Genomic DNA, 71,336 nt, shown 5'->3' with positions numbered 1-71,336 from the left:
TCCTGCACAGCTAGGGTAGCCAGACACTCATACTCACAGCTACCCCTTTTCCCCAGGGAGAATTCACCTCCTGGTTGGATAAGTTTCCCCTCCCCCAACTCTCACACACATTCCCTACCCACTCCCCCACACACAGTGTTTCCTTGTGAGGGGTGGGAGAACTGGGAAAGTTTCTCTTACCCTCGCCTTCACAGCAACCAAACATTTTTTTTCTAGAATAGTGTGCTGGAATCTCTTCTTGGGAAACTGTACTTTTGCAAATTCTCTCTCATACATGAATATCTACCCAGGGCAACACTCTCCAGGGTTTTTCTTGGCTGTACTGATAAAGGTCTGGGTAAGTTTGCTGGCTCCCCAGTTCCACAGCCCATACCAACGTCTGTCTGCCTATTATTGAATGCACAGGTGGGCACGACTCCTCCCAGATTCCTTGGCAATATGGTGCTAGATCCCACAACACCCACAGAGGCCCTTATGTTCATGGATGGGATATTTCATTGTTTGAAAGTAAAAGTGTTAATCTCTCAGTTGTGTCTGACTCTTTGCTACCCTATGGACTATAGCCCACAGGTCTCCTCTGTCCATGGAATTCTCAGGTAAGAATACTGGAGTGTAGTCAGTATTCTGCCATTCCCTTCTCCAGGGCATCTTCCTGACCCAGGGATCAAACCTGTGTCTCCCCCACCACAGGTAGATTCTTTAACAACTGAGCCACCGGGGAAGCCCATTTTGTTGTTTAAAAGGGAGGATATAAAGGAGAACTGTCTTACACCACCATGATGCTGACACCGTTCCTAGGCAGCACATCTAATGGTCTTGCTTAGAGACACTTAAGCAGCTACAGTCAGACTGATCTTGAGTGACTGCAGCCTGCAGTGGCTTGGAGTGGGGTTTTGGTTCCCAGCCACAGATTAAGATCAGGTCACAATAGTGAAAACACCAGATCCTAGCCACTAGATCAGTCGTCAGTGACAAGGGCTGTGACTCTTTTGACTGTGCAAAAAAGAATTTCTAAAAAGATGGGAAATAATGAAGCAAATATTTATTAAGAGGAAAAAGAGTACAGTGTGTGTGGATAGACACACGGGCAGACTCAGGGGGAGAGTCCCTGAGTCGTGCCCTCATGGCAGTTTAAATCATTTATGTGGAACGTTTCTTCCAGTTTTCCTTTGGCCAAACTTTTTGATTTTCCTGGATCACAGTCAATATTTTGTATATGTCATGATTCTTCCATGTGTGTGAAAGCATCTCTTAGCCAAGATGGATTTTATCGAACAGGTGTATGGGTAGAGCATCCCTTGACATCACCTCCCCCTTTGATCTCCAGTGAGCCTTTCTGTGCACATGTGGTCAGGGAGGTCTACTGATTTTGGGAATGAGAAATATGTGGTCTGGGAAAGGTCCATTCTTCTCCCCCAGTTGTCCTGCTATTCTCGTCTTGGAGTTTTGGTCCATACAGAATGAATCTCCAATTGCTTTACCATGGGTTGGGGAAGTGGCAGGGGACATCAACCTTTCTGCCTCAAGACAACAGGGTGGCTGGGAGCTTACTGTTTCCCAATGGCCTCAGTCACAGAGCTGGAGATCGGTTTGGGCTGCCATACCTTGATTCTCCTGCACATCACCTCTCCAGCAGGATGGCACAGATTTTTTCCTTGGGAACCGGGCTCCAAAAGTGACAGTATCAAAGCAAAAATGCTTATCAAACCTATGCTTGCTTCAGACTTGTTGATGTCTCATCAGTCAACACAAGCCCCACGGCCAGTCCAGAGTTTATGTGGAAGAATACCACATGGGCACCCCCATCCTGAGACACATGACTCTTTGGGAATAGTAATATAACAATATCTCATAATTCAGTAAGATGCAGATAGAGAATTGGAGAGGGAAATAACCAACTCCAGCCTTGTCTTCCTGTCTCATTTAAGGATGATAAATGGAATGTTTTCTGCATATTAGTCATCAGTGATTGCAGCCCTCTAACATGAGGAAGTGCAGGATGTGAAAATATAGGATACGAGCCCAGATAGCTGAGGTGCATATCGAAGGAATGATTGCAGTGAGCCTAGATTCTTGCATCTTCCCATACATAGGAAAGCGCTAAACTTCTTAACTTGGGATACCTGGCTTTTTTAATTAACAATGATCTTTTGACATTCAGACTACCTACGCTTTGTTGCAGAACTTCTGTATAGCCTGGCTCCCCACTCGCCCCCTCAGAGCAGTTCTATCAAGGTTACTTGAGATGCTGCCTCCTGGGATTGAAGTCCTAAAAATTCCTTCAGACTAAAACACAACTCTCAATAAGGTTGTGAATAATTTATATCAACAAGGGGGAAGGAGGGAGAAGCTGAAAAGCACTTGTGAAGATCAGAGTCCAGGAACACAGGCTCATTAGAAGACTGAGACTTAATCATAGCAGTGTGGACATTACTGATCACCTTGACAAGTTCCGCAATTAGGGAAACAGAAAACAATGTTGAAGGGTGTTTAAGAGGAAAGTGGAGATGAAGGAGACAGTGAGAACAGACAACTCAAAGGGGATTGTGGTAAAAGAGTGAAAAAAGGTGTATGGAGGGAGATATGAGGTAAAGAGTGGCTTGTTTGTTTGTTTGTTTTATTGAGAAATACTGTAACACGCTTTTATGCTGATAGAAAAGACCAATAGATAATTCATGGGACTACTGTTTCTCAGTACTCTCTGTAGGACAATTGTTAACACCTGCTTTAAAGATTTTCAAGGCCAAAATTACTTTATCATCCTTGAGGTCAAGCACTTTAGGGATACCACCAAGCATGTGCTGAGGCAGATCTAAAATTCCTTTCATTTAAAAATAAAAGCCTAGCCTTTTTTGCCCACAGGTACCCTTCTGTATATGTCACTTAATTTTTGTAATATTGCCATTGAATGTCAATCCCTAACCCCCATCCTCACCCTTTCCCACTGCTGATGTGCATCCCAAAGCACATGGAGTTTTCCTGTGGGTGATATAAGACACCAGCAATTCTGTCTCTCATTTGAAAATTATCTCCCTTCAAGCTCCTAGAAAAAGCTAGGCCAGTAGCAATGATATTCAGAGAAAACTGATCAACAAATTAATTTTCATCTACTCCTCCAGCAAAACCTGGAGGTGACTCTGGCTCAGATCATCAGCTCCTTACTGCAAAATTCAGGCTTAAATTGAAGGAAAGAGAGAAAACCACTAAGCAACCCATGTATGACCTAAATCAAATCCAGTATGATTATATACTGGAGGTGACAAATAGATTTAAGAGATTAGATCTGAGACAGAGTGCCTGAAGAAATATGGATGGAGGTTTGTAACATTGTACAAGAAGTGGTGACCAAAAACATTCCCAAGAAAAATAAACGCAAGATGGCAAAGTGGTTGTCTGAGGAGGTCTTACAAATAGCTGAGGAAAGACGAGAAATGAAAGGCAAAGGAGAAATGGAAAGATATACCCAACTGAATGCAGAGTTCCAAAGAATAGCAAGGAGAGATAAGAAGCGTTCTTAAGCAAACAAGGCAAAGAAATAGAGGAAAAAAATAGAAGGGGAAAGATAAGCGATCTCTTCAAAACAATTGGAGACTCCAAGGGAATACTTCATGCAAAGATGAGCACAATAAAGGTAAAAAAATGTCAAGGACCTAATAGAAGCAGAAGAGGTTAAGAAGAGGTGGCAAGAATACCCAGAAGAATTGTACAGAAAAGGTCTTAATGATCCAGATAACCACAATGGTGTGGTCACCAAACTAGAGCCAGACATCCTGAAGTGTAAAGTCAGGTGGGCCTTAGGAAGCATTACTGCAAACAAAGCTAATGAAGGTGATGGAATTCCAGTTGAGCTATTTCAAATCCTAAAAGATGATGCTGTTCAAGTGCTGCACTCAATATGCCAGCAAATTTGGAAAACTCACCAGTGGCCACAGAACTGGGAAAGGTCAATTTTCATTCCAAGCCCAAAGGAAGGCAATGACAAAGAATGTTCAAACTGCCACACAATTGCACTCATTTCACATGCTAGCAAGGTAATGCTCAAAATCCTTCAAGCTAGGCTTCAATAGTACATGAACCAAGAACTTCCAGATGTACAAGCTGGACTTAGAGAAGGCAGAGGAACCAGAGATCAAATTGCCAACATCCATTGGATCATAGAAAAAGCAAGGGAATTCCAGAAAAGCGTGTATTTATTTTTCATTGACTATGCTAAAGCCTTCAACTGTGTGGATCACAACAATCTGTGGAAAATTCTTAAAGAGATGGGAATACCAGACCACCTGACCTGCCTCCTGAGAAATCTGTATGCAGGACAAGAAGCCAGAGTTAGAACTGGACATGGAACAATGGACTGCTTCAAAATTGGGAAAGGAGTACGTCGAGGCTGTATATTGTCACCCTGCTTATTTATCTTATATGCAGAGTACATCATGGGAAATGCCACATTCTGGAAGGCTTACAAGCTGGAATCAAAACTGCTGGGTTAAATATCAACAACCTCCAATATGCAGGTGATACCACTCTAATGGCAGAAAATGAAGAACCTCTTGATGAAGGTGAAAGAGGAGAGTGACAAAGCTGGCTTAAAACTCAACATTCAAAACACTAAGATCAAGGCATCTGGTCCCATCACTTCATGGCACATAAATGGGGGAAAAGTGGAAAGAGTTACAGACTTTTCTTGGGCTCCAAAATTGCTGTGATCTGTGACTGCAACCACAAAATTAAAAGACCCTTGCTCCTTGGAAAAAAAACTATGACAAACCTAGACAGCACATTGAAAAGCAGAGATATCACTTGTCCAACAAAGGTCCATCTAGTCAAAATTATGGTTTTTCCAGTAGTCTTGTACAGACGTGGGAGTTGGACCATAAAAAAGGCTGAGTGCTGAAGAATTGATGCTTTTGAACTGTGGCGTTGAAGAAGGCTCTTGAGAGTCCCTTGGACAGCAAGGAGATCAAACCAGTCAATCCTAAAGGAAATCAACCCTGAATATTCATTGGAAGGACTGATGCTGAAGCTGAAACTCCAATATCCTGGCGACCTCATGCAAAGAACCGACTCATTGAAAAAGACCTTGATATTGGGAAAGATTGAGGGCAAGAGGAGAAGGGGTGACAGAGGATGAGATGGTTGGATGATATCACCTACTCAATGGACATGGGTTTGAGCAAACTCTGGGAGATAGTGAAGGATAGGGAAGCCTGGCATGCTACAATCCATGGAGTCTCAAAGAGTCGAACACGACTGTTACCAATGACAACTCCTCCAAAATGTCTAAATTCACTCTTTACATCAGATTGGATATCTAAGAGAGAAATAGTAAATGTCATCCATTTATTACCTTCCTGACTCCTTTTACTGAGTTACATTTCTATGTTATTCTCTCATCTTCTCCTAAGAAACAACCATATTTAGCAGTTACATGTGTGTCATGAGAGTTTCAAGTGATTTTTATTCTTTTCTGTGAGTAAAAGTCTTCTTTTTTCCTGGTAAGAGAATCAGTTTCTCTCTGACATTTGGCTTGGAAGTGGTCGTTCCTGTCCTCCCAAGAAAAGAAGCTGAACAAATTGAAAATCAACAACCCTTCTTAGATCTGTGAGAAAGCTGAAGTCACAAGGCAAGTAGCCACACTGAAAATCAGATGGGTGAACACAGAGAAACAGTTTCCTGGAAGCAGGAGCCCATGCTAGAGCCAGTATAGGTACAACGCTTTGCTAGAGGCTATGTGTGCACCAGCCATAAGCTTAAAATCCCAGGGGCCCGGTCTTAGTGGAACCCTAACTTTCATAAGCTTTACCTTCAGAAGCCCCATCAGGTCCTCAGAGTAAAGACTAGATTAGAGAAAATTTCCCTTATGTTTCTGGCAAGGGGAGAGGACAAAGAGGTTTTTTAAAACAGGTCCATAGCATTCTGTTTTTGTTTTTATTTATTTATTTTTGTATGGCCGTTCGATTTCTAGTTTTATAAGGAATCTCCACACTGTTCTCCACAGTGACTGTACTAGTTTGCATTCCCACCAACAGTGTAAGAGGATTCCCTTTTCTCCACACCCTTTCCAGCATTTATTGCTTGTAGACTTTTGGATAGCAGCCATTCTGACTGGCATGAAATGGTACCTCATTGTGGTTTTGATTTGCATTTCTCTGATAATGAGTGATGTTGAGCATCTTTTGATGTGTTTGTTAGCCATCTGTATGTCTTCTTTGGAGAAATGTCTGTTTAGTTCTTTGGCCCATTTTTTTGATTGGGTCATTTATTTTTCTGGAATTGAGCTGCAGGAGTTGCTTGTATATTTTTGAGATTAATCCTTTGTCAGTTGCTTCATTTGCTATTATTTTCTCCCGTTCTGAGTCTGTCTTTTCACCTTGCTCATAGTTTCCTTTGCTGTGCAGAAGCTTTTAATTTTAATTAGGTTCCATTTGTTTATTTTTGCTTTTATTTCCAATATTCTGGGAGGTGGGTCATAGAGGATCCTGCTGTGATTTATGTCGGAGAGTGCTTTGCCTATGTTCTCCTCTAGGAGTTTTATAGTTTCTGGTCTTACATTTAGATATTTAATCCATTTTGAGTTTATTTTTGTGTATGGTATTACAAAGTGTTCAAGTTTCATTCTTTTACAAGAGGTTAACCAGTTTTCCCAGCACCACTTGTTAAAGAGATTGTCTTTTTTCCATTGTATATTCTTGCCTCCTTTGTCAAAGATACGGTGTCCATAAGTGTGTGGGTTTATCTCTGGGCTTTCTATTTTGTTCCATTGATCTATATTTCTGTCTTTGTGCCAGTACCATACTGTCTTGATAACTGTGGCTTTGTAGTAGAGCCTGGAGTCAGGCATGTTGATTCCTCCAGTTCTTTCTTCTTGAGAAAGAAGAAAGAAGAATCGCTTGCTTTGTCTATTCGAGGTTTTTTGTATTTCCATACAAATTGTGAAATTATTTGTTCTAGCTCTGTGAAAAAATACCGTTGATAGCTTGATAGGGATTGCATTGAATCTATAGATTGCTTTGGGTAGTATACTCATTTTCACTATATTGATTCTTCCGATCGATGAACATGGTATATTTCTCCATCTATTGGTGTCTTCTTTGATTTCTTTCACCAGTGTTTTATAGTCTTCTATATATAGGTCTTTTGTTTCTTTAGGTAGATATATTCCTGAGTATTTTATTCTTTTCATTGCAATGGTTAATGGAATTGTTTCCTTAATTTCTGTTTCTATTTTCTCATTATTAGTGTATAGGAATGCAAGGGATTTCTGTGTGTTGATTTAATATCCTGTAACTTTACTATATTCATTGACTAGCTCTAGTAATTTTCTGGTGGAGTCTTTAGGGTTTTCTCTGTAGAGGATTTCTTTGGAAGGAATGATGCTAAGGCTGAAACTCCAGTACTTTGGCCACCTCATGCGAAGAGTTGACTCATTGGAAAAGACTCTGATGCTGGGAGGGATTGGGGGCAGGAGGAGAAGGGGACGACAGAGGATGAGATGGCTGGATGGCATCACTGACTCGACGGACGTGAGTCTGAGCGAACTCCGGGAGTTGGTGATGGACAGGGAGGCCTGGCGTGCTGCGATTCATGGGGTTGCAAAGAGTCGGACACAACTGAGCGACTGATCTGATCTGATCTGATCTGATGTAGAGGATTATGTCATCTGCAAACAGTGAGAGTTTTACTTCTTCTTTTCCAATTTGGATTCCTTTTATTTCTTTTTCTGCTCTGAGTGCTGTGGCCAAAACTTCCAAAACTATGCTGAATAGTAGTGGTGAGAGTGGGCACCTTTGTCTTGTTCCTGACTTTGGGGGAAATGCTTTCAATTTTTCACCATTGAGGATAATGTTTGCTGTGGGTTTGTCATATATAGCTTTTATTATGTTGAGGTATGTTCCTTCTATTCCTGCTTTCTGGAGGGTTTTATATCATAAATGGATGTTGAATTTTGTCAAAGGCTTTCTCTGCATCTATTGAGATAATCATATGGTTTTTATTTTTCAATTTGTTAATGTGGTGTATTACCTTGACTAATTTGCGGATATTGAAGAATCCTTGCATCCCTGGGATAAAGCCCACTTGGTCATGATGTATGATCTTTTTAATGTGTTGTTGGATTCTGATTGCTAGAATTTTGTTAAGGATTTTTGCATCTATGTTCATCAGTGATATTGGCCTGTAGTTTTCTTCTTTTGTGGCATCTTTGTCAGGTTTGGTATTAGGGTGATGGTAGCCTCATAGAATGAGTTTGGAAGTTTACCTTCCTCTGCAATTTTCTGGAAGAGTTTGAGTAGGATAGGTATTAGCTCTTCTCTCAATTTTTGGTAGAATTCAGCTGTGAAGCCATCTGTCCTGGGCTTTTGTTTGCTGGAAGATTTCTGATTACAGTTTCAATTTCCATGCTTATGATTGATCTCTTAAGATTTTCTATTTCTTCCTGGTTCAGTTTTGGAAAGTTGTACTTTTCTAAGAATTTGTCCATTTCTTCCAAGTTGTCCATTTTATTGGCATATAGTTGCTGATAGTAGTTTCTTATGATCCTTTGTATTTCTGTGTTGTCTGTTGTGATCTCCCCATTTCCATTTCTAATTTTGTTGATTTGATTTTTCTCCCTTTGTTTCTTGATAGTCTGGCTAATGGTTTGTCTATTTTATTTATCTTCTCAAAGAACCAGCTTTTGGCTTTGTTGATTTTTGCTATGGTCTCTTTTGTTTCTCTTGCATTTATTTCTGCCCTAATTTTTAAGATTACCTTCCTTCTACTAACCCTGTGGTTCTTCATTTCTTCCTTTTCTAGTTGCTTTAGGTGTAGAGTTAGGTTATTTATTTGACTCTTTTCTTGTTTCTTGAGTATGCCTGTATTGCTATGAACCTTCCCCTTAGCACTGCTTTTACAGTGTCCCACAGGTTTGGGGTTGTTGTGTTTTCATTTTCATTCATTTCTATGCATATTTTGATTTCTTTTTTGATTTCTTCTGTGATTTGTTGGTTATTCAGCAGTGTGCTGTTCAGCCTCCATATGTTGGCATTTTCAATAGGTTTTCTCCTGTAATTGAGATCTAATCTTACTGCATTGTGGTCAGAAAAGATGCTTGGAATTATTTCAATTTTTTTGAATTTACCGAGGCTAGATTTATGGCCCAGGATGTGCTCTATCCTGGAGAGGGTTCTGTGTGCACTTGAGAAAAAGGTGAAATTCATTGTTTTAGGGTGAAATGTCCTATAGATATCAATTAGGCCTAACTGGTCTATTGTATCATTTAAAGTTTGTGTTTCCTTTTTTTTTTTTTAAGTTTGTGTTTCCTTGTTAATTTCTGTTTAGTTGATCTATCCATGGATGTGAGTGGGGTATTAAAGTCTCCCATTATTATTGTGTTATTGTTAATTTCCCCTTTCATACTTGTTAGCATTTGTCTTACACATTGTGGTGCTCCTATGTTGGGTGCATATATATTTATAATTGTTATATCTTCTTCTTGGATCAATCCTTTGATCATTATGTAGTGTCCTGCTTTGTCTCTTTTCACAGCCTTTGTTTTAAAGTCTATTTTATCTGATGTGAGTATTGCTACTCCTCTTTCTTTTGGTCTCTATTTGCGTGGAATATGTTTTTCCAGCCCTTCACTTTCAGTCTGTATGTGTCCCCTGTTTTGAGGTGGGTCTCTTGTAGACAACATATATAGGGGTCTTGCTTTTGTATCCATTCAGCCAGTCTTTGTCTTTGGGTTCGGGCATTCACCCATTTACATTTAAGGTAATTATTGATAAGTATGATCCTGTTGCCATTTACTTTATTGTTTTGGGTTCGAGTTTATACACTCTTTTTGTGTTGCCTGTCTAGGGAAGACCCTTTAGCATTTGTTGGAGAGCTGGTTTGGTGGTGCATAATTCTGTCAGCTTTTGCTTGTCTGTAAAGCTTTTGACTTCTCCTTCATATTTGAATGAGATCCTTGCTGGGTACAGTAATCTGGGCTGTAGGTTATTTTCTTTCATCACTTTAAGTATGTCCTGCCATTCCCTTCTGGCCTGAAGAGTTTCTATTGAAAATTAAGCTGTTACCCTTATGGGAATCCCCTTGTATCTTATTTGTTGTTTTTCCCTTGCTGCTTTTAATATTTGTTCTTTGTGTTTGGTCTTTGTTAATTTGATTAATATGTGTCTTGGGGTGTTTTGCCTTGGGTTTATCCTGTTTGGGATTTTCTGGGTTTCTCAGACTTGGGTGGTTATTTCCTTCCCCATTTTAGGGAAGAGTTCAACTATTATCTCCTCAAGTGTTTTCTCATGGCCTTTCTGTCTCCTTCTTCTGGGACTCCTATGATTCAAATGTTGGGGCATTTAACATTGTCCCAGAGGTCTCTGAGATTGTCCTCATTTCTTTTAATTCGTTTTTATTTTTTCCTCTCTGTTTCATTTATTTCTACCATTCTATCTTCTACCTCACTAATCCTATCTTCTGCCTCCATTATTCTACTGTTGGTTCCCTCCAGAGGGTTTTTTATCTCATTTATTGCATTATTCATTATATGTTGACTCTTTTTTTATTTCTTCTAGGTCCTTGTTAAACCTTTCTTGCATCTTCTCAATTCTTGTGTCCAGGCTATTTATCTGTAACTCCATTTTGTGTTCAAGATTTTGGATCATTTTCACTATCATTATTCGGAATTCTTTGTCAAGTAGATTCCCTATCTCTTCCTCTTTTGTTTGGTTTGGTGGGCATTTATCCTGTTCCTTTACCTGCTGCATATTTATCTGCCTTTTCATCTTGTTTATATGGCTGTGTTTGGGGTGGCCTTTCTGTATTCTGGCAGTTTATGGAGTTCTCTTTATTGTGGAGTTTCCTCACTGTGGGTGGGGTTGGACAGGTGGCTTGTCAAGGTTTCCTGGTTAGGGATGCTTGTGCCCGTGTTCTGGTGAGTGGATCCGGATTTCTTCTCTCTGGAGTGCAATGAAGTGTCCAGTAATGAGTTATGAGATGCCAGTGGGTTTGGTGTGACTTTGGGCAGCCTGTATATTGAAGCTCAGGGCTATGTTCCTGTGTTGCTGGAGAATTTGCATGGTATGTCTTGCTCTGGAGCTTGTTGGCCCTTGGGTGGTGCTTGGTTTCAGTGTAGGTATGGAGGCATTTGATGAGCTCCTATCAATTAATGTTCCCTGGAGTCAGGAGTTCTCTGGTGTTCTCAGGATTTGGACTTAAGCCTCCTGACTCTGGTTTTCAGTCTTATTCTTACAGTAGCCTCAAGACTTCTCCATCTATACAGCTTTGATGATAAAACATCTAAGTTAAAGATGAAAAGTTTCTCCACAGTGAGGGACACCCAGAGAGGTTCACAGAGTTACATGGGGAAGAGAAGAGGGAGGAGGGAGATAGAGATGACTAGGAGGAGAAGAGGGGGAATCAAAAGGGGAGAGAGCAAGCTAGCCAGTAATAACTTCCCTATGTGCTCTCCACAGTCTGGATCCCCCAGAGATGTTCACGGAGTTACACAGAGAAGAGAAGAGGGAGGAAGGAGACAGAGGTGAGCAGGAGGAGAAAAAGGGGGAATCAAAAGGAGAGAGACAGATCGAGCCAGTAATCAGTTCCCTAAGTGTTCTCCACAGCCCAGAACACACAAAGAGATTCACAGAGTTGGGTAGAGAAGAGAAGGGGAGGGAGGAGATAGAGGCTACCTGGTGGAGAAAAAGGAGAGTCCAAAGGGGCAAAGAGCAGTCAAGCTAGTAATCTCGTTTCCAAGTAAAAATGGGTACTGAAGATTGGGTTCTTAAAGGTACAAAATTGATAACAAATACCAAAAAGCAAAGATTAAAATTCTAGAGTAGAGGTTGGATTCTCAAAAATACAATATTAAAGGAAAAAAACAAAGTTACAAAACTTATTTATATATATATATATATATATATATATATATATATATATGAAGTTTGCTTTTAAAAAATAGGGTCTTTTTTTTTTTGCAAAGTAATCTGTCCTGTCACTTCGGTCATGTCCGACTCTGTGTGACCCCATAGACAGCAGCCCACCAGGCTCCCCCGTCCCTGGGATTCTCCAGGCAAGAACACTGGAGTGGGTTGCCATTTCCTTCTCCAATGCATGAAAGTGAAAAGTGAAAGTGAAGTCGCTCAGTCGTGTCTGACTCCTAGCAACCCCATGGACTTCAGCGCACCAGGCTCCTCCATCCATGGGATTTTCCAGGCAAGAGTACTGGAGTGGGGTACCATTGCTTTCTCCATGCAAAGTAATAGTAGGTTATAAAAATGAAAATTAAAGGAGTAATAGAGGAGTTTAAATTTTATTTTTTTTTTAATTTTAAAAATGACAATAGTAAAAATATATCTAGGACTTTCTCTGGTGTTGTTGTGGACAGTGTGGGGTCAGTTCATTTTCAGATAGTTCTTTGATCCAGCTTATACTTCTCAATATCTATAGGCCCCTTCCTATGTAGTCGGTGCTAGCTACAGGGTTTTAATCTATTGCACCTCTCACTTCCAATGCGGTTCCTTCTGTTTGCTGGTCTCTTCAGTGTCTAATTTCTGCCCTGACACAAGGGGGCGATGGTGGACACTTTTTTAGGCTCTCTTGTTCAGTCGTGCTGTCGGGAGGGAGAAACACTGCAAACAAGTAACACTGGCGTGTGCTTACAGTGTCTCAGCCACACTAGGTTTGCCCCCACTCACCACGTGTGTGCTTTCCCTGTCTACACTGCTTAGGCTCTAGGTTGCTCTGCTGGGAACTGTCTGAGGCCGGCCCTGGGTTGTATGCACTCCCCAGGTCTAAGCCACACAGGTTCAGGTTCTTGGGTACTCCACAAAGGGTAGACTCAGTTGGGCCTGCGTTTTGTGCCCTTCCCAGGTCTGAGCAGTTCAGGTGACCAGGTGCTTGGTGAGCACAATCGCTGTGACTTATTGCCTCCCCTGTCCCAGCTGCTCGGTTTTCTGGGTGAACAATGGGTGCGCCTTCTCAGGTGTGCCGTGTGTCTCTTCTGGGGAGCTGATCTCTGGCTGCGACTCTCCCGGCAAATGTCGACCATCAGGAGTCCCAAGAAGTCTTGGTTAGCAACGAAGTCTGCTTGCAGTTTGGTAGAGGATGCCTCTCTGGGGCCACGATTGCCTTCTTCTGTCCTTGCCTGCCTGTCTCTGGTGGGGGATGGGCCAGTCCACAGCTGGCTAGCTCTGCTCAGTCCTTTGTTCTGTGAGTGGGCCTGGTGGTGTCTTAGGTTAGGGCTTTTCGCGGGATAGCTATCCCACAGTCTGGGTTGCTATCTCAAGTTAGTTCCCTCAGATTGCCCTCAGGGCATTCAAGCCCGGTCCTTACTCTAAGCAATGCAGCTCCCTCTTGCTAGTGGCGGATGCGGGCTTCTGCGCTGCTTCTCCGCTGGGAGTTACCCTTGGGCAGGTAATTTGTGGGTTTTAATTATTTATTTATTTTTCCTGCCAGTTATGGTGCCCTCTGAGGTTCCAAGGCTCGCCACAGACTCACCAGTGAGAGTGTTTCCTGGTGTTTGGAAACTTCTCTCTTTTTTAAAACTCCCTTCCCGTGACAGATCTCCATCCCTACCTCTTTTGTCTTTTTATCTTTTATATTTTTTCCTTCCTCCTTTCGAAGACAATGGGCTGCTTTTCTGGGTGCCTGATGTCCTCTGCCAGCACTCAGAAGTTGTTTTGTGGAATTTACTCAGTGTTCAAATGTTCTTTTGATGAATTTTTGGGAGAGAAAGTGGTCTCCCTGTCCTATTCCTCCACCATCTTAGGACTGCCCCCTGTTTTTGTTTTTAAACAAAATACTGCTCTCAAGGAAAATAGTTTCCCTTGAGAAGCTGCTGCTACTGCTGCTGCTAAGTCGCTTCAGTCATGTCCGACTCTGTGCAACCCCATAGATGGCAACCCACCAGGCTCCCCCGTCCCTCGGATTCTTCAGGCAAGAACACTGGAGTGGGTTACCATTTCCTTCTCCAATGCATGAAAGTGAAGTCGTTCAGTTGTATCCGACTCTTAGCAACCCCATGGACTGCAGCCTATGAGGCTCCTCTGTCCATAAGATTTTCCAGGCAAGTGTACTGGAGTGGGGTGCCATTGCCTTCCCTGCCTTGAGAAGCTACCAGAGCCCAACTGATGTGAGGGAAGGGTGATACTCAGCTCCAGCCCCCTCTTATTATCTCCCTTAAAGGTGTAGGGGTAGAAAGCAGAGAAACACCTGAGAAGGTCAGAGCCCAAGAATACAGGCTCATTAATGACTGAGACCTAAGCAGAGAATTAGAGGATGCTTCTTCTCACCCCCATATCTTTATACCGTATCATTCAGGTACCTAATAACAGGGAGTCAGCAGAAAAGCAAATGGAAGGTAGCTGAGTGTGTGTGTTAGTTGCTCACTCATGTCCGACTCTTTGTGATCCCATGGATTGGGGCTGACCAGGCTCCTCCCATTCATGGGATTCTCCAGGAAAGAATACTAGAGTTAGTTGCCAGTCCCTTCTCCAGGGGATCTTCCAGACCCAGGGATCAAACCTGGGTCTCCCACATTGCAGGCCGACTCTTTACCGTCCGAGCCACTAGGGAAGCCTAATTGTGCTAAATTGTTATCAGTTATCAGCCCCAATTGTTCATGCTTCTGTGTTATTTTATGCCGATGCCGTTGCCATGGCCTTGAGGTCAGCAGGGTGTACGTTTCTCTGCCCCTTGACTTTGAACTTGGCCATGTGATTTGCTTTGGCCAACAGGATATTAGTAAATAATTGAAGACTCGAAACGTGCTCTCCTACAGTGGGTCTTGCCCTCCTGTGTTTCTATAATTCCCCCATGAGAAGAGTTTCCTTCTAATAGCTGCTGCTCCTTCAATCTGTTTGCTGTTGCTTAGTTGCTAAGTTTTGTCTGACTCTGTGACCCCCATGAGTTGTAGCCCACCAGGCTCCTCTGGCCATGGGATTTCCCAGGCAAGAATACTGAAGTGGGTCACCATTTCCTTCTGCAGGGGATATTTCCAACCCTGGGATCGAACCCATGTCTCCTGCAATGGCAAGTGAATTCTTTACCCTGAGCCATGAGGGAAGCCCCTTTGATTTGGAACCCAAAGCAAACACATGTGAGCACACCTGAGCCTAGGCCACAAGCTGGAAACACATGCAGCCAGCCTCCTGCCAGAAACACATGCAGCCAACCTTTAGCACAGCTAAAGCCCAGCTGAGATCATCTAAGCAACAACTGACATGCAGGCCCATGAGCATAAAAATAAATGCTTGAGCTTTTGTGTGTTTTGCTTTGTGTTTTTGGTTATACTACATGTAGGAGCTTAGCTCCCCCACCAGGGATATAACCTGCACTCCCTGAAGTGGAAGTGAGGAATTTTAACCACTGAACAACCAGGGAAGTTCCAATAAATGCCTGTTTTTCTAAAACACTGAGTTTTAGAGTATATATAATACAGCAAAAGCTAATAAAGAAGCTCATAGCTAGAGGTGAGTTACTGCTACAACAGAAATGTAAAAACGTTTGGGACTGGGAAGTAAGTGACCCAGAAACTTATAAGCTGGAAGATGATGATGTGTGTAGTGGTAACATACTTGATAAAACTTTCACTATTTATTCAATATTGATAAAACTTTCACTATTTATTCAATATTGATAAAACTTTCAATATTTGATAAAACTATCTACTTGAAAGGCAGATAATATAACTAATGAAAGGAGGACAACGTTTTAAGGTGGACTGTTTGGCTGTGAACTAGCTGCTACTAGCTACATTTTAAAGCCCTAGAGCAAAGACAGCTCTGAAATGAGCTGAGGAAAAAACCGGTCAGATTTTGAGCAGAGATTAGAAGGAATATAGAGGTCACAGAAATTGCAGAGTAGGGAAAAGAAATGATTTCTCATCAAATAACAGGAGTGGGTATTAAAATAGGACCTCAATAAAAAAAACCCAAATCAAAATAATAGCTTTTATTAAGACCTTGGAAAGGACAAAAGTATCATAGAGCAGATCCTTCCAGCTGCACGAAAGGACCACTTGAAATATTAAAAAAAAAAAAAAAAAACTTGGCCCAGAAGCTGGAAGCACCCTAAATTTCCTTAACTGTGTCTAGAGAGAGAGAGCCATCTCCCCCAAAGAATGGAAGATGTGTCTTTGGACACATGATGCAGATTGTAATCAAATACTTAGAAAACTCACAAAGTTTTTAGGAAAGCTGTGTTGGCAAAAGGTTCCTCACAAATCCAGACTATAAAAAAAAAAAAAAAAACAACCTTGAGGGTGTTCACAATGTATAAGGATCTATAAATGATGATTACTATATAAGAAGCAACAGTTAAACTTCTGTATGGAAAAACCGATTGGTTCAAGATTAAGAAAGGAGTACAACAGGGTTGTCTTCTCTCACCCTGTTTGTTTAATCTATATGCTGAGCACTTGTGAGAAATGCCAGGCTGGATGAGTTACAAGCTGGAATCAAGATAGGTGGGAGAAACATCAACAACCTCAGATATGTGGATCATACTACTCTAATGGCAGAAAGTGACGAGAAACTAAAGAACTTCTTGATGAGGGTCAAGGAGGAGAGTGAAAGAGCTGGCTTAAAACTAAATATTAAAAAAAAAAAAAAAACCTAAATTATGGCATCTGGCCCCATTGCTTCGTGGCAAATAGAGGGGGAAAAGGTGCAAGTAGTGACAGAATTCCTCTTCTTGGGCTCTAAAATCACTGCAGATAGTAACTGCAGCCATGATTTCAGAAGACGTTTGCTTCTTGGCAGGAAAGCTATAACAAACCTAGAGAATGTGTTGAAAAGCAGAAACATTACTCTGCCAAAAAAAGGTCCCTGTAGTCAAGACTGTGGTCTTCCCAGTGGTCACGTATGGTTGTGAAAGCTGGACCATAAAGAAGGTAGAGCACTGACGAATTGATAGCTTCAAATTATGGCGCTAGAGAAGATTCCTGAGTGTCCCTTGGACAGCAAGCAGATCAAACCAGTCAATCTTAAGGGAAATCAACCGTGAATACTCATTGGAAGGACTGATGCTGAAATTGAAACTCCAGTATTTTGGTCATCTAACGTGAACAACTGACTCATTGGAAAAGTCCCTGATGCTGGGAAAGGAGATGGTGGCAGAGAAGAGGGCATCAGAGGGTGAAATGGCTGGATGATACCACCAATGCAGTGAACATGAACTTGGGCAAACTTGGGAGATGGTGAGGGACAGAGAAGCCTGGCATGCTGCAGTCCATGGGGTCTCAAAGAATCAGACACAACTGGGCAACTGAACAACAACTATATAAGGATCTATATAAGCATCTATAAAAATAAAGCAGGTTGAGAAGGTTACTCTTGCCACCAAGATGGGCATGTTCCCCTTTGGCCTTGGAAGAGGCTAAGGAGATTGATGAAAAGTGAAGGGCCTCCTAGAGTGTGGAGCCATAATGGTAAAGAACATAAACTTGGGAGTTACTCCCAGGAGCAGATCCAGGGCCTAACCAAAGGACAACATTCACCTAGTGGGCTTCCAGAGTTGTTATGATTATGACTGCTCTACCTCTCACTCCTCTTCCTTTCAAATCAAAGTGTTCATGTGGTTTTCCTGTCCCTGGGCTCTCATTCTACACAGGTATGCAGGGCTGGGGAGGAGGATAACTTGCCTTCTTAGTTTATAGAGGTCCTGATTAAGCAGACATGATGAAAGTCATGAAAATCTGGACTTTGAGCTGATGCTGTGATTAGATGAGACTTGGGTGGGGAAAGATCTTGGACTGGGTGTGAATATATTTTGTAAGAGGAAAGGTCATTAGTAATTTTTCAGATTGAATTAATGGTGCCAATTATTCATCCCTTGTGGTAATATTATACAGTGACACCTACTATGGACTGAATTGCCTCCTAAAATCTCATATGTTGAAGCTTAATACATGTCTGTATTTGGACATGGGGTCTTTGGGAGGTAATTAAGGTTGTAGGATTAGGTCCCTAATCCAATAGGACTGGTGGCCTAATAGGAAGAGGAAGAGAGAAAGAATTCTTATTCTCTCTTTCCACATGCAGCACTGAAGAACTGTGAGATTTAAATGTCTGTTCTTTAAGCACTTTCTTAAGGCAGTCTGAGCAGATAAGACAATAGTCTTACCATGGCCCCATGGTGGACAGAATATTTCTCTAGCTCTTGACTTCAGGCCTGGTGATGAGACTTGCTGTGACCAATAGTAAGTTCAGTTCAGTTCAGTCACTCAGTCATGTCCGACTCTTTGCAACCCCATGAATCGCAGCACGCCAGGCCTCCCTGTCCATCACCAACTCCCGGAGTCCACCCAAACCCATGTCCATCGAGTCAGTGATGGATCCAACCATTTCATGCTCTGTCATCCCCTTCTCCTCCTGCCCTCAATCTTTTCCAGCATCAGATTTTTTTCAAATGAGTCACCTCTTCACATCAGATGGCCAAAGTATTGGGGTTTCAGCTTCAACATCAGTCTTTCCAATGAACACTCAGGACTAATCTCCTTTTTAGGATGGACTGGTTGGATCTCCTTGCAGTCCAAGGGACTCTCAAGAGTCTTCTCCAGCACCACAGTTCAAAAGCACCAATTCTTCAGCACTCAGCTTTCTTTATAGTACAACTCTCACATCCATACATGACCACTGGAAAAACCATAGCCTTGACTAGAGAGACCTTTGTTGACAAAGTAATGTCTCTGATTTTTAATATACTGTCTAGTTTGGCCATAACTTTCCTTCCAAGGAGTAAGTGTCTTTTAATTTCATGGCTGCAATCACCATCTGCAGTGATTTTGGAGCCCAGAAAAATAAAGTCTGACACTGTTTCCACTGTTTCCCCATCTATTTCCCATGAAGTGATGGAACCGAATGCCATGATCTTAGTTTTCTGAATGTTGAGCTTTAAGCCAACATTTTCACTCTCCTCTTCCACTTTCATCAAGAGGCTCTTTAGTTCTTCACTTTCTGCCATAAGGGTGGTGTCATCTGCATATCTGAGGTTATTGATATTTCTCCCAGCAATCTTGATTCCAGCTTTTGCTTCCTCCAGCCCAGCATTTCTCATGATGTACTCTGCATATAAGTTAAATAAGCAGGGTGACAGTATACTGTCTTGATGTACTCCCTTTCCTATTTGGAACCAGTCTGGTGTTCCATGTCCAGTTCTAACTGTTGCTTTCTGACCTACATACAGGTTTCTCAAGAGGCAGATCAGGTGGTCTGGTATTCCCATCTCTTTCAGAATTTTCCACAGTTTCTTGTGATCCATACAGTCAAAGGCTTTGGCATAGTCAATAAAGCAGTAATAGATATTTTTCTGGAACTCTCTTGCTTTTTTGATGAGCCAGCGGATGTTGGCAATTTGATCTCTGGTTCCTCTGCCTTTTCTAAAACCAGCTTGAACATCTGGAAGTTCATGGTTCACGTACTGCTGAAGCCTGGCTTAGAGAATTTTAAGCGTTACTTTACTAGTGTGTGAGATGAGTGCAATTGTGCAGTAGTTTGAGCATTCTTTGGCATTGCCTTTCTTTGGGATTGGAATGAAAACTGACATTTTCCAGTCCTGCAGCCACTACTGAGTTTTCCAAATTTGCTGGCATATTGACTGCAGCATTTTTACAGAGTCGTTTTTCAGGATTTGAAATAGCTCAACTCAATTCCATCACCTCCACTAGTTTGTTCATAGTGATGCTTCCTAAGGCCCACTTGACTTCATATTCCAGGATGTCTGGCTCTAGGTCAGTGATCACACCATCGTGATTATCTGGGTCATGAAGATCTTTTTTGTACAGTTCTTCTGTGTATTCTTGCCACCTCTTCTTAATATCTTCTGCTTCTCTTAGGTCTATACTATTTCTGTCCTTTATTGTGCCCATCTTTACATGAAATGTTCCTTTGGTATCTCTAATTTTCTTGAAGAGATCTCTAGTCTTTCCCATTCTGTTGTTTTCCTCTATTTCTTTGCATTGATCGCTGAGGAAGGCTTTCTTATCTCTCCTTGCTATTCTTTGGAACTCTGCATTCAAATGGGTATATCTTTCCTTTTCTCCTTTGCTTTTCACTTCCCTTCTTTTCACAGCTATTTGTAGGGCCTCCCCAGACAGCCATTTTGCTTTTTTGCATTTCTTTTTCTTGGGGATCGTCTTGATTCCTGTCTCCTGTACAATGTCATGAACCTCCGTCCATAGTTCATCAGGCACTCTGTCTATCAGATCTAGTCCCTTAAATCTATTTATCACTTCCACTGTATAGTCATAAGGGATTTGATTTAGGTCATACCTGAATGGTCTAGTGGTTTTTTTCCACTTTCTTCAATTTCAGTATTTTAGTGGTTAAACATGCACAGATGATTGACATGTATTTACACAGTCGGGCTTGTTTCTTATGCTCAACTGACAAGCCTTGTCCCATCTCCTAAAACTCAGTGATTTACATAAAAAGTATTTTCATGTTTACTGGTCCTTAAGTCAACTATGTATCAGATGATCTGGACTGGGCTTCCATGGCAGCTTTGTCTGCTTCAGGCAATGAATTGGTTGGGCTTGGTTCCAGGCTGTGGGTTGAGTTAAGGTCAGCTCCACATGTAAGGTCCAGAGACCAAGCTCGAGGAGCAGCCACCCAGGGGAAACTCTTCATAGCCAATCACTGGTGCATCAGAGGCAAATCCCACTGTGCCAGCACAGGTCAGTTCTCTGCTCACATACATCCACTAACATCCCATTGTGCAGCAAAAGCTGGCAATTACATTATTTGAATTTGAGACTACAGTTTCTCAAACGATGTTGTTGAGGATGGTATTATATCACTCAGTATCCCTTATACAAGATACATGAGAAACTGAGCTAGCATTCACTGCTAGGGAAGATTTTGTCTCCTGTTGAAGAACTAGTCTGCTTTTTCCTTTCCAGTAAAAAGCCTTTCTGTCTGTAGAAAGAAGAAGAAATAAATGCACATAGAAATATATGTGGGAAAATTACTATGAGGATCATATACCACTAAGATCCATAGTCTCAGGAAAATTCTGAACTACAATAAATGATCAGTTCAGTTCAGTTCAGTCACTCAGTTGTGTCCGACTCTTTGCAACCCCATGAATCGCAGCACGCCAGGCCTCCCTGTCCATCACCAACTCCTGGAGTTCACACAGACTCACGTCCATCAAGTCAGTGATGTCATCCAGCCATCTCATCCTCTGTCGTCCCCTTCTCCTCCTGCCCCCAATCCCTCCCAGCATCAGAGTCTTATCCAATGAGTCAACTCTTCGCATGAGGTGGCCAAAGTACTGGAGTTTCAGCTTCAGCAACATTCCTTCCAAAGAAATCCCAGGGCTGATCTCCTTCAGAATGGACTGGTTGGATCTCCTTGCAGTCCAAGGGACTCTCAAGAGTCTTCTCCAACACCACAGTTCAAAAGCATCAATTCTTCAGCGCTCAGCCTTCTTCACAGTCCAACTCTCACATCCATACATGACCACAGGAAAAACCATAGCCAATGATAAATAATCTCAAAGGACAAGAAACTTGAAACCATGCTCTATGAAGGACTATTGAAGAAAAAAGGAACTTTTAGATTTTTAAAGGAACAGAAGTTTTTAAATCTTAGATTTGGTTTGAACAACTTCAGAGACTAAGACTAAGAGCAATAAATAAATATTACAGAAGAGCATGGGAGAAGGTTGTAGACATAACATATAAACTGAGAGTTAAGAAGAACAGTGATTAAGACTCCACACTCCCAAAGCAGGGGGCCTAGGTTCAAACCCTGGTTAGGAACTAAGGTCCTACATGCTGTACAGTGCAGTCAAAAAGAAGCAGCAGCAGCACGAATGAGCAGTACCGAGCTCAACTCTGATGGTGAAAAGAAAATTAGCTCTTATACTGTGTCATCTCTAAGGATAAAGTAAAGTAGGAGACTCTTGCCATAGTCTTATCTCCAACTTAAAGATCAATAGCTTCCCTATTTAAAGAACCCCTGGCCAGTCTGACATGTGAAGAGCTTGGAAGTCATCACTCCTATTCTCACAGAAAGAAAATACCTTGAACAAACTGAAAATCAATAAGTGTTAGATATATCAGGGAACTGAGTTTACAGGAAAAACCGCAACCCCAAAAACGCAAGAACTGCAACCCTGGAGAGACAGGAAAATACAGAGAATTATAGTTTACTAGCTGGAGCCTTGTGCTCCAGTGTTCTTGCCTGGAAAATCCCAGGGATGGTGGAGCGTGATTGGCTGCCATCTATGGGGTCACACAGAATCGGACACGACTGAAGCGACTTAGCAGCAGCAGCTGGAGCCTTGTAGAAAGGGCCACTGACTAATTACTGGATACTGGGCCTGGGTTAGTTTAGGAGATAAATGTGCCTGGGGGGGCCCTTAAATTTTTGAGTTTTATGTCTAGAAGCCTCACCAGGTTCTTAGGGTGAATATGGGAGAAAAATCCCTTCATACATCCAGAAGAAGGGGGAAAGTAACCATTTTAAAAGAGTGCTTTGTTCTCTTTAACAAAAGCCTGCTTTTAAGGAAAGCTATTTTACCAGAGCTTAACCAACTCTGTTTTACCGGAGCCTAACTGACCTGGGAGAAGGGCAAGACCCAATGCCAACTCCTCTTCCTGTCTCAGTTAAGGAGGAAGGGGAAGAAGACTGAGAAATACTTGTGAAGGTCATAGCTCAGAGATGCAGGCTAAAACAATGAAGACCTGATTATAGATTATGACATGCTTATCCTCCCCCAATAGTTTTCACCATATCAAAGAGGCTCCTGTATGGTACAATAACATAGATTTACAGCTAAAAGAACTTCAGGGCTCAGAGCCTAAAGAAAGAGTCTCTAGGGAAATCCAACGACAACAAAGGAGACAAAACAAAGACACTCAGGAAATTTTAGGGTCAGCTGAAACTCCAGTACTTTGGCCACCTCATGCGAAAAGTTGACTCATTGGAAAAGACTCTGATGCTGGGAGGGATTGGGGGCAGGAGGAAGAGGGGACGACAGAGGATGAGATGGCTGGATGGCATCACCGACTTGATGGACATGAGTTTGAGTGAACTCTGGGAGTTGGTGATGGACAGGGAGGTTTGGTGTGCTGTGATTCATGGGGTCACAAAGAGTCGGACACAACTGAGCGACTGAACTGAACTGAACATCTCAGCTATAGCAAACTGCCAAGTATAGGCTAAATCCTAGCCCAATAAACATTAAACCTCACAGTAAAGGATCATTTACCTCAGTTCTTTTACCCAATGATTCATGTCTGGGTTTTAACAAAAACACCATAAAAGCAAAGCTTTTTGCTTTTATGCTAAAAAGCAAAAAAACACAGCTTGAAGAGACAGAATAAGCATCAGAACTAGACTCAGATATGCCAGAGATTTTAGAATTATCAAATTGGGAATTGGAAGGAATGATGCTAAAGCTGAAACTCCAGTACTTTGGCCACCTCATGCGAAGAGTTGACTCATTGGAAAAGACTCTGATGCTGGGAGGGATTGGGGGCAGGAGGAAAAGGGGACGACAGAAGATGAGCTGGCTGGATGGCATCGCTGACTTGATGGACGTGAGTCTCAGTGAACTCCGGGAGTTGGTGATGGACAGGAAGGCCTGGCGTGCTGCGATTCATGGGGTCGCAAAGAGTCGGACACGACTGAGTGACTGATCTGATCTGATCTGATCTGATGGTTAATATGCTAAGGGATTTAATGGGAAAAGTATATCATATGTAAGCAAAGACAAATGATGTCAGCAGAGAGATGGAAACTCTGAGAAAGTATCAAAAGGAAATTCTAAAAATAAAAAACAGTGCAATGTAAGTCAAGAATGCTTTTGACAGGTTCATCAGTAGTTTGTGCACAGTCAAGGAAAGAATCAGTGAACATGAAGATATGTCAGTAGAAATTTCCCAAACTGAAAAGCAAAGAAAAAAACAGGTGAAAAATAACTATAAAGGATTACAACAGGTATAACATACACATAACAAAAATGCCAGAAGGAGAATGGAGAAAGGAATGAAAGCAATATTTTAAGTAATAATAATGAATTTCCCCAAATCAATGACTGACAGCAAACCATAGATCCAGGAAACTCAGAGAACAACAAGCAGGAAAATATCAAAAAACTACACCTAAAAATATCCTATTCAAACTACAGAAAAACAAAAAGAAAATCTTAAAAGCAAGAGGAGAGTGGAGTAAAATAATTCAAGTGTTGGAAAAAAAAAAAAAAGCATCCCCGTGGCAGAGACAAAAATCCAGGTTCCCCATAACAATGTGCAGAACTGTCATTGGAAAGTGACTGCCTAGATATATTCTACATTTCCCAGCCCCTCTTCATATAAGTGTAATTAATCTTAACTAATAGAATGTAAGCAAAAGAGATGTGTATCACTTAAGGGCTTAAAAAAAAAAGGGTGTATATTCTCCATTTTCTCTTTTCTCCTCACTCAGGTGGATGAAGGAAGCCACAAGGCCTGGAGGTGTGGCAGAGCCACACGATGAAAGGAACCTGGCTCCATAAATGACAGCATGGAGGAGAGTCACCTGTGGACCAGGAATACCCACAAAGGACTCTTACATAAGTGAAAGATACATTTCTACTGTTTGAGCCTTTACATATTTGATAGTCTGTTTGTAGTCTGTACAATATTCTCCCCTCATCCACAGTTTCACTTTCCATACCTTTAGTTACCCATAGTCTACCATAGTCCGAAAATATTAAATGGAAAAGTCCAGAAATAAACGACTCATAAATGTTAAATTGTGCATCATTCTGAGTGGCATGATGAAGTCTTGCACCCTCCCCTCCTTCTTGCCTGGGACATGAATCATCCCTTTGTTCAGCACATCCTTTCTGTTAGTCACTTAGTAGCCATTTTTATTATAAATTGATTGTAGCAGTATATCAGTGCTTGTGTTCAAGTGATACTTATTTTACTTGATAACAGCTCCAAAGTACAAGAGTAGTGATGCTGGCAATTTGGTTATGCCAAAGAAAAACCATAAAGTGCTTCCTTTAAGTGAAAAGATGAAAGTTCTAAACTCAATAAGTAAAAAAGATCATATGCTGAGTTTGCTAACATATGGTAACAATGAATCTTCTATCCATGAAATGGGGAAAAAGAAAAAATAAACTCATGCTAGTTTTGCTGTTACACCTTAAACTGTAAAAATTACAGTCACAGTGTTTGATAGTATTTAGTTAAGATGGAAAATGTATTAAATTTGTGGGTGGAAGACATGAAGAGAAAATGGTTCAGTACTATCTGTGGCTTCAAGCATCCACCAAGTGCCTTGGATCATGTCCCTGCTAACAAGGGGAGACTACTCCACCACAGTCAATATTACAATTCTCTTTCCTTTTTCTCTAGAAAATCCTTTACCTGTTCCTTCACCCCCTGAGTTGCTCTAACAACAAACTGCCTCTCCAGGAACCTAAACTTTCTAAGAACTGTCCCAAGAAGGTTTTCCCTTAGCACTTTATCAAGATCTCCCAGGAACAGTTTGAGGCTTTACGGGGAATATGAATGTAGAGGTCCTATCTTGATCTTCCTCTGAAGTGCCAGAATCCCAGGAAAGAAAAAGAGCCAGCAATGACACTCCTCCCCTGTTTTGGTTCTCTCTTCCTCTGCTTTCAATCTTGGATTCGAAGGAGGAGATGGGGACGACAGAGGATGGCATCACCGACTCAATGGACATGAGTTTGAAGAAGCTCCAGGAGTTGGTGATGGACAGGGAGGCCTGGCGTGCTGCAGTCCATGGAGTTGCAAAGAGTTGGACATGACTGAGTGACTGAACTGAACTGGACTAAGTCATGTTAGCAATTGTGACTTCTACAAAGGTAGGCCCCATGACAGGAATTGAGATCATGGGGCTGGGAGTTCAAACTTAAGAATTCAGGTGGGTCAATGTTGGTTGGCATCTTCCCAGGAAAAAGCTAGTCAAAACTGCATGAGAACAGTCAGGTTATTAGAGACTCAAATCCTAGCGTAACATTCCTCTTTGGTTATCTCATACTCTGTCTTAATACTTTTTTGTAAGAAGGTGAGTTACCAACAGTGTCCCTCGTATTCTTCTCCTTCCTGATTCCCTCTTCACCATTTCACTTGAACCAGCTATTTTCCCAGAAAACTTAAGAGTGGAATGTCAGTCAGGGTAAGCTAAAATGTCACTCTTACCCTAAAAAATGTTAAATTTATATAGAAAAAGAATATTTTGCAAAAACAAAAAATCTTAATATCTGTCCCAATATGTGAATCAAATGTTCTCCATTGACTAGATTTCTTTGGTCTTGAGTTGTCTGCCACAATTACTCTTCAAAGACATGACTGTCATACTATATTTCATATACTGAGTGATACATGGTCCCATTGTAGCCTCTCCATGGCAGAGAGAAGTCAAAGTCACACGTAAATACAGGAATGGTGACAAAAACTTGGAGAAATCTTTCCCTGCCAAAAACTCATGTCTAAAGGACAGTCTGAAATGTGACAAAACCCTCTCCTTCACCAAATTTGAGTCAAGCTCCTCTGAACCCTCTTCTCTACCTTGAACACATAAACACACTCACTCTGATCCCAGGACCGCCAAGCCCAGTGGTAGTAAGAATTCTGCTAAGTCAGGTTAGAGAGAATCCCCCATCTTGGATATCAATCAACCCAGCTTGCCATCAGCAAGAATCCTTCTACCCTTCATGTCTCCTCTTAGTATTCCATCCACTGACCCCCCCCCCAACTCAATGCAAGTGATGATCCCCCAATTTGTTTTTCCTGTATTGAGCCAGAGAGCTCATCTCAATTGCAATAGTATTGCCAACTATGTCAATGCTGCTGCTGCTGCTAAGTCGCTTCAGTCGTGTCCGACTCTGTGCGACCCATACATGGCAGCCCAGCAGGCTCCCTTGTCCCTGGGATTCTTCAGGCAAGAACACTGGAGTGGGTTGCTATTTCCTTCTCCAATGCATGAAAGTGAAAAGTGAAAGTGAAGTCACTCAGTCTTGTCCGACTATTAGCAACCCCATGGACTGCAGCCTACTAGGCTCCTCTGTCCATGGGATTTTCCAGGCAAGAGTACTGGAGTGGGGTGCCATTGCCTTCTCCCTAACCCTGAATAAAATCCTACTATTTCACTTTAAGCAGTGTCAGAATAATTTCTTCTTTGAGATACCAACAAAAACTCAAACCTGAGATCTTTTTTTCTGGAATGAGATGGGTTTCAGGGCTTCACTGCTCACTTTTGTTGTATCATCCACAGTTCAGTTCAGTTCAGTTCAGTCCCTCAGTCGTGTCCAACTCTTTTCGACCCCATGAATTGCAGCACGCCAGGCCTCCCTGTCCATCACCAACTTCTGAAGATCACTCAAACTCACGTCCATGGAGTCAGTGATGCCATTCAGCCATCTCATCCTCTGTCATCCCCTTCTCCTCCTGCCCCCAATCCCTCCCAGCATCGAAGTCTTTTCCAGTGAGTCAACTCTTTGCATGAGGTGGCCAAAGTACTGGAGTTTCAGCTTCAGCAGCATTCCTTCCAAAGAAATCCCAGGGCTGATCTCCTTCAGAATGGACTGGTTGGATCTCCTTGCAGTCCAAGGGACTCTCAAGAGTCTTCTCCAACACCACAGTTCAAAACCATCAATTCTTCGGTGCTCAGCTTTCTTCACAGTCTAACGCTCACATCCATACATGACCACAGGAAAAACCATAGCCTTGAGTAGATGGACCTTTGTTGGCAAAGTAATGTCTCTGCTTTTGAATATGCTATCTAGGTTGGTCATAACTTTCCTTCCAAGGAGTAAGCGTCTTTTAATTTCATGGCTGCAATCACCATCTGCAGTGATTTTGGAGCCCAAAAAAATAAAGTCTGACCCTGTTTCCACTGTTTCCCCATCTATTTCCCATGAAGTGATGGGACCGGATGCCATGATCTTAGTTTTCTGAATGTTGAGATTTAAGCCAACTCTTTCACTCTCCTCTTTCACTTTCATCAAGAGGGTTTTTTTGTTTGTTTGTTTGTTTTTTAAAGCTCTAAAAACCACTAGGCCATTCAGCCAGTTAAATATGTTGCTCAGTCGTGTCCGATAGTTTGTGACCCCGTGGACTGCAGCACACCAGGCTTCCCTGTCCATCACCAACACCCAGAGCTTCTTCAGACTCATGTTAATCGAGTCAGTGATGCTATCTAACCATCTCAACCTCTGTCGTCCCCTTCTCCTCCTGCCCCCAATCCCTCCCAGCATCAGAGTCTTTTCCAATGAGTCACCTCTTCACATCAGGTGGCCAAAATATTGGAGTTTCAGCTTCAGCATCAGTCCTTCCAGTGAACACCCAGGACCGATCTCCTTTTTAGGATGGACTTGTTGGATCTGCCTGCAGTCCAAGGACTCTCAAGAGTCTTTTCCAACACCACAGTCCAAAAGCATAAATTCTTCTGCACTCAGCTTTCTTTATAGTCCAACTCTCACATCCATACCTGACCACTGGGGTGGCGGCGGGGGAAATAGCTTTGACTAGACAGACCTTTGTTTGCAAAGTAATGTCTCCACTTTTTAATATGCTGTTTAGGTTGGTCATAGCATTTTTTCCAAGGAGCATGCATCTTTTAATTTCATGGCTTCAGTCACCATCTGCAGTGATTTTGGAGCCCAAGAAAATAAAGTCTGTCACTGTTACCATTGTTTCCCCATCTATTTGCTATGAAATAATGGGACTAGAAGCCATGATTTTAGTTTTTTGAATTTTGAGTTTTAAGCCAGACTTTTCATTCTCCTTTTTCACTTTCATCAAGATACTGCTTAGTTCTTTGCTTTCTGCCACAAGAGTGGTGTCATCTGCACATCTGAGTTATTGATATTTCTCCCAGCAATCTTGATTCCAGCTTGTGCTTCTTCCAGCCCAGCGTTTCTCATGATGCACTCTGCATATAAGTTAAACAAGCAGGGTGACAATACACAGCCTTGACGTACTCTTTTCCCAATTTGGAACCAGTCCATTGTTCCATGTCTGGTTCCAACTGCTGCTTCTTGACCTGCGTACATGTTTCTCATGAGGCAAGTCAGGTGGTCTGGTATTCCCATCTCTTTAACAATTTTTCACAGTTTGTTGTGATCCACGCAGTCAAAGGCTTCAGCATACTCAATAAAGCAGATGTTTTTCTGAAACTCTCTTGCTTTTTCTATGATACAGTGGATGTTGGCAATTTGCTCTCTGGTTCCTCTGCCTTTTCTAAAACCAGCTGGTACATCTGTAAGTTCTCAATTTACATACTGTTGAAGCCTGGCTTGGAGAATTTTGAGCATTACTTTGCTAGCGTATGAGATGACTGCAATTGTGCCATAGTTTGAATAATTGTTGGCATTGTCTTTCTTTGGGATTAGAATGAAAACTGACTTCTTCCAGTCCTGTGGCCACTGCTGAGTTTTCCAAATTTGCTGGCATATTGAGTGCAGTACTGTCACAGCATCATCTTTTAATATATGAAACTGCTCAACTGGAATTTCATCACCTCCACTAGCTTTGTTTGTAGTGATGCTTCCTATGTCCCATTTGACTTCACATTCCAGGATGTCTGGCTCTAGGTGAGTGATCACATCACTATGGTTATCTAGGTCATGAAGATCTTTTTGGTGTAGTTCTTCTGTGTATTCTTGCCATTTCTTAGAATCTTCTGCTTCTGTTAGGTCCATACCATTTCTGTCCTTTATTATGCCCATCTTTGCATAAACTATTCCCTTGGTATCTCTAATTTTTTTTGAAGCGATCTCTACTCTTTCCCATTCTATTGTTTTTCTCTATTTCTTTGCGTTGATCACTGAAGGCTTTCTTATCTCTCCTTGCTATTCTTTGGAACTCTGCATTCAAATGGGTATATCTTTCCTTTTTTCTTTTGCCTTTAGCTTCTCTTCTTTTCTCAGCCATTTGTAGGGCCTCCTCAGATAACCATTTTGTCTTTTTGCATTTCTTTTTCTTGGGAATGGTCTTGATTACTGCCTCCTGTACAATGTCACAAACCTCTGTTCATAGTTCTTCAGACACTCTGTCTATCAGATCTAATTCCTTGAATCTATTTCTCACTTCCACTATATAATTGTAAGGGATTTGATTTAGGTCATACCTGAATGATCTAGTAGTTTTCCCTACTTTCTTCAATTTAAGTCTGAATTTGGCAATAAGGAGTTCATGATCTGAGCCACAGTCAGCTTCCAGTCTTGTTTTTGCTGACTGTATAGAGCTTCTCCATCTTTGACTGCAAAGAATATAATCAATCTGGTTTTGGTATTGACCATCTGGTGATTTCCACGTGTAGAATCTTCTCTTGGGTTGTTGGAAGAGGGTATTTGCTATAACCAGTGTGTTCTCTTGGTCTTTTCCCTGCTTCATTCTGTACTCCAAAGCCAAATCTGCCTGTTACTCCAGGTATCTCTTGACTTCCTACTTTTGCATTCCAGTCCCCTATGATGAAAAGGACATTTTTGGGGCATGTTAGTCCCAGGAGGTCTTCTAGGTCTTCATAGAATCGTTCGGCTTCAGCTTCTTCAGTGTTAGTGGCTGGGGCATGGACTTGGATTACTGTGAAATTGAATGGTTTGCCTTGGAAATAAACAGAGATAATTCTGTCGTTTTTGAAACTACACCCAAATACTGCATTTCAGACTCTTTTATTGACTATGAGGGCTTCTATATTTCTCCTAAGGGATTCTTGCCCACAGTAGTAGATATAATGGTCATCTGAATTAAATTCGCATATTCCCTCCATTTTAGTTCACTGATTCCTAAAATGTTCACTCTTCCCATCTCCTGTTTGACCTCTTCCAATTCATGTACCTAACATTCCCTGTTCCTATGCAATATTGTTCTTCACAGCATCAGACTATTTCCATTACCACTCACATCCACAACTGGGTGTTGTTTTCACTTTGGCTCTGTCTCTTCATTCTTACTGGAGTTATTTTTCTACTCTTCTCCAGTACCATATTGGGCACCTACTGACCTGTGGAGTTCATCTTTAAATGTCATATCTTTTTGCCTTTTCATACTGTTCATGGGGTTCTCAAGGCAAGAATACTGAAGTGGTTTGCCATTCCCTTCTCCAGTGGACCACATTCTGTCAGACCTCTCCACCATGGCCCGTCTGTCTTGGGTGGCCCTACATGGCATGGCTCATGGTTTCATTGAGTTAGAATGGCTGTGGTCCATGTGATCAGTTTGATTCATTTTCTGTGACTTTCATTTTCATTCTGTCTGTCTGTCCTCTGAGGGATAAGGATAAGAGGCTTATGGAAGCTTCCTCATGGGAGAGACTGACTGTGGGGAAATCTGGGTCTTGTTCTGATGGGCAGGGGCATGCTCAGTAAATCCTTAATCCAATTTTCTATTGATGGACTGGGCTGTGTTTCCTTTCTGTTGTTTGACCTAAGACCAAACTGTAGTGGAGGTAATGAAAATCATGGTGACCTCCTTCAAAAGGTCTGTGTGTGCACTGTTGTATTCAGTGCCCCTGACCCTGCAACAGGCCACTGTCAACCCACACCTCCACCAGAAACTCTTGGACCCTCATGGGAAAGTCTGGATCAGTCTCTTGTGGGGTCACTGCTTCTTTCTCCTGGGTCCTGGTGCACACAAGGTTTTGTTTGTCCCCTCCAAGAGTCTGTTTCCCTATCCTGTGTAAGTTCTGTAATCAAATCCCACTGGCCTCCAAGTCAAATTGCTTGGGGGTTCTCAGCCCCTTTGTCAGATCCCCAGGTTGGGAAATCTGTTGTGGGTCCTAGAATTTTAACAATGCAAGAATTTATTTGGTATAATTGTTCAGCACTTTGTGGGTCATTTGCTCAGCAACTCTATGGCAGGGTTACTGGCGACCTCCTCCAAGAGGGCTTATGCCACACGTTGTGTGACCCAGGTATGCTGCACCCAGAGCCCCTGCCCCTGTGGCAGGCCACTGCTGACCTGTATCTCTGCAGGAGACACTCAAAAACACTCAAAGGCAGGTCTGGCCCAGTCTCTGTGGGTTCTCTGGGTCCTGGGCACACAAGATTCTGTTTGAGCATCTCTGGCGAGTATGGGATTTGATTCTAAACGCAATTACACCCCTCCTACCATCTTGCTGGGGCTTCTTCTTTGCCCATGGATGTGGAGTATCTTTTTATGGTGGGATCCAACATTCTGCTGTGGATGGTTGTTCAGCAGTGAGTTATAATTTTGGAGTTCTCGCAGGAGAAGATGAATGCATGTCCTTCTACTCTGCCATCTTGTGGGTCACAGTGGTCCCATCAAGGGCTCAGAATAAGCCCTTGGAGGTGGAACAGCTGTCTTTAGTTCCAGCACACAGCTGACTAGGTAGGGGAAGAACCCTTTTAAGGCCATTCATGTAGGACTTAAATCAAATCCCTTATGATTATACAGTAGAAGTGACAAATAGATTCAAGGGATTAGATCTGATAGACAGAGTGCCTGAAGAACTGTGGAGGAAGGTTAGTAAAATTGTACAAGAAGTGGTGACCAAAAACATCCCCCAAGAAAAAGAAATGCAAAAAGGCAAAATGGCTGTCTGAGGAGGCCTTACAAATAGCTGAGAAAAGAGGAGAAACGAAAGGCAAAGGAGAAAGGGAAAGATACACCCATCTGAATGCAGAGTCTCAAAGAATAGCAAGAAGAGATAAGAAAGCCTTCCTCAGTGATATATTCAAAGAAATAGAGGAAAGCAATAGGATGGGAAAAACTAGAGATCTCCTCAAGAAAATTAGAGATACCAAGGGAACATTTCATGCAAAGATGGGTACAATAAAGGACAGAAAGAGTATGAACCTAACAGAAGCAGAAGAGATTAAGAATAGGTGGCAAGAATACACAAAAGAAGTATATAAAAAAGCTCTTAATGACTCAGATAACCACAATGGTGTGATTACTCACCTTGAGCCAGACATCCTGGAGTGTGAAGTCAAGTGAGCCTTAGGAAGCATTACTATGAACAAAGCTAGTGGAGGTGATGGAATTCCAGCTGAGCCATTTCAAATCCTAAAAGATGATGCTGTGAAAGCACTGCACTCAATATGCCAGCAAATTTGGAAAACTCAGCAGTATCCACAGGACTGGAAAAGATCAGTTTTCATTCCAATCCCAAAGAAGGGAAATGTTAAAGAATGTTTAAACTACCACACAATTACCTCCATTTCACATGCTCAAAATCCTTCAAGCTAGGGTTCAACAGTACATGAACTGAGAACTTACAGATGTATAAGCTGGATTTAGAAAAGGCAGAGGAACCAGAGATCAAATTGCCAACATCCGTTGGATCATAGAACAAAGGAATTTCAGAAAAACATCTATTTATTCTTCGTTGACTATGCTAAAGCCTTTGAATGTGTGGATCACAACAATCTGTGGAAAATTCTTAAAGAGATGGGAATGCCAGACCACATGACCTGCCTCCTGAGAAATCTGTATGCAGGTCAAGAAATAACAGTTAGAACTGGACATGGAACAAAGAACTGGTTCCAAATCAGGAAAGGAGTACATCAAACTGTATACTGTCACCCTGCTTATTTAACTTATATGCAGAGTACATCTTGCGAAATGCTGGGCTGGATGATGCTCAAGCTGGAATCAAGATTGCTGGGAGAAATATCAATAACCTCAGATATGAAGATGACACCACTCTAATGGCAGAAAGCAAAGAAGAACTAAAGAGCCTCTTGATTAACGTGAAAGAGGAGAGTGAAAAGTCTGGCTTAAAACTCAACATTCAAAAAACTAAGATCATGGTATCCGGTCTCAGCACTTCATGGCAAATAGACGGGGTAAAAATGGAAACAGTGACAGATTTTATTTCTTGGGCTCCGAAATCGCTACAGACGGTGACTGCAGCCGTGAAATGAAGACGCTTGCTCCTTGGAAGAAATGCTTTGACCAACCAAGACACCATATTGAAAAGCAGAGACATCACTTTGCCGGCAAAGATTCGTATAGACAAAGCTATAGTTTTTCCAGTAGTCATGTATGGATGTGAGAGTAGGACCATGAAGGCTGAGCACCAAAGAATTTATGCTTTCAAACTGTGGTGTTGTAGAAGACTCTTGAGGGTCCCTTGGATAGCAGAGTGATCAAACCAGTCAATCCTAAAGGAAATCAACCCTTTATAGTCAATTGTAAGTACTGATGCTGAAGCTCCAATGCCGTGGCCACCTGATGAGAATAGACCACTCCTTGGAAAGGACCCTAAAATGCTGGGAAAGATTGAAGGCAGGAGAAGAGGAAGACAGAGGATGAGATGCTTGGATAGCATCAGCGGTTCAATGGACGTGAGTTTGAGCATAGTCTAGGAGATGGTGAAGGACAGGGAAGCCTGGCATGCTGCAGTCCATTGGGTCCTACAGAGTAGGTCACTACTGAGCGACTGAACCATAACAACAAAGTTCTGATATGCCTGCCAGAATGTGCATATGCAGGCCTCCCCCAAAGTCCAACACCCCTCACTCTCCCTCATGCCCTTGCTGGTCATTCTTCATAACACATTTCTTGAAGCACGGCCCCGAGTACCCGGAGTACTCATCTAACTAAGCGCAAAGCATTGGTTCATGCAAATAAGCGCAGGGACGCATGCACCCAGGCTACGTTCACTTCAAATGTAAATACGGGCTCTTCCTGCCTCATCTATGCCGAGGTCACAGACGGAGCGTTGGAAACTGCACCAGGGGAGCAGAGAGGGCAGAGTGCACGACTGGTCAGGCAGGCGAGGCATAGGCTGCCAGTGAGTCAGGAGCTCAGCCTCGAGGAGCGCAGGGCGCTCACCAGCCGGAAGCCACGCCAGGAGGAGGGTCGGGAGCTGGCGCGGACGCCGTCCCCCGGCGCCGCCGAGCCCGCTGACATCAGCCGCGCTCCTCCCCTCGCCTCCCAACACTCTCAGCTCCCGGCCGGACCCTCCCTCCTCCCACCACGTGTCCTCTCCCCTCCCTCCCGAGGGGCCGCGCGCACGGGAAGCCAGAGAGACGGGAAGGATGGCGCTGTGACAGCCGGGACGCAGCCCTCGGCGTCTGCACCGCGGCCCCGGCCCGCGCCCTGGCGCTCGGCCCGGCGGTGAGTGCGCGCGGGCGGACGGGGCGGGGGCAGCGCGGCCCCTCCCTCGGGCCCCAGGCCGCTGGGCCGCGGCGGGGGCGGGGGCGCCGACGCTGCAGCTGCTACCGCCGCCGCCGCCGCCTTTGTTGCGGGCCCGCCGGGGGAGGCAGGCGGTGCCGGCCCCGGCCGCTCGGCAGGTGCGCTGGGGCCGGGAGCGGGCCAGGCTGGGAGGCGGGCCGGGCCGGGCGCGGGCAGGCAGGCGGCGGGAGCGCTCCCGGCGCGGGGCCGCGGAGAAAGGGAAATGGGACAAGATGGCTGGAGAAACCCGAGCGCGCCCCGGGGGCGCGGCAGCGGCGGCGGGCGGGGCGCCGAGCGGGTGGGCGGCGGCGGCGGGGACCTCTTAAACCACACCTTTGCTGTGGGGCGGCGCCCCCACCTCCCGGGAGCCGGCAGGCGAGGCCGTAGCTAAGTTCTGGCCGCAGCTCCAGGGATCTGAAGCCTGTTTCACCCGCCCCAGAGGTATCTTGCTGCATTTGCCCGTCCTTTTTGAAAATACCGAAGAAGCGGACTTTGAACTCCGGAAGGATCTTTTTTCTTTGGAAGCCTGGGAGGATGCGGCCCACCAGATGCACACTCACTCCACACCTAGGAATTGCCCGCGCCCCTAGAGGGCAGGAGCGCGGCCTTTGTACTGGCGTAGGAGCTGGGCGAAAGAGAATTCGCAGAAGAGAGAATTTGCGGTCCAGAGGCAACGAGTTTTGCCGGTAGGGGTGGGCCCCAGACCCTGGTGATTTCTGCCTCTTCTTGGGTATCCAAGCATTACTCTTCACTAAGGGTCCTGGGCTTGGAAAGTCACTAAAGGCAGAATGACTCTATTTTCTGACCTGGCTCATGGACAAAACCTTTGACTCTGGAAAATCCAGGTCTTCTGGGCCAACCAACCTCCTGACACAACTGGCCCTGTAGGAACAACCCAGTTGAGCGAGTGCACTATGAGTTCAAATGCCTTCATTGACAGGAAGCCAACACACCTGCTGCTGATTCCATGTTTGGGTGGCACTGGCTGTGAGAAAGTTCTGCCTTTTGTTGCATTAATAAAACTTCCTGGAATGTTTACCCACCAACCTGTTATGCCCTTGGGTCTCTACAGAACCAGTTTGGTCTCTCTTCCAGTTTTTTAAATATTTGAAGACAGCCAGGTATGCTGACTGCCTACAACCCTCTTCTTTTCATAACTAAATGTCACCTTCCACACCTTCCTGGTGCTTTCCTTGAAGCCCTTGCTCCCCAGACCTGGCTCTTCCCTTTCTCTTGTTCCCCTGAACTGTCCTGGGGCTAAAAAGGTTTGTGTAACCTGAGCTGCCCCCTTCACAGGCTCTGAAGAGTTCACACTAGCACCTGATTTTTCTGAACTGAATCTTGCTTGCAGAGATGGCATCCACAGCCTGCCCTCTGAATTTGACCCTGAAAGAAGAGGAAGAAGAAGAAGAGATTCAGAGCCGGGAACTGGAGGATGGCCCCACAGATATGCAAAAAGTCCGAATCTGCTCAGAGGGTGGATGGGTAAGTAAGAAGGTGTGGGGTTCTCACACAGCTGTGAGGGGCAGGCCTGGGAGCCAGGTTTGTAATAAGTCTCTTCCTCAGGCAGCCACAGGAAGTAAAAATAGCCTAGCTTAGCCCAGTCCGGTGTGTTTGCATTCCTGAGAAAACAGTTCTGTGGCTTTAAAAGGCACAGCGAAGAATGGAGAAGCTGGTTATGGGAACTCTCTCTTTAGCCACATAATGTATCACCATCAAGATTGGAAGTCCAAGAGGCCATGACTGTGTCTCTCTCCTGTATCCATGGATTCCCTATATCCTGCTTAATGCCAGGCACCTTGTAGATATCAACTAAATGTCTGCTGACCCATGTGTAAAAGAAAAATTATTCTGGCACTTGTTTAGATAATAAGGAATATACTAAGGAATATATTAATATTCAGAATACTGAGATAGGCTTCAAGACTGTCACAATAGGAGAGAGAAGAGAACAGGAGAGAGCTCAACAGTAAAGACACGTGGGGATTTATAGCCAGGGAAGAGAGCGTAGGGCTCAGTGAATGGAAAATTGCTAAGTGGAGCCATCAACAGTGGCATCAACAGATTCTTTCTAAACTAACTTAGTGAAATTCTTGCTAAAACTGGGCTGTGCAGGCTGTGGACCATAGCAGCTGTGTATGTGTCCAGGGTAGAGGCCTAGTGGAGAAGAGGGCTCAGAGGCTGACCAAGTTTGGGGTGAGGAGAAAATCTTTGTCACCTACTGCTGATTGAAGGGAACCACTTAAACCATTTAAGTCTTGGGGCACTGAGCTGATATGAGGAGAGCTGTATGGGATGAGGCCAGCTGGTTCTGTGTGAACACCTCTTACGGTAGTTGACACAGGACAGAACTGCATTTCCAGCTGGCCTTGGATTGGGATGGTAGGCAGCAGTGAGTAGGGAGCACATCCGAACATTGTAGCGTGATAGAATTCAAATTTAAAGCATAAATGGAACAGATACTTATAGTTGTATACATTATTTGCAGTACTTACTGGACTTCATGATAACTCAGCGTGCATGGTAAACATTTTAAATAAGCACCAAATGACATTCCTTTTCTCTGCTTGGTTTTCCACTGTGTATGAATGTCATTGGTATACATAGTACGCTTTGTTTCCAATGAGAGATCTGTATCCATAGAATCACGGTCTTTGCAAACTATCTCGTCCTACTCCCCTCCCACTGCATGAGGTGCAGCAGGGTTATCTGCTTTGCCCCTGGATACACATGTATGCTGACTTCTGTTCTTAAAAACACCTCTTGAGCTGGAACCTTAAAAGTAGTGCATTTTGTTGTATGTATGTTATACTCAATTAGGAAAAAAAAAAAAAAATACGACTCCAGGCTGCGGGTTTGCCAGTCTAGCTGTTGAAGCTGGACTGCTTCTGTCTCTTCAGACCATGCTGCTGTCCTCCTCAGTTCTAATCCCTGCAGCTGGGGAGATTTTAGAGTGCAGGAGTCATCCCATCTAGCCCCGAGCAAGAACTCAATGCTTTGAGGCTATACTGGCCAACCGAGAACATTTAGACAGGATGGAGAAACATGCAAAACGGGTGCAGTAGAAGCAAGCATTAGAATCTGTTGGGACAACACAGAGAGGAGCAAGGTGAAGCCCATGCTTGGCTTGGACTGGAGGAGGAGGACTGGCACGTGTGGCATCCAAGCAACCGGCCATCCATCTACAGTTGCTCAGCGCAGTGCTGAGTGTCATTAACACAAAGTCCTTAGTCTCATGGAATTATTAATACTTGTTTTATGAGTAAGACAGGAAAGTAAATCTGATTAATTGCACAGTATTTGGAATTCTATGGTAGATGTCAGTCTCTCCTACAGGCCTGAGAACTCCTGGAAAAAGCAGGCAAAGACCTGGTCTTGAGTAGTACGTAGTTTTGCCCCCTCCCAGGTACATCTGGGTGGAGACATTTCTGGTTATCATGACTTGTGGTGGAACTTGGGAAGTGGGAGAGCCTACTGGCATCTCCTGGGTAGAGGCCCGGGATGCTGCCGTACATCTGTGATGCCCAGGACAGCCCTGCAACAGAGAATGATCTGGCCAGAAGTGTCAGCAGTGCTGAGTGAAAAAAATCCTGTTCCAGGGCAACTAGAAGAAAACGATCAAATCTGTCTCTTACATATGTGTTTTGGCTGTAGGTTGTGTTAGGGTGATCAATAAAAGCTTTCTTAAGCAATCTTAAACCATGCTATAAGGGTAATATTGCATGGGAGAATTGGAGTAGAAATACAATTTCAGCTAGAGAAAAGGGAAGATGTACTTTGAACCAAGTCTTAGGCAGAGGTAGAACCAGCCAAGGGAATGGAAGATCTTGCTATCTAGGAAGCCAGGAGCACAGGCACTGGGAAAAAAAGTTTATGTGTAGAGTCAGCAGCAGCTCTTGCAGCTGGAGCCTGCAGTGCGTGTCGGGGAGTGGAGGAGACGGTTGAGAGAAGAAGGGCGGGCCCCAGGCTCAAGCCAGCCACTCGGGGGTATATGCTGCACCCTGGAGTCTGAGCTCTCTCCTTAGAAGCTCTGAGGAAGAAGTCCTCGGTTCATCTTGCTTAAGGGACCCTGGGGTTTCCTACTGCCACGAAGCAGGGGCCTAAGTGACCTGCTGAGAAAGTGTGGGCATGGGAGTCAGACTTGCTAACTCTGTGATCTTGGGCAAGATGCTTATCAGCCTTTTGCTCACCCATAAAACTGGGGTAGTGATCCCTGTATCCTTGTATTATCTAAAGGATTCAATAAAAGTGCAAGAAAGAGTGCCCTACACAGTGCCTGGCACTCTATCAGTGCACTGGTCCCAGGCCTCTGCCCTAAGAGCCCCACTGTCTTTGTTGAGTGGTTATACAGCTTCGTCAGCATGCCTGGGCAGCGTGTAAGTACTCTAGGATGGTTAGATAAGCATTGGAATGCCAGCTCTTGGGGCCGAGCGAGGCAGTGCACACAAGCAGAAGGAAGAACACCTATCTGATGAGACCTTGACCTTCTGGGAAGGAAGGAGGGCAGGGATCGAGGGCCCCTACCTGTGAGGCCAAGCAAGGGTGGGTGTCTGGGGGTTGGACGCTGGCTGCCTGATTTCTGAGTTTGGCCCAGGGCTGGCCCTGTTTACCTTCTTCTGTGCTTGGCCAGATAAAAGGCCTCTGTAGAGAGCAGGGAGGCCTGCACACCAGGGCCTGGCTAAAGGCTTGCTCAGTTCTCACAGAAGGTTGCTGTGAGCAGCATCGCTAAGCCACACTACACCGTGTGCCTCTGAAGCATCATGTGGGCTTGTCTGAGGACCCTCTGTGGCTCAGTCGTAAATGGGAGGAGATGAATCCAACCCCAGCCTCCAGGTGCCTGCTCACCACTCCAGGGCTGCTGTATTTTTGTCACACTGGGTACGTGTTACCTTCTATGAGTGTTGATAGGGATCGCCCTTCTGAAATGACAGGCACAGCCCGTCCTGTGTCCTGTTTTATCAGCAAAGGGAAAGGGACTATAAATAGGTATAGCCTAGATCTGAAATTTCCTAGGGAGAGAAAAGGCCAAAGGGAGAGTTGTTCAAAAGCCTGGGAAGTGGGATGGGGTGGGATGGAAAATTCCTAGCTGCCTGGCTTTCCAGATCGATGAAATCTGAGCAGAGCCCGGAGACCCATCCATTATACCTCCTAGTATTTTACACTAGGCATTTTTGTCCATTCTTACTCAAAAGAGTAGGCTCAGTTTTGTGACAGATAAATTTTAATGATTATTTGAAACTATTCCAGGTAGAACAAGAGAAGCCAAGAGAGTATATACTTAAATCTTTGACTCAAAAACACCATTTCAAGGGATTACTTTCTACAGGAAGTGTCCTAGGCTTAGGGGAACAAAACAAAATAAGCCCAGGTTCTGCCCTCAGTGAGCTAATACTCTAGTGAAAGAAGCAGACAGGTAAACCAAGAGGATCCTGCAGTGTGATAAGTGCCACAGAGCTTGAGCCCAGGGCATTACAAGGCACACAGCCCAGGTTGAGGCCAGCTTACCCAGGGAACAGGATATCTGGGCTGAATCTTGGAAGGCGGATGGGTGTCAGCCAGGCCAAGAATGAGGAAGACTTCTGAAGCAGCATGTATAGAGACCTCCTGGTCTTTGGAGGGGTGGGAATGGTTTGTTCAAGGAACTGCAGGAGTGAAGTTCCACTGAGCGTGTGGGGTAGAAGTGCAAGCCTGCAAGCTGGGTACCAGGGAGGCCATTCTGCCCTCTGTAAGGGCCAGAGCCTTGAAATCAGACATCCTAGGTCCCAGCCTCAACCCTATTGTTTATTGGCTGTGTGATTTTTAGACCAGAAACAGGGCTGCTCAGAGCCAGTTTCCTCCTGGATTAAATGGGGTTGTGGGGGAAAATAAATGAAGCAGTTACAGAGCCTTTTGCAGAAAGTTCTCCCTATGTGGAAGGGGGCTGTGAGGGTGAGGAGGGATGGGGTGGACTTTGTGAATAAGGCGGAAAGGCCAGGAGGTCTAAATGACTGATGGCCAGACACCTGAAGAAGCTGCAGACCGTGCAGACACTTTCTAAACATCATCATGATCCCCTCCCAGGCCCTAGACTGTGCCACAGGAAATAGCTCTGAACGCAGCAGCCCAGTGATGCTTTACCACTAAATATGATGAGCTTTGGAATAGGATTTTTAATGACTGCAAGATGACACATAGTAAAAAGAAAGGAAAGACTTGAACAAGAGGAGGTTGGTCTGGGTGGCTTGGCTGCATTTGACCACGTGGGCACCCTCTCCCACTGGCCCATGGTGTCGGGGAGGTACGGGAGCGGGGAGTGGAGCTCTGTCTTTAGGGCTTTCTGCTGTGGGTCTAGGCGTCAAAGCAAACCAGTTTGCTCTAGTATCTCATTACATAAATTGAAGCTCTAATTAGCCCTTCTCTCCTCCTCCTCATCCTCTTATGGATTGGAAAAGGCCAGATGAGGTCCCTTCTCTTACCGGCTCCTCCCCGGGCAGCTCTGGGGTTCTGAGTCATACACTGGGGCTAGTGCTCTGCAACTGGAGACTAGTGCCCAGGCAACCGCCAGCACCCCCGTGGTCTGAGGGTCTGTGACTGAGGGAGACAGCAGGGCTGTGTTGGCAGGGGAACCGTCTCAGGGTGCTCATTCCTGTGGTTGACTGGCTCTGGGTGGGGGCTGAGCTGTGATCAGCTCTCCCTGCTTTGGATGGGGATCCAGTCTCTCGACCTGGTGATCCATGGTGGGGAGTTTTCATCTCAAGGTTCTGCTCTCCTTATCCATGAATGGGAGTGTGGTAAACACTCAGCAGGGCACAGAGGAGCTTGTTGACATCCAGATTTTGCTTCTTGGAGCCGTGTGCGGACTGATGTGTCTCTGGGCCCAGGCCGCCCTTGTGAGACAATGGTGTGTGATCTGTGTCTGCGTGTGCCAACTAGTCGTTGAGAAAAGCCTGTTCACTGTTGCAGGTGCCAGCCCTATTTGATGAGGTGGCCATATATTTTTCCGATGAGGAGTGGGAAGTTTTGACGGAGCAACAAAAGGCTCTCTACCGGGAGGTCATGAGGATGAATTATGAAACTGTCCTGTCTCTGGGTAAAACTTTGTTTTCCTTTGTCCCTTAGAAGCTCTGAGCCCAGAGAATTGCTTCCATGTCTCTCTTCTCAGGTGTATCCAACATACCTCTCTCCTGAACCTGGACTCTGTCCCCTCAATGCCTGTGTCCATTTAATTTCCTGTTTTTGATTAGGCAGGATATAAATATTGTGTCCTCCTACTCAGCAGCTTATGCCAGCTCTCAGAACCATCCTCATTCAACCCAGGCATACTTATCAAAAAAAAAAAAAAAAAAAAGACATCTAGGAAATGTCACTGTGGATCTGGGCCTGTACTTTATACTTCTCTCCTAGGAGAGAAGGCAGGCCTCGCTGTTATCCTGTCAGCCTCAGAAGCTTGGGGACATATCCCCAAAGAATCCTTGTTGCTTCCCTCCCAGCACTGATATTATTAGAGTCTAACCATTTGGAGGGATTTCCCCACTTGGCTCATGCAGGTACTGGAATGCTCATTAGATCAGTGGCTGCATACACCCACTTCCCTGCTAAATGCAGTTCGTTTTTGTCATTGCTAGTCCGGCCCCTCATTAGCAAAGATCCATAAATTCCCTTGGACAGACGTATTTCCCATCATAGTTTTTCTTTAAGTATCCTTGATTCTTCTCTACGGCCTTTCATAAATCTCCATACTGAGAAGACTGTAGGGGTGAGAGTGGATGGGAGGTTTGCTTAAGTATCACAAAGTACTTATTTTGGCAATTGTCCAAGACAGTAACACAGCTGTTAACCTGTTTTATTTCCTGTAAACAGAATTCCCATTCCCTAAGCCTGACATGATCACTCGGTTGGAAAGGGAGGAGGAGTCTCAGAATTCTGACGAATGGCAGCTCCAAGGAGGAACCTTTGCAGGTACTATGATTAACCCAATCCAGAAGGCATCCAGTGGGAGAATTATGAAGATGGATTTTAAGTTTACATTAAGGTACATTCTGGGGGGTATTTAAGCCTAAGGCAAGGTTCTGAGGCAGAAAAGCTATGGGCTTTGGAGTTTAAAAATCTCCTTGTTTCCCATGCTGTGTGACCTTAGGCAACTTCATCCACCTCTCTGATTGTCCATTTCTTCATCTGTCAACTGCGGGTTATAAATCTCAACATGCAACCTCGTATGCAGGTGAATGAAATTGAAGTTTGTGTGGCTTTGGTCCAGTGCACATCCTGAGTGCCTTGGGAGCACACCACACACTTCTGAAAACTAAGGAAAACAGCGTGACAAAGCATGCATCCAGGGTGCTTTGCTTGACTTCCTGTCTACTTCATCTTGGATAGAAAAAGCAGTAGCAGCTGTAGTACACATTTGAGCAAATACATCTAAAGAAGCATACAGCGTTGTACCGAGAAACAATGAGAGAGCAGGAGTTGGATAAATACAGCTTCCCAGCAGCCAGAGTGATTTTATTTGCCTTCTCTCTATAAGTAATAGTTTAAAATTCTGTGTTTCATTGATTCTAAAAGATGTATTTCTCTCATCACTTTAACATCTCTGCAATTAAGAATGCTTGTTAAAACTGCTGGGTCTTCCCTGGTGGCTCAGACAGTTAAGAATCTGCATGCAATACCAAAGACCCAGGTTCAATCCCTGGATCAGGAAGATCCCTTGGAAAAGGGAATGGTAACCCACTCCAGTATTCTTGCCTGGAGAATTCCATGGACAGAGGAACCTGGGCTACAGTCCGTGGCATCGCAAAGAGTTGGACACGACTGAGTGACTAACACTTAAAACTGATGGCATGTTCCAGTTTCACTAGTGGCATTTTTTTTTATTATAAATTTATTTATTTTAAGTGGAGGCTAATTACTTTACAATATTGTATTGGTTTTTTTCTTTTTTTTTTTTTCTTAATGGCATATAAATGGTACATCTTGCAATCAATGGGTTCTTAGTTTTGGTGACATATGGTAATATCCCTGAGTAATATCTAATTTCTGTGACCACTCTCTAAATAGAAACATACAGTGAAACCCAGTTCTGACATGGGTATGCAAAAACCATACCTTATAAAACCATACCTTATGCAAACTTATAAGTTAAGCCTTATAAGCTTAACTTTGCTAAGTGTGGTATTGCTATAGATTTTGTTTAAGGGATATGATTCAGTTCATGATGATAGAAATTCTGTAACACTATGTGTAGAATGGGTTGCATTTGGCTTCTCACCCAGGTGAAGGTTATTTTGGCCCAAGCGTGGCCCTCACAGTCAGTACATTACTCAAGCTGGGTGCCTGTGTTCAGTTGCCAGCCTGTGTCACTTCCCGGCTTTGCCACCTTGATGCGTTACTTAATTTTTCTACACTCATCTGCAAAGACAGAGTAAAGAAACAGTTATTGTGAGAATTAGAAGTGGTGATCTATGGGAACTGGCACAGGGGTGAGGACTTTGGAAGTATCTGTTATTAAAGTGACTGCTTTTAGTGAACTTCAGATTCAAGTAGTCTCGGTATTTTGACCAAAAACAAATCAAGGAATGACCCCAAAATCATTTGACTCATGGGCACTGTCTTCACTCCTCCCTGTATGTCTTCCAGAAAAGGAAGAATCCGACATGAAGCCCCCAGATTGGGCGGGCCCGATGAACGTAGCCTCGCAGTTTCCCCAGGCTCAGCACCTGGATGGCTTTGGCCTCCGTCTGCCTCGGGACATCACAGAGCTGCCCGAGTGGGGCGAGGGGTACCCCTTCTACATGGCCATGGGCTTCCCCGGGTATGACCTCTCGGCGGACGACCTGGCCGGGAAGTTTCAGTTCAGCCGGGGCATGCGCCGCAGTTACGACGCAGGGTTCAAGTTAATGGTGGTGGAGTACGCCGAGAGCACCAACAACTGCCAGGCGGCCAAACAGTTTGGGGTGCTGGAGAAAAACGTCCGCGATTGGCGCAAAGTGAAGCCGCAGCTGCAGAACGCCCACGCCATGCGGCGTGCCTTCCGCGGCCCCAAGAACGGGCGCTTCGCCCTTGTGGACCAGCGCGTGGCCGAATACGTGCGATACATGCAGGCCAAAGGGGACCCCATCACCAGGGAGGCCATGCAGCTGAAAGCTCTGGAGATCGCCCAGGAGATGAACATTCCAGAGAAAGGGTTCAAGGCTAGCTTGGGTTGGTGTCGAAGAATGATGCGGAGGTATGACTTGTCACTGCGACATAAGGTGCCCGTGCCCCAGCAGCTGCCCGAAGACCTGACGGAGAAGCTTGTAACCTACCAGCGGAGCGTCCTGGCTCTGCGCAGGGCACACGACTACCAGGTGGCTCAGATGGGAAACGCAGACGAGACGCCAATTTGCTTAGAGGTGCCCTCGAGGGTGACTGTGGACAACCAGGGGGAAAAGCCTGTCTTAGTCAAGACGCCAGGGAGGGAGAAACTGAAAATCACAGCCATGCTTGGTGTCTTGGCTGATGGGAGGAAGTTACCTCCATATATCATTCTGAGGGGCACGTACATCCCCCCTGGGAAGTTCCCGAGTGGCATGGAAATCCGCTGCCACCGGTATGGATGGATGACGGAGGATCTGATGCAGGACTGGCTAGAGGTGGTGTGGAGGCGGAGGACGGGCGCGGTGCCCAAGCAGCGAGGGCTGCTGATCCTGAACGGCTTCCGTGGCCACGCCACCGACTCAGTGAAGAGCTCCATGGAGAGCATGAACACCGACATGGTCATCATCCCGGGGGGGTTGACCTCACAGCTGCAGGTGTTGGATGTGGTGGTCTACAAACCGCTGAATGACAGTGTCCGGGCCCAGTATTCCAACTGGCTCCTGGCGGGGAACCTGGCGCTGAGCCCCACCGGGAACGCCAAGAAGCCACCTCTGGGCCTTTTTCTGGAGTGGGTCATGGTGGCGTGGAATAGCATCTCGAGCGAGTCCATCGTCCAAGGGTTCAAGAAGTGCCACATCTCCAGCAACCTGGAGGATGAGGATGACGTGCTGTGGGAAATCGAGAGCGAGCTGCCAGGCGGAGGGGAACCGCCCAAGGAGTGTGACACTGAGAGCCTGACGGAGAGCCACTGAGGGAAAGCCGAGGTAAGCAGCCAGGAGGGGCCACTGGGTGCCTTCCCTGTGGGACATGTTGGGTTTCACAAACACCCTTTGTCTCTTGCCATTCTTTGTTTCTGAGAACTCTTCGAACCCACAGTGCAGTGCTGCAGGTAGCAGGCCATCAGCATTTTCTCCTTCATATGAAACTTTGGTTGCCTGGCTTATTTCATGGGTATTTTGTATAATGCATGAAGTGAACAATGAGTCAGCTGCCTGAACATTTAATCTGAGTGCCATAATGCTGAAATTATTTAATCCTGAAGGAGCATAGTTTGACATGACTCCATTAACAAAAAGTTTTGTCTGTAAAACCAAAATTTTTCTTCCCCATATAAGTCATGCTGAATATATAGGGCTGACATGTGTACCTGATTCACTTGAAGCAACTGTGCTCATCTTGGCTAGCCTGGAGGGCTGGGATGTAAGGACGTGTGCACCTTCGAACTGTGTCTCCTGGGTCTCAAGTTTCCGTCTGGGGTAGTCTGCAGTAGCCCAATGGGGAATGAAAGAAATAGCTTATGTTTGCTTTTCCCTGGGACATCAAAAGTCTGTTTTAAAGCATCATCTTATCCTCATGATGACATTCACATGGAATAAACAATTACAATAATTTCACAGACACGTGAAGAGTGATATTTTTAAACTGAAATTCTGTACCAAAAAACAAACCAGAATGCTTATCTAGGACTCCAGTAAGTGAAGTCTGAGGACAATAAGGCCTGGAATTTTCTGAGTTAAGTATATAGAAGGGCCACAGCTTTAATAGGAAGTTGGGAGTGGAGGACTACCTCACAACACAAGTAGAATGATTATTCCCCCCACACCCTGAGAGAGGAGAGTGACCACCTAACAGTGGGCAGCATACAGAGAACAGACCATTCCACTTTTTTGTTATTTCCCTAATTTGTTCATTTGTTCCTCCACACAGTGTTTAATATGAAGAGAGCATGCCTTTTATAAAGAACCTAAATGTATCTTGATATTTTTTTCTTTCCTGTAAGGTATAATTAGGTATTTCCATCCTACTTGCTTCTTTCTCTAAATGAAATGCTAAGAGAAATCTCCTGTCAGACACCCCCCACTTCATGCTGTGTAAGTTGAAGAGTGATTTAAGTCTCCTTCCCTGCCCCCAAATCAAGTGAAAGTCACTCGTGTCCAACTCTTTGCAACGACCCCATGGACTATACAGTCTGTGGAATTCTCCAGGCCAGAATACTGGAGTGGGTCGCCTTTCCCTTCTCCAGAGGATCTTTCCAACCCAGGGCTCGAACCCAGGTCTCCTGCATTGCAGGCGGATTCTTTACCAGCTGAGCCACAAGGGAAGCCCAAATCAAGTTGTACTCCTAACATTGGTCCTGTGTTATTCTGAGATCCCCAGAATTACAGAGCCAATTAGAAGTTCTTATGGTCAAAATCACTAAAATTGCTTTTTTCCTCTCATGTCGTCTAACCTTTCTCTCCATGAATTCAGCCTCCCTTTATGAATTCAGCCTGCTAACCATTATACTGCATCCACTGAATACCAAACTTTGAGTTACAGTGAGTTTTTACCATATTTACCTTCCTCCCCCACCCCATTGTTGTTCAGTCGCTAAGTTGTGTCTGACTTTTTGTGACCCCATGGACTGCAGCACTCCAGGTTCCTCTGTTCCTCCACTGTCTCCCCGAGTTTGCTCTAATTCATGTCCGTTGAGTCGCTAATGCTATCTCATCCTCTGCTGCCCTCTTCTTTTCCTTTCAGTCTTTCCCAACATCAGTCTTTTCCAATGAATCTGTTCTTTGCCTCAGGTGGCCAAAGTATTGGAGCTTCAGCTTCAGCATCAGTCCTTCCAGTAAATCTTCAGTGTTGATCTCCTTTAGGATTGACTGGTTTGATCTTGCAGTCCAAGGGACTCTCAAGAGTCTTCTCCAGCACCACAGTTTGAAAGCATCAATTCTTCGCCGCTCAGCCACCTTCGAATTGTGGTGCTGGAGAAGACTCTTGAGAGTCCCTTGGACTGTAGCTTCCTGGGTGGTGCAGTAGTAAAGAATCTGCCTGCCAATGCAGGAGACACAAGAGATGTGGATTTGATCCCTGGGTCAGGAAGATCCCCTGGAGGAGGAAAATGGCAACCCATTCTAGTACTCTTGCCTGGAAAATTCCATGGACAGAGGAACCTGGTGGGCTGCAGTCCATGGGATCACAAAAAGTCAGGACACAACTGAGCACAATCATCATCATCTCACATCCATGCATGCTGCTGCTGCTGCTGCTGCTAAGTCGGTTCAGTCGTGTCCAACTCTGTGCGACCCCATAGACGGCAGCCCACGAGGCTCCCCCGTCCCTGGGATTCTCCAGGCAAGAACACTGGAGCGGGTTGCTATTTCCTTCTCCAATGCATGAAAGTGAGAAGTGAAAGCGAAGTCGCTCCGTTGTTTCCGACTCTTAACGACCCCATGGACTGCAGCCCACTAGGCTCCTCCATCCATGGGATTTTCCAGGCAAGAGTACTGGAGTGGGGCGCCATTGCCTTCTCCCATCCATGCATGACTACTGGAAAAATCATAGGTTTGACTATACAGACCTTTGTCAGCAAAGTGATGTCTCTGCTTTTCAATATTCTGTTTGTCACAGCTTTCCTTCCAAGGAACAAGCATCTTTTAATTTCATGGCTGCAGTCACTGTCTGCAGTGATTTTGTAGCCCAAGAAAATTGGTCACTGTTTCTACTTTTTCTCTATCTGCCATGAAGTGATGAGACCAAATGCCATGATCCTAGTTGTTTTTAATGTTGAGTTTCAAGCCAGCTTTTTCACTCTCCTCTTTCACTCAAGAGCCTTTTTAGTTCCTCTTCACTTTCTGCTATTAGAGTGGTATTATCTGAGTATATGAGATTGTTGATATTTCTCCTGGCAATCTTGATTCCAACTGGTGATTCATCCAGCCTGGCATTTCACATGATGCACTCTGCATATAAGTTAAATGTTAAATATACAGCCTTGGTGTACTCCTTTCCCAATTCAAAACCAGTCAGGTATTTCATGACCAGTTCTAACTGTTTGCTTCTTAACTTGCATGCAGGTTTCTCAGCAGACAGGTAAGGTAGTCTGGTGTTCCCATCTCTCTTTAAGAATTTTCCACAGTTTGTTGTTGTCTACACAGTCAAGCTGGAATCAAGATTGCCGGGAGAAATATCAATAACGTCAGATATGCAGATGATACCACCCTTATGGCAGAAAGTGAAGAGGAACTAAAAAGCCTCTTGATGAAAGTGAAAGAGGAGTGAAAAAGTTGGCTTAAAGCTCAACATTCAGAAAACGAAGATCATGGCATCTAGTCCCATCACTTCATGGGAAATAGATGGGGAAACAGTGTCAGACTTTATTTTTCTGGGCTCCAAAATCACTGCAGATGGTGATTGCAGCCATGAAATTAAAAGACACTTACTCCTTGGAAGGAAAGTTATGACCAACCTAGATAGCATATGCAAAAGCAGAGACATTACTTTGCCAACAAAGGTCCGTCTAGTCAAGGCTATGGTTTTTCCTGTGGTCATGTATGGATGTGAGAGTTGGGACTGTGAAGGCTGAGCGCTGAAGAATTGATGCCTTTGAACTGTGGTGTTGGAGAAGACTCTTGGAGTCCCTTGGACTGCAAGGAGATCCAACCAGTCCATTCTAAAGGAGATCAGTCCTGGGTGTTCTTTGGAAGGAATGATGCTGAAGCTGAAACTCCAGTACTTTGGCCACCTCATGCAAAGAGTTGACTCATTGGAAAAGACTCTGATGCTGGGAGGGATTGGGGGCAGGAGGAAAAGGGGATGACAGAGGATGAGATGGCTGGATGGCATCACCGACTTGATGGACGTGAGTTTGAGTGAACTCCGGGAGTTGGTGATGGACAGGGAGGCCTGGCGTGCTGCGATTGATGGGGTCCCAAAGAGTCGGACACGCCTGAGCGACTGAACAGTCAGAAACTTTAGCGTGGTCAATGAAGCAGAAGATGTTTTTCTGAAACTCCCTTGCTTTCTCCATGATCCATAAGATGTTAGCAATTTGTTCTCTGGTTCCTTTGCCTCTTCAAAACCCAGCTTGTAAATCTGAAAGTTCTTGGTTCATGTACTGCTGAAGCCTAGCTTGAAGGATTTTAAACAGATGACATTTTTGTGTATTTTTCATTTTCTAAGGTATATGCTACCCATAGGACTGGACCAAAAACTGTCAAAAGGAAGAAAATAAGGCTGGGGCACAGCTGTGGACATGGGCCATGCATTTACATCCCATCAGAACCATGAGTTTTGGCTCATCTTGACAGCCACAGGTCTTTGTATAGTTGCCCTGGTTTTGAGCTGAGTAAGTTACAGAAGTAGACAGGACATTTGAGAGGAGACATATGGGCATAAAATGGCCTCTCCTCATCTGTTTGGAAATGTGACTAGTGGAATAATTATGTTCATGAAGTTACACAGTGTCTAAAATCCAAAGGTTAACTCATACTTATGTTCTGTTTTCTAGCAAATAGAACTGTGCTTGGAACATTTGGGGAGGAAAATCTTCAAGAAGATTCCTCGCAGCCTGAATGCACAGGGAGAAGCAGGAAAAGGCCATGGGGCTTGAAATAACCCAAGTCTGGACAGCAGCCTGAGCATCCGGCCCTGGGATAGAGCCCAACCCCATCCCACACCATGAGGAGTCCAAAAAGTTGAGGACCCTTCATTTCATCAGAGACGTGATTAGAAAAGAAACTGCTTCTGCCTCATTTCTTGTTTTAGAAATTATGTTTATAGAACCTGTAAATAGGTGTGAACAAACGTATTTCCTAGAGAAGATACCATTTGTTCAACACCAACAAGAAACTCATCATATGGGCCCAACTCCACTGGTATTCTTTCTTTGGAGAAAACCTCAAGTTAATGTTTTTCCTTCTGCCTCTAAAAATGCTTCCATCAGTAGAACCTGTCCTCACACAGGTCAAGACTGCAGAGAAGGCTTTGTAGAAATGGCCATTTATGTACACGTGCTACTTACACATTTCCTTTTTTGGAAAAATGAGATGCTAATAATGACAAAATTCAGACATACTGGCCTAGTGCCAGCAGATGGCTTTTCTACAAACTAGGTTAGTATGGAAGATACAGATTAAAATAAACTATGCTATTTTATTTATCTTCCCAATCTGGTTGGCAGCTAGACTTTTCTAGGGTCTCATTTAATGGCCCTATTTTTCATTATTATTTTATTTAATGATAGGGTAGCATTTAGTACACAAGCTCTTTTGTTTCTCAGGCTGCCTGCAGAAGTCACCATAAATTATCTGCTGTCTACATGGTACAAAGCTCACTGACTCACCTGATACTGTTTGGTTAATTCCTTTAATATTTTTATCACAAGGGTGGTAAGAGGGCTTGGGCCTTTAGCCACAGCTGTTTCAGGACTTCTAAACTTCTATCCCGCAGAAATAGGTGGGAGATCTTTGAAATTTTACACTATACTAATTTGCATTCCCACATAAGTTGAGTGTTATTAAAACATTCCATCAAAACTACCTGTGCTACAAAAAAATATGCCAGAACCTCATAGACAAAGCCATTGCTAGAAACGTCATTCCAATGTCAGATCTGGATAACAGGCTACCATAACCACTTTTCCTTCCTATAGACCCAGCTCACTTGTATAATATTCTTGGCATCCTGAAACACCTATTTCTACTCAGGTACTCATTCCTATTATTAGTGACCCATGTTCCTCATTTTTTAAAACCAGTTTTCCTCCAAGAGGGGAACTTTAACTTCTGGTGTCTGATTACTTTTCAGTTTGAATTGTTTCCTCATTTGCTTTTACCTGCACTGTGTTCTTTATCATCTCAAATGGCATCTAAATCCAGCTACTTTTCATTCCAGAAGTTTTCATTCCCTCCAATTCCACTTAATTTATCCTCCACTATCCTGGTTCCTGGCCCTTTCCTCTTTACGTACTGTTTTACTTGTTTTGGGAGCTTAAAGGATTTTATAAGACCTAGTTTTTGGTTCCCGCACTGGAGCCATAGTTGTCTTGCAGAGAAGAGTAGAAAATGGGTTCAACTCCTGTTTCATTCCACCAACACCTCCTTGAGTCTCATCATCAGCTGACAGGTGATGCCTTACAGGTTGCATAGCACTGGAACTTCTAGAGTAATGGCTCTACTGTCAGGGTTTTCTGGGCTCACTCTTCCACTGACTTATGATCTATGCCTAACAGAGCCCCAGTACAACTATTTTGCAGAATGGCTATTACCCTAGAGATACTATAGCACATATTGAGACACAGTTGTACTCCCCAGTAGATAGGAACTGAGTCTAACAATAAACTTTGATAATAAAGACAATAGGCTCCGGTGGTTTATTATCTGCTAGCATTTAAAAAAAAGTCACATTTCAAACTCTCATTTACACTTTATTCTCCACTCAGTTTGGTACCAATATATTATACCCTTAAATAAAAAAGTCTGTTCATGGGGATGACAATGTAATTACTGTTGGTGTCTATATGTGTGGTTTCCAACTGGCTTTTAAAGGTGGGGGAAAGGGCCCTAGCGAAAATAGCTTTTTCCCTGTCATGTTTGGTGACTGTTCTCAGGAATGGTATAATACCAGTCAATGAAGAAAATCCATAAAGGGATATTAAATTTAAAAGAATGGAAACATGCTAGCAGGTTGATGAATAGAAAACTTGGTCCTATTTTGATAAATATTTTTAAAAATGAAAGTATGATGAATCTATATGCCTTTTAATATTGTGTTTTTAGTAATTACCACGCCAGTTGATTCAGTTAAATATTAGGCTACATGCCAAGAATAATCTAGATATTTTTCCTTTATTAAGCCATGAGAACTGAATGCTGAACCAATCTGTTGGCCATAGCATCTAAGTGACTCACAACCATTATTCAAACTGGAGGAATTTCTGGTTTAAGTCAAAGACACGATGAAACATAGGCATTTTTATATGGTCAAAGTGAACAATCATTTAGAAATCACTTCATGAAATCTGATCAGCAACACGCTAATCACTTCAGGCAATGGGAGAAGTGTTAGAGGAACTGTGTGCCTGACTGATCCCGAAACGGGTGATGAAGGTGTTTATGTGCTGAACTGGCACTTGGTGCCTGGTAGGGAGGCGGGCCTTACCAAATCTGGTTTTGAACAATGATAACACCTATAGCTGAAAGAATTACTGAAATCTCTAAAGGAAAAATAAGCTTTATTCTAAGCCCGAAATTATCTCACTTCTAATTGCCTTCTTCCTCTCAGAAGCAGTTATTTTTCTAAATGATGCCTGATAATAAGCACTCATGATTTCTTAAGAAACTAATTATAAAAGATGCACTGCACTCAGGATCCCAAAATGGAGCTAGAGCTGGAGGCAGTGTTTCATGGAACTGGGGTACTTGAATCTCAGTCTATCTTGAAAAATCCTAAGTGTCAATCACTCTTTCTACCTGCCTGCCGTGCCCTTAACCTCATCTCTCCACTGTACAAAATGATACTTGAGGAAAACTGGCATGGAAAGCAGACCTTAAGGGTGAGGCCCCAAGCTTGGGAGTCCTCTGGTGTCCTATGGTCCCACCAGAATAGATGAGTAGGGACTTAGGCCAGGTCCTGTAGAGCAGTGAGGAATTCTCTTTGGAGGTCCATTGCCATACAGATTTCAATGGGAACCTGCCCTTATAATGAGCAGCAGGGCACGTTCAAGAGGTCTAGGTGTCTCTGCATCTATGGAACACATGAAATATAATACATACTTAGCATTGAGGCTCAAGATAGAATATAGATCCACTACACACAGATATCAGTTCAAATTCTTAGAAATCCTAAAAATTCTTGAGTTATCTAAAACTCTAAATGACTTTTCAGAGTTGTGCCAAGAACTGAAACTAAGCTATTTATTTATTTTTTGTCTTAATCTATATATCACAAACAGAGAAGGCAATGGCACCCCACTCCAGTACTCTTGCCTGGAAAATCCCATGGAAGGAGGAGCCTGGTGGGCTGCAGTCCATGGGGTCGCTAGGAGTCAGACACGACTCAGCGACTTCACTTTTCACTTTCATGCATTGGAGAAGGAAATGGCAACCCGCTCCAGTGTTCTTGCCTGGAGAATCCCAGGAATGGGGGAGCCTGGTGGGCTTCCGTCTCTGGGGTCGCACAGAGTCAGACACGACTGAAGCGACTTAGCAGCAGCATATATCACAAAAGGAAGTGATGACACACCTTAATTGGAACTTGTTTTTTATCTTTCTTATCTGATACATTCTTTTGAAAAGTTTCTGCTAAGATCCCATAAAGCAAGGTTCTTCATATTTCTGAAGGCAGTATTCCTTATGTTTACTTTAATAAAAAAGTTTTCTCCCAAAAGATTTGTCGCATTTAAAGTACAAAAACAAATACACAGATCCAGATGTTGAACCACACATACTTATCTATACATATATTATTTAGACCTACTTAAACCCATCTGTACATTCTAGTGTATCTACCTATAACATCTCTTGAATAAAAAAGCAACATATCTTTTAAGAAACAAACTTGGTAGTAACACTGCCATTTGGAAGGATATTTCACAAGAACAGGAGAATTAACCCAGTATAAATCCAGTATGTTTACTTGCACTTCTTAAAACAGTCTACAGGAATAATGAATAGATGAACCTACCAATCAAAGTCTTTGGGCCTAACAACTCTAAAAGAAAGGAATTATGAGAAGATATTTTATAAGGTTAATTACATCCTAAGAGATTATTCTGATTTCTTTTTTTTTAAAGTTTTTAAAGAAAATACTTTATCTTCTCAAACAGCATAGCATTTCTAAGTCTTATTTTCTATGAAATTGTAATAGGCAACTATATCTGTTAAAACTGGTCACACAAAAAAAGTATATTAAACTGACTACTAACAAAGATAACCAATTTTTAACACTTTGTTAAAAGCAGTTAAAAAAAAAACAGTTCTTCAGGAGAAAAGCAGAAATTTTAGACTTGCCAGATACAGAATATGTGATGTCTCTGAACAGACAGACAGCCTCCTGATTGTGGAGACAAAGTTGTAACAGCTTCTTTGTTCTAGAATGTCACCTACCTCACATGAAGACCATAGGATACTAGGGCTCAGATGCCCAAACATTGCTATTCCAGGCACAGAACTTTCTCAGTGCCTAGTCCCATAACTGGGAACACACAAACATACACAAGAGAGATACGGGTCATTATTAAAATCAGATTTATATTAATGGTGTCACAGTAGCAACACAAAATGTACTGTCTCGTTTCCATAGGAAAGATTATATTTACACTATACACTTAAGTCTTGAAATGTGAACCCCCAAACATTCAGTTCAATAATCAATGAGTTTGCTGAGGGTCCAACACCGTCAAATCCTAATTCAGCAGAATAAAAGCCCCTCCTTGGCTGCCAAGCGCTGGCGATGGACTTTGTCTTGCTGCAGCTCTTCATGATTTGGATGCCAGAGTTTCATAATGATCCTTTCAATGTTGAGAGCATATACGGTATGGGTAGGAATGACTTCCCTGTGTACCTGGGATAAAAACATCAGCATGTCTCCAATTATACTTCAATATACTTATTTTTCCAACACAGAAAATGAAAGTAAGGTTTATATCAACAAAACACTCACAAAAAAGACACAAGCCTGTTAAGTTTTGAGCCAGAACTTAATAAAACCCAAAACAGGTAACAAAATAACAAAGCTCTGAAGGAAAAATAAGGGAACAAAGAGTTTGTTTGTTTGTTTTTTCCTTTCACTGGAAAGGTGAGGAATGGGGGAGGTAAGTTAGGAAGGATTCCTGAGAGCAGGATTTGAAAATAAGGCTAGTATTAATGGCTTTAGTAACAAACAATAAAAACTGAAAAACAAAAGTCAGGAAATGGAAAAGCTAGTGAATATCTTTGTAGACTTGAAGAAACTTTGAACCTATCCATAAATCTAGATAAACCTTAAGGTGCCAAGAGTTACCTGCAAAGCTTCAAAAAGGTCGTACATGTTCACTGGAGGCAGAGACGCGGGCAGTGTGTCCCCCGAGCACGCCAGCAGGAGTGCAGCCTGCTGCTCAGCATCGTCAGGGGGCGGGTGGGACGCTGGGTTCTGACCAGCAAAAGGAGCGGAGAGGGCTGGAGGGCTGAAAACAAAACGTTCCAGAAACATTCCAGTAAGAAAGAGGGAAACCACTGAACAACCAGAGTAGGGACGGTCTGCTAGAAAACTTCTTATAAAATGTATCTCAAAATGAATCAGAAATCCAATTATTTTTCAGCCAGTGTATACATGAATAACCTACAATTTTCATTTTTAAAGGCAGCCCATCTCTTGGGCTGGAAATAAAATGCAGTACAACTGCATTTACCCTCCTCCCTCCACAAGTGTCAAAATATTTGTCAAGTCAGGATACAGAGTCAAAATTGTCTCCTGCCCTTAAAGAGCTTCTAGGTGGAAAAAAATAATAGACCCTAATTAAAGGAAAATGAAATTGCAAACTGACTTGGAGAGGAAACTAAAGACAACAGGATCAAAAAATAACAAGCAAGGAAAGAAGATAAGGCACAAAAGCAGCAACGGGCAAACCTGGAAGGTAGAGAAAATGCACCCAAATTTTGCCAACTTCCCCAAATAGAACCCAGATATAACTGGGAAGACAAGCATGATTTTTGTATCATAATACAGTAGGAGACAAGCCATGCCATTCTGGAGAACACACAGGAGGTAAAACAGTGAGGAGGGAACCCGGAGGAAAGCACAAGTAGAGTATGAGCGTGGGTTTCGGCACCAGACAAAGGCAGCCCTGATGGAGAAACAGGTGGCCAAGAATGAGGCAGGAGTCTTCTAGGGACAGGCTGGCAGGGAGAGAGGGCGGCTGGAGGCCTGGCAGGCCCAGACACTGCTCCAGCACTCACCCAACACAAGGGGCTGTTTTTCTCTAAAGACGAATGACCCACAAAGGAGAACAAATAATCAACAACAGATATGCTTGCAGGAGGTCGAGTAAATCTTCACCTATGGCAGTCTGAAATAGTGAACCCAATTTAAGCCAGTGCTCTTCAAAATGAGCCTTGTGAGTTGTGTTGAGGTCTGCAGAGCCATGACACAAGCACCCGCACCAGGCCCTCCCTACGGTGTCAGCACCGTCTGCTCTGACTCCCTGCTCAGCTCTCCCACCACACATCCCACCACGATCACACCACCAGCCTTCCTTGCCAGTTACTTCTTCCCCATCACCACTCCAGCCAGCCTTCCCAATAATACTTTTTTCTACCTCTCTTCTCCCTGAAGAGAGACAACAAAGGGAAGGTAATCCAGGTCATCTCAGAGGGATGTTTCAGGACAGCACAGAGGTCCTGGGAGCCCACAGTGCAGAGAGGTTCCAGAGATCAGAGCTCAAAGACCAGATCTGCCCAAGAGGGTGCCAAGAGCAACCGATGACACCCAGCCCAGGCCATGATCTTGAGCTCTAGCTACAAAAGCCAGGTAAGGACCTGGAGACACACCCACCACTGCTCCTCCCACCATCAAGAAACCCAACCCTGACACAATAACCACAGGCCACATTTCAGAGTGACAGCTGGCCCACTCCCACCACCAAGAGGTGCTGCCCCAGGAGCCTTCAAGATGCACTGCCCTCAGAGTGGGGCCACTCGCATTAAACCACACGCCGCAGCCAAACTCTACAACTTTACTTTTGATCTACAGAGTACCAGAAGAATTCACTAGTTATGCAAGGAAGCAACTTGAGAAAATAAAACTGTACTGCTCTCAGAGTTACCCTAGACTCACAGAAACTCAATAATCAATTATTTAACAGTGGTCTATTATGTAAGAGTAGCATAACCAACTAGAAAGGATGGATGCAAAAATCACAAGAAACTTCATATACCTTTCTATTAAGCTGTTGTAAGCTACTACACTATTCTTCAGGTATGGCTGTGGGGTCACATTGCTACCAAAGGCATATTTAAAATGACCATCACGTAACCGGTAAGCTTTCCTTCTTGACACAACTGATGACAGTATATCTTTAAGGTGATTCTGTAAAAACAAGAAAAAAAAAAGGAAAAATAGCATGAACTGTTCTTAAAAGCAAACCATAAAACTTCCATTAACCAAACAATGTTTATTGGCAGTGAATGGAGACGTGAGAATGGCAAGCAAGTGCTAAAGCCAAATGAATGCTCACTAAAAAGCCACAGACCATACCAGAGTGGGAAGGCCTAGCAAAGAGTGAAGGGAGATGCACTGTTTTGATTTAGTTCTACTCAAGATGAGCTTGCTCTACAGAAATTTATTAAAGTCTTATACCTCTAAATTGGCTCCTCTCTCTCAAAAATGATTTTTAGATAGCTTTAAACAGAAGTACAAAAACAAGTAATTTTTTAAAGTAGCAAACTACCTTGAAGCTTGTTTGAAAATGGTACAAAATGTTTTAAGATCAGAAATATATGTTATAGTACCCAATCTACTAAAATCCTTGCATGAATAGAACCCTGGCTCTCTCAAAAGCCACATAAAAGACAGATATTACAGGAAATAAATAGGTATTAGGTATTTAACATCTCTTCACCTTTGTGACAGCCTAAGAGAGGGTTAGAGATTGTCTGTGAAAACGGAGACAGACTAGTCCCAGACTACCATTATTAACAGCGAAGCCAGGGGGCATGGTATTTCAATTATACCAGTAAGATCATCTCATGTCAGGACATCATGGTACCACTTGTAACTTAAAACTTCATGAGATAGCTAGCATAATCTCTGAGGTACAGGCGAGGAAACAGAGCCCCAGAGAATCGCAAGGAAAGACCCAGTGTCCCCTGTCAGCACCTGTGCACTGTAGACCCCAGTGTGCGTTTTATCTAGTGACTGAATGAGTAAAATGAATGAATGAAAGCGTGTGCTGAGACAGACGCCCACGGTTTGGACACCACGCCTAGTAATGCTCTTCAAATGCTGTGCCACAGCAAAATCAAGTGATTTTAATCTTTAGGATTCTCAATCTGTTTTTTGCTTAGAAACTGTCCCCTTGTTATCAAGTTAAACATCAAAAGTGTTATGCCACCAGTAACCTTTTGAAAAGCTTAGTCTGTTAACTGAAGGCAACTGTTTGGATTGTGATGTTTCTCCCCTCAAGAGAAAACAATTTCAGCAAGGCAATTCTGAAATCAGAGTTCCATTTTAGTTCTTTTCTTGCAGTACGAACTCTGAATAACACACACAAGCCTGTCACATTCAATCTATAGGAGTGTTTTTGTGACACTAGCAAACCAACCTCCACCGCGTAGACCACAGCTGAGACAGCTTCTTCAGTGACGTTGTCCAGCCCGTGTTCGTAAGCAGTCACTATCATCCTCCCTTCAAGCTGACCCCGAGTAGGAAGCATCATTGTGTGGGAACAAAGTTTCAAGTCATCATCATCCTGGGGATCCTTTGCCACAAACTGCTGGGCTCCTGAGAGGGGATTCTGAGGCTGGAATCTATGCTATAGGTAAGAAAACTTCAAAATTATTCATTACATGGCAAGTAATAAGACACAAACAAAAGTAACCAATGAATTGGACCTGAGATCCTACAAATTAATGCCATCAAAACTAAACCACAAGAGTTAAAAAAAGGTAATTCATGCACAAATAATCACAGATTCACAACCATTACATATCAATAATGAAGACATGAGTTAAGGGGAATAGCAGCAGTATGCACAGTAGTTTATTCTATTTAATTAATTCCTTAGTAATCACAGAATATATGGCTCTGTGCTAAAAACAACAAATGGGGAGAAGGAGAATATATAAAACTATTTTCAAACAAGTCAAAACATTTTAAGTACACTTGTAAGTAAGCAGATTCTGAACGCAGAAATATACGGTGAATGTTTCAGAAAACTGGTAATTTCTGTTACCAACATAACAGATCTAATGACAAATATTCCAAGATAATGTAGGGTAGTATAACTCTTCAGTTACATTATATTCCACTAACAATTCTCAACACAGAATCTTTTTAAGACAGTCATTAGTTTTTTAAAAAATAGCCTTTCCCAATCTTTTCCACTTATAAAACCCCAGCCTTGCTCTGGGAGATGCTGAGAGCACATTTATATTCTCCATCATCAGCAAGAGATATGCCCCTGTAGCTTTTGCTTAAGTTCAGCTCACAAGATTTTGTAGCAAATATGGCTTGTCCTGTTTGAAGTCTGTAGTATAAAAGCAACTTGCTTTTCCATTTCCATAAGTATATAGCATATACTTATGCTATGAGTATAAGTCTTTTAGCAAGTATAAGACTATTTCATATCAAACATGCTTTTTTAAAGCAAGTATGCCTCTCTGGAGATGCTGTTGCCCTCCAGATCGAATATTATTGATATAAAACATGGAGGAAAAAGTAGAAGTAAATAAATGTTTGTTGATATTTATCAATAAAGTACTCAATCAAATCTATAAAAGGCATAGGGAAACTTCGTTCCCTGGATATAAAACTGAAAAAGCAAGTTATTCTAAAATGTTTTCAAATTTCATAGTCCAATGCCTTCAAGATTTCTCTGAGGATCCCCAGAAGGCTCAAGGTTTACCAGGGCATCACCAGGATCCTGCTGGAGGCCTTTAGGCCTCCTGGACCCTTGGAACAGAAGTCTTCAATCTGAGCAACATTATTCATTCCCAAAGATATTTTAGAGGAAAAAGAACACAGGTATAGTTCTTGAATCACTGAAAAATCCTTATATACTAATGACAACATATTAATAATTATGCAATAACAAACCAGAAGCATAAAAATTCAGACACTTTGGTAAAGAGGGTTTCAAAGATTGGGTCCCAATTTCAAATTCAATAACATCTTTTCCTCCCCAAATAACATCTTTTTCTCTTCACCTTTTTTCAACTTTCCTACCAGAATTGTAATATTCATTAAAAAACTAAAGCCAGTTCCGTCACAACAGTTCTTAAATCAGTCATTACCAAGATTTACTGAAGAACAACCTACATCAAATTTCTGACGAACAGAAGAAAGCTTTTTCTTTCCCTTTGGTTTTCCAGGTTTGGCTGCAGAACCCCCTGTCCAGGGTAAAGATCCAGCACCCTCTATGAGACAGAAAAATAGCAATCATAAGAGAAAAGAACAACTGATAACTGCTAAGTTTGTTTTCCCTTTGGGTTAAAGAAGCATGAGATGCTCAAATGATAAAAATAAACAATAAACGCTTAAATTCAGATCTCTTTCTGCTTCTCTAAAAAAACTTCAAATTCTCTCAAATCTTTTTTTTTTTTCCCTAGCTGTAACCAAAATTGTTCTTTTAGGAAGACAAATTTGTTTTTCACGTTTTTAATTGTCTATGGGGTGCCTGTTTCCTTAATAGTAGCAGTAATATTATAAAAGCAGAACAGAATTTTCTAGTTCAAGATAGCAAACTGAGCACATGTATTTGTCTCCTCTTCCAAGACCCTGCTAAAACAACAGTAGGGAAACGTAAATGGCGCGTGCACAAGAGACTAAAAGGAAAACGAGTGGCAGACCAAGAGGAGATCTCGCCAAATTCCAAGGACAGGCTAAAAAGGAGCCAACTCACAAAGTGGACGCGTGGAAGCTACGGCCTAAGCTGGGCGAGCTTGGTAAATAGGTGGAGCTAAGTTAACCTGACTAGTAGACATCCATAAAGAATCTGAATTTGTAGGTGAGGCCAGTGGAAAGCAGGAGGGATAGTACAGCTAAAAACAAGATTAATGGAGTATCTATATTGAAAAGTCACCCATACAAATGCCTTCCCTCATATCCAGGACTGAACTCAGTACAACACAAAAAAGATGGGTCCCCTGATCAAAAGTCAAGAATTTCAAGACAACCCGGGTACAGCACCAAAGCAAGTGCAGGCCCTTCCAAGTTCACTGAACAGTTGTTCCTGGCCCCACGCAACCAGTCCCGCTCACCCCTGTGCACGGGGAGGCCTATGTAACAGGAGGATGGAGAGCTCTTCTCCAGTTGAAACAAATCTTCTTGGCTTTACTAAGGTGGCTGGTGTGGGTACTGGCACCCTCAAGCACAGCCCCACTGTAATGCTGGCCTCCTGCCACTCTAAAGGGCAATCTCCAGGCAGTTTTATGCTTCATTCTTAAATACAAATCATCAGACATTTGATAGAAATCTGTAACATGGTGAGAAAGACCAAGCTAAACAAACAAAAAAATCAAAGTTATACATACACTTGAAAAAAATATCCCAAAGAATACTTTCAAGAAAAGACAATGCACATAAAGTGTCTAGGATACAGCTGTTAGGAGTCAACAAATAACATCATTAAAACCATCTTTCTTGCCTGGCTTAGAGAAATAGTAAGCAATTTGACCACAATTATTAACACACACACAAATTATATTTCTATATTATACTTTTAGTAGAAATCATCTCTTTGTTGCCAACAAATATTTTAAGGAAAGATATTTTGGGTGTTTGATGGAGAAATAATCTCTTAAATTCCAATGTATCTTCATTTATTTTTAAACAACCAACAACAAACATTCAAGAGTATCAAAGGCTTTAATTAAAATCAGCCACCTGTATTAATAGCACTGCATATTCTTTTGGCATTTTTTATTTCTAAGAGAAATTTTACATGTTCTTTCACCTGCTTTTTTATAACCATGTGGGGTAGATATTACAGTCTCATGGAAGCTCACAACATTCAATAATTAAATATATCACCTAAGCTAGTGGCAAAACTTAAACTTGAACCCAAGTCTCCTGACTCCTATCAACCAAAGTGTTTAATTCCAATCATCCCACTGAATCTTTTGGGTGTATGGCACTTCAGAATATATCTACCTAAAAAGTAAGATCCATCCTCACAAAATGTTGGCTTTTCTGATCAAATTAAATTTTAAACAATAAAGTGGATTATGTTTATGATCTAACAGGCAAAAGTCCACTTCTATTTAAATTAAATAAAACATCAGGCACAGTGTAGAATGTGCAGAAGGGGTATGGTGAGGGTTGGAGAGCAGCCTCCCTGCTCTAACACCAGTCTCCATAAACAAACACTCTTTACCACTCTTCCCAGCAAGGGTAACTTCTCTTGAGTGTGAAGAATAGGCCTTTAGTATATCTTATCTGAATTCTCCATCTTACAACAGAGCTTAGCAGAGGGAGATGATACAAAATACTAGCCGTGTCTAGATAAAAGGGGCCTCCCTGGTGGCTCAGATGGTAAAGTGCCCGTCTGCAATGCAGGAGACCTGGGTTCAATCCCTGGGTTGGGGGAACCCCTGGAGAAGGAAATGGCAGCCACTCTAGTAGTCTTGCCTGGAAAATCCCACGGACGGAGGAGCCTGGTAGGCTACTACAGTCCATGGGGTCGCAAGGAGTCGGACACAACGGAGTGATTCCACTTTCTCTAGATAAACAGGCTTTTAATAAATGACCATCAGAATTACCACAGGCCCTTTAAAAGCAACAACAAAAACCAACAGTACCTTTAAATACAAGAGCCCAGGATAAGCTTTACCATGAGGCAAATTTTTAATGTATTTATTTGGTTTTGACTAACTGATTAAAATAAGATTGAAAGAGGTGACTTGTACCACTTAAACCTCCAAAAAACTAGGGGCAAAAAATCATCGTCTGTATCCATCTTCTTAGGCTGATGTGACAGACGTGGCTTCCGTGCACGTCCCTGCTGCTGCTGCTAAGTCGCTTCAGTCGTGTCCAACTCTGTGCGACCCCACAGACGGCAGCCCACCAGGCCCTGCTGTCCCTGGGATTCTCCAGGCAAGAACATTGGAGTGCTCCCTACCATGCTGCTATTCACCACCTTTGTTCTCCACCAACAGTTCGCCAAACACAGGCTGAAGCACTTAACCTTCCAGGTGCTAATATCTCACTGAATTAAGAACAGGAAAACCCAAGTTCTCAACACATGCTGTGGTTTATCCTCCATACATCCCTGGTAAACCTCTTCTAACCACCAAATGCCCTCTCTTCACTCTCCTCAGCTTCTTCCTCCTGACTACTCGCCTCCTCACCTCTGGTTTACTTAAGTAATTGAAACCCAGTAAAGCCCACAAGTCAATGTAAAGACAGTGAAATTACCTGCTTTAAAAAGGTCCTATAAAAGAATCAGCACTTTATAATAAAATGTGTCTTCTAAGCAGTTCAAAGAACATTTCATTTTCAAACACGTCTGTTAGAGGCAGCGAGAGCCTAGTAAAAGCCCGAGTTTGTGGCTCTGCTGACTGACATCCCTAGAGGTTATTTGCACTCCCTTACCTGGTGTAGACACCAAAATCTGACAGCGCGTGAGAATAGCCAGGAGGAAATCGTTGTGAGAGTGGACTGGAAGAGGGAAGATGGCCACAAGTCAAGCACACGACATTTACAACATACGGAAACCACTGTGTTAGTCTAGTTTTTAAAGACTTTGGATATCCCCTACTCTGCCATTCTTTACATTTACTTTTAAATATCCACATTATTTAAATGACCTTATATACTACTAAAACAACAACAAAAAAAATTTAACTTAATTTATTGCAGATCTGGGAAAACTTCAGAACAGTAAAGTAAGTCCCCAGATTATTTTACCATTATCCTGTGTGAGAAGTCTATGAGCTTCAAGGTCAAACTCTTCTTTGCTGATCTTCTGCTTGAACCACAACTTTAAGTTAGCCCAGTATCTGCAGAGGCAGAAGCAATATTAAGAACCTCAGGTTTTGCTTCTTCCCCAAGTGCACCTTATCTCCCTCAACTCCCAGGGAAAGATGGAAATTTTGCATTCCCTAATGTTATGGACTGAGTTGTGTTTCCCCCCAAATTCATATGTTGAATCCCTAAGCCCTAGTATCACAGAACGTGACAGGGCCTTCAAAGCGGTAATTAAGTAACATGCTTATTTAATTTAAATGCAGAGTACATCATGAGAAACGCTGGACTGGATGACGCACAAGCTGGAATCAAGACTGCCGGGAGAAATATCAATAACCTCAGATATGCAGATGACACCACCCTTATGGCAGAAAGTGAAGAACTAAAGAACCTCTTGATGAAAGTGAAAGAGGAGAGTGAAAAAGTTGGCTTAAAGCTCAACATTCAGGAAACTAAGATCACAGTATCTGGTCCCAACACTTCATGGCAAACAGATGGGGAAACATTGGAAACAGTGACAGACTTTATTGTTTTGGGCTTCAAAGTCACTGCAGATAGTGACTGCAGCCATGAAATTAAAAGACACTTGCTCCTTGGTAGAAAAGCTATGACCAACCTAGACAGCACATTAAAAAGCAGAGATGTTACTTTGCCAACAAAGGTCCGTCTAGTCAAGGCTATGCTTTTTCCAGCAGTCATGTATGGATGTGAGAGTTGGACTATAAAGAAAGCTGAATGCCAAAGAACTGATGCTTTTGAACTGTGGTGTTGGAGAAGACCCATGAGAGTCCCTTGGACTGCAAGGAGATCCAACCAGTCCATCCTAAAGGAAATTAGTCCTGAATATTCACTGGAAGGACTGATGCTGAAGCTGAAACTCCAATACTTTGGCAGCCTGATGCAAAGAACTGACTCATTGGAAAAGACCCAGATGGGGGGAAAGATTGAAGGCAGGAGGAGAAGGGACAAGAGAGGATCAAATGGTTGGATGGCATCGACTCGATGGACATGCCTTTGAGTAAGCTTCGGGAGTTGGTGATGGGCCAGGGAAGCCATGGGGTCACAAAGGGTCAGACATGACCAAGCAACTGAACTGAACTGATCAGGGTAGGCCCTAACGCAGTGAGACTGGTGTCCTTATAAGAAGGGATTAGGATACAGACAAGAGACAGCAGGCAACAGCCAATGGGAGAGGCCTCAGAAAATAACAACCCTGCTCACACCCTGATGTCAGACTTCTAGACTCTGGAATGGTGAGAAAATAAATTAGTTGTTTAAGCTACTAAGGAGCCAGAACACCATCAGAAGAGGAAAGTCCTCCCTAAAAGGGACTGAGCGGTAGTCACAGAATCTGACCTGTAAGTCAACCAGCTAAAAACCGCAGCTGTACCTTTCCTTCCTCGCTGTTGCCTTTCCAAAGGACCTACTCCCCAGAAAAATACACTTAAAATTATTTTAAAATATTATTAAAGTTGTCAAATATTGCATATTTGAAAGTTTCTGAGAGTAGATCTTAACAACTTACTGCCCAAAATGTATTAATAAGTCTTTTGTTAACCTGAATATTATTAACCAGAGTGTTTCAATATTCACTTACATAACAAATAGATGGTCATAGGTATTAGTTTCTACAAAAACCCCCTAGTCAATATGTATTAAACATTCTCATCACAAGAAAAAAATAATTTTTTAACTATATATGATGAGACATGAACTAGACTTATTATGGTGCTACACTGCAATATATATACAAATACTGAATCATTAATGTTGTTCCCCTGAAACTAATGAAAAGCTGTATGTCATTTATACCTCAATTTTAAGAAAGATTTATATTTTAAAGTTTGTTATGTGTTATAGATTGAGGAGTGTAGTTTTTTAAAAGTGAAAACCAACCACTTATCATAAAAATTACTAGTTAACTGGTAGGAAAAAAGGATCCAATCTTTTATACCTTAACAACATTATTAAAAATAGGAGTAAAATACTTGATTTTTCACATCCACACCCCTTGTTTTGATGCTTAAGACAGCTACTCCTCATTCATGAAACAGGACTAATAATTACTTAGTACATGTTTTACAGTAACTTTGAATTCATGATTAGCTACTTTCTAATGCTCATTTGAGTTTCTAACAACAGAGTCCTAAACAAGACAGTTTAATGCTCTCACTGCCATCATTATACCCACGGCAGTTTCTCCTGCTGTCCTATACGCTGATCAGCTTAAGTCTGGCTAACTATATACTAATTGTTTGAGTTCCTGTACTCCCCACCCCAACCCCGCCAGAGAAAATTCACAACTTTAATGGAGCCCTAAAGTTTCCCAAGACCCATTTCACTCAACAGTAAAACAAGTTTAGTTCTAGAACCTGGCACAACATTTCACCTGAGTCAAATTCATTAGTCAATAATACCTTCCCAATAGCAAACACTTACATGATTCCTCTGCCTTTTTAAAGACAAGAACAATTTAAAAGTGAAATAAAGTGCCACAGAAAGGCAAAAGTCTTTTCCTATCCCATTCTATACAACAAAAGAGGAGAGTAATATGAGAAAAACTTCATTATTTAAAAACCCTGTGTTCCTATTTTACAAGAAAGGATACTTTCAAACACTTCCTATTTGAAGTGAACTAAGGCAAGACTCTGCCAACCTGATGCTATCTATCTTTTCAAACTTTATAGCCCAAGTAGCCAGCACTGGCTATCAAGTTGAAGATTCACTTCCCAAGCCTGGTCCCTGTATTAACCTGTTGTGTAGCCATGGACAATTGATTGTTTTCCTTAAAAATAAGGAAAACAAAGTAAGCCAGCCTCTATATAGATGAGGATAATGGGTGATGAGTATAAATGGATCGGACTAGGAAGCACTGCAGAAACCTGGGGAAGATTAAACAACATATGGCTAAATCATCCAAAAAACAAAGCACTCATTTGAACCCGACACTAAACTAAGTACTATACAGAGTAAGCTAGCAAAGCTCATGTCTTTCTAGAAGCTGACATGGGCAGACAACCTGACGTGAAAGACATTAGGACAACAGCATAAATAGGAAACAACTCATGCCTAAGATCCTTATACACCTGATATCTTTTATCCACAAACAAGAACCACCTTTAAATGGTCAGGCTGTACAAACCAAGACAAACTACTCAAGCAGGATGTGTGAGAAAATATTGTAGGACAGACTGCTCAACCAAGAAGTACTTTTTAAGGAGCAGAAGGAAAAAAAGACAATGGAAAACATTAATAGAGAACAACACTGTACCACTAACTCTTCCTAGCACAAAGGTATATTTTGATTGCATTCTTAATGGAGATTCAGCTACAGATGCACCAAATTTAGCTTCGGCATCTATATTTGACCAACATCTGATAGCCAGCGTTGATCTTTAAAGACCAAATAGGAAACACTAATTTCAATATTTCTAGTGACCCGTGTGAGAAGTGTGGCTTCAGAGGGCATCATCGCATCTAATCAGTCAATTATACACACAAGCCAAGTTTACTGCAGCATGAAAACATTCACTTTCAAATATTTGTAAGCATCATAAATATAAGAGTGACAAGTCTATTGTGCTTAAAAAGTGTAAATTTCAGCGGTCAGTATTACAAAAATAAGCTACAGTAATTAATGACAGTAAATTTTACTCATTAAAATAATTAAGTATTTTTAATTAAGTAAGCAAGGAAAGAGAAAGAACGTCAACATGCATATTAAACTAACTTCAGGTAAAAATATTTAATCTTTGGGAGTCAACTAATGTTTATGAAAAATTAAATAATTATGCCCCAAATAACAGATTAAAATTTAATTCCAGTGTTTCTAGTTTGATTTATTATTGTTCCTAATAACTTTAAAAATTATATTTTGTTTTTAGTTATTCCATTTAGTCCATCGGTGTTCCAAGAAGTCTTACATGAGAATTCTGTGTATCTTGGTAAGACACAAAGTAGACTGCCACATCAAAATTTCACAAGAAGGAAAAACCAAAACTCATGTATGACATCCAAGTTAAGCAACTTCAATTCAGTTATAATAAAAAAATAAAAAGATGAGAAGGAGAAAGAGTGGAGAAAAAGAAAGTATCCCCCAAACACCCTGCACCTCTAGAAACATTTCAAAATAAGTGCCTACTGAGTACTGTAAAACGTACAGAATATCACAAAAATCATCCAGCAGCAACACAGGCATTATAATCTTAAACCTTTAAAATTGGCTTCTAATATTTTAGAAAAATAAAAATGCAATCATACTGTTTTGAAAATTTCCAAATTTGTCCTTGTACTTCGGAGGGTTCCTTCTATGACTTTGGCTTTGTCTGAATTACTGATTTTACACTCAGCCATTTCGGCGATTCTGACCCGACTATGTACTCGGTCCCCTGCTATAACCTGGGTGAAAGTCTTTGGGAGCTTCTGGGATCCTTTGCAACCCCCCGGTAAGGTTTCTGAGCGAGAAATTAGACACGAGGGCCCCAATACTGCCATGACTTTTGAAGAGTTAAGATCTCTGTCCTCTCATCCATCAAACGGGATTGATAACTGTACCTACCTCAAATCTCTGTTGCGAGGATTAGATGAGATAGTACATCTAGAGCGCTTTAAAGGTTCGCTACTGCAATAACCACTGTAATTGCAGCAGTGTTCAGTGACTATTTCACCGGAGCGTCTGTTTGCCTTCCGAAATGGCTTTCTGTGTCTTACCCACAGTTCCTGCACAACACCTGAGCTCAATGAGCCTCCGCCTCCCCGAAGCCCTCCGCGAGCGGGCCGCCTAGAGACGTGCCGGCTCGGACTAGGCCGCTGCTCAGCGACGCGCGTCCCGCACTCCCGCGCCCTTGCCGCACCCGCCCAACAGGCCCCTGGGCGTGAAGGCGTGGAGTACGCCTTGCTTGCCCCACCCAGGGCAGAGCCTCGGGGGAAGGCGCCCGCCCGGGTCCCGAGCAAACCCGGGAGGGCGGCCCCTCCAGCCGGGTGCGTCGGGGCTGCCCGCCGGCCCCCGCCGGAAAAACCCACAGGCGCCACAGCCCACGGCGCGAGGGGCGCACAGGCCCAGCGGCCGCGTGGAGCCACTCCACGAAGGGTGGGCAGCCAGAGGCCGGGGGAGCGGCCGCGTGGAGCCACTCCACGAAGGGTGGGCAGCCAGAGGCCGGGGGAGCGCCCGCGCAGAGATGCGGAGGCTGCGTCTGGGGAGTTCTTACTGTTTCACGTTGTCCCCCAGGGCCTCGCTCAAGTTCTTCTTCGCCGCCTCCAGCTCGCTCACAAAGGTCGCCATTGCTCCCCACTTATCAGCCCGACCTCAGACCTCTCGGCCACAGCGACCAGCAACCGAAAAAACAACCCCACGAAGGCTTGGGCTCCGGCGACGCCGTCTGCTCCCGCCTGCCCCGCCCCCAGGAGCTCGGAAGACGGGTGTTCGGTTTTCAGCTCCGCCCGCCTTTCTGAAGGGAAAGCGCGGAGCCGAACTCGGCGTTTCCGCGGTCCTCCAGCCCCCGCCCCTCGCGTCGCGTGCCCCGCCTCCTCGCGCTCAACCGTGCCGCCGCCGCCGGGCTGCAGCGCCGCCTTCAGGGCTGGCGCCTCCTGGGCCCTCAGTCTTAGCGCTGCTCGAGTGTCTAATTCGCTCTTTTTACCTGCATGAGTATCTCCTCCCTCCAAGTGAAAAGGTAAATGATGTTGATTTTATTCTCTTTCGTTGCCTTATTTTTTTGTCGACCACTTATCTAATTGACTTGTTAATTTTCTGGCTTCTCCAACTAACGTGTAAGTTCGTGAGGACAGGATCTGTGTTTTGTTCACTGCTGTTGCCCCTAATTCCTAGAGCAGTACCTGACGCATAGTGGGTTGTCAATGAATATTTGATAAGTGAATGAAATAATGAGGACAAGTAGGGAAAATACACAGAAGGATAAAAGAAAAAAATGTTACCACCCCCCAAACTCTTTCCCCCTTCCCATGATTTATAATCATACCCTATCTTCAATTGGGCATCTTGGTGGGGTTTTCCTTATATTTACTTAATATAGTAATATATATGTTTTCCTCTTATATCACGTCGTCTTTATAATCGTAATTTTATTGACAGCATCTTAAATACCCTACAGGAGAAAGGCACACAATAACTTGTTTCCCAATTCTTAGACTATCTCCATTTCTTCTTTTAAAAACAATGTTGTAATAAACTTTATGCATAAAGCTTTCCCTCATTTAGGATTATTACTTTAAAACAGAGTCCCATAAATAGAATTACTGGGTTAAATGATAGGAGTATTTAAAAGAGTCTTGATGCATATTGTCAAATTGCTTCCCCCAAGTTTGAAATAATCCTAAATGGCTTTTAAATCTTATGTAATTTCTCCATGGAGATTCCTTAAAGCTTCTTCATTCCTTCAGCAAGTATACAGTGAGTTTCTGTTATGCATCTGGCTCTCTTTTGGGTGCTGGGGATACAAAGATGAACTGGGCAGTTAAAGTCTTCCTGCTGCTAAGTCGCTTCAGT

The 71,336-nt window shown here is 43.2% G+C and overlaps 2 protein-coding genes across 7 annotated transcripts; one reads left to right on the top strand and one right to left on the bottom strand.

The window, feature by feature from the left end:
- The first annotated feature begins 34,815 nt into the window (after positions 1 to 34,815).
- Positions 34,816 to 52,530, top strand: POGK (pogo transposable element derived with KRAB domain). Of its 6 annotated transcripts, none has more exons than XM_061399586.1 (6): positions 34,816 to 35,020; positions 36,429 to 36,562; positions 42,020 to 42,146; positions 42,917 to 43,015; positions 44,690 to 46,173; positions 50,682 to 52,530. In XM_061399586.1, exons 2-5 carry the CDS (start codon positions 36,431 to 36,433, stop codon positions 46,159 to 46,161), a joined length of 1,830 nt encoding a protein of 609 aa, XP_061255570.1. In that variant the 5' UTR covers positions 34,816 to 35,020; positions 36,429 to 36,430; the 3' UTR covers positions 46,162 to 46,173; positions 50,682 to 52,530. The 6 variants fall into 6 exon arrangements, with proteins under 6 accessions (XP_061255570.1, XP_061255560.1, XP_061255557.1 ...); XM_061399576.1 differs by lacking the exon at positions 34,816 to 35,020 and adding an exon at positions 35,114 to 35,196; XM_061399598.1 differs by lacking the exon at positions 34,816 to 35,020 and adding an exon at positions 35,674 to 35,763.
- A 1,886-nt stretch (positions 52,531 to 54,416) lies between these two features.
- On the bottom strand, positions 54,417 to 70,486 carry TADA1 (transcriptional adaptor 1). The gene is made up of 8 exons (XM_061399621.1): positions 70,042 to 70,486; positions 64,775 to 64,866; positions 64,460 to 64,525; positions 61,187 to 61,284; positions 59,472 to 59,681; positions 58,086 to 58,237; positions 56,174 to 56,336; positions 54,417 to 55,735 (listed from the first exon to the last, which is right to left on the bottom strand). Exons 1-8 carry the CDS (start codon positions 70,113 to 70,115, stop codon positions 55,583 to 55,585), a joined length of 1,008 nt encoding a protein of 335 aa, XP_061255605.1. The 5' UTR covers positions 70,116 to 70,486; the 3' UTR covers positions 54,417 to 55,582.
- Between the last annotated feature and the right edge of the window lie 850 nt (positions 70,487 to 71,336).

This window comes from Bos javanicus, chromosome 3 (assembly GCF_032452875.1).
Source record: "Bos javanicus breed banteng chromosome 3, ARS-OSU_banteng_1.0, whole genome shotgun sequence".
In the NCBI taxonomy this organism is placed as follows: domain Eukaryota; kingdom Metazoa; phylum Chordata; class Mammalia; order Artiodactyla; family Bovidae; genus Bos; species Bos javanicus.
The sequence above is the reverse complement of the archived record's forward strand: the minus strand, read 5'-3'. Positions and strand labels throughout refer to the sequence as shown.

Bases quoted from the DNA above. Each gene is read 5' to 3' on its own strand.
- POGK (XM_061399573.1), top strand. From the start codon at position 35,612: ATGCGGCCCACCAGATGCACACTCACTCCACACCTAGGAATTGCCCGC. The intron at 35,764-36,428 runs GTAGGGGTGGGC...TCTTGCTTGCAG, and splicing joins AGAGGCAACGAGTTTTGCCG to AGATGGCATCCACAGCCTGC. The intron at 36,563-42,916 runs GTAAGTAAGAAG...TCCTGTAAACAG, and splicing joins TCTGCTCAGAGGGTGGATGG to AATTCCCATTCCCTAAGCCT.
- TADA1 (XM_061399621.1), bottom strand. From the start codon at position 70,115: ATGGCGACCTTTGTGAGCGAGCTGGAGGCGGCGAAGAAGAACTTGAGC. The intron at 64,867-70,041 runs GTAAGAACTCCC...CTGCCTCTGCAG, and splicing joins CTGGGGGACAACGTGAAACA to ATACTGGGCTAACTTAAAGT. The intron at 55,736-56,173 runs GTAACTCTTGGC...TTTTTATCCCAG, and splicing joins ACCTTTTTGAAGCTTTGCAG to GTACACAGGGAAGTCATTCC.